General features: G+C 45.2%; 1 protein-coding gene and 1 non-coding gene across 5 annotated transcripts; one reads left to right on the top strand and one right to left on the bottom strand.

Moving 5' to 3' along the window:
• Nucleotides 1-5,551: 5,551 nt before the first annotated feature.
• Znf746 (zinc finger protein 746) lies at nucleotides 5,552-28,266 on the bottom strand. Of its 4 annotated transcripts, none has more exons than XM_034519473.2 (7): nucleotides 28,099-28,266; nucleotides 25,118-25,417; nucleotides 24,898-24,979; nucleotides 23,967-24,080; nucleotides 10,394-10,585; nucleotides 9,664-9,789; nucleotides 5,552-8,109 (listed from the first exon to the last, which is right to left on the bottom strand). In XM_034519473.2, the coding sequence occupies exons 1-7, from the start codon at nucleotides 28,120-28,122 to the stop codon at nucleotides 7,004-7,006; spliced, it is 1,944 nt and encodes a 647-aa protein (XP_034375364.1). In that variant the 5' UTR covers nucleotides 28,123-28,266; the 3' UTR covers nucleotides 5,552-7,003. The 4 variants fall into 4 exon arrangements, with proteins under 4 accessions (XP_034375364.1, XP_034375362.1, XP_076769502.1 ...); XM_034519471.2 differs by having other exon boundaries at nucleotides 5,552-8,106; XM_076913387.1 differs by lacking the exon at nucleotides 28,099-28,266 and adding an exon at nucleotides 27,376-27,803.
• A 29,561-nt stretch (nucleotides 28,267-57,827) lies between these two features.
• On the top strand, nucleotides 57,828-57,899 carry Trnac-gca (transfer RNA cysteine (anticodon GCA)). The gene has a single exon. It is a non-coding gene; the product is annotated as a tRNA-Cys (tRNA).
• Nucleotides 57,900-60,948: the final 3,049 nt, after the last annotated feature.

Genomic DNA, 60,948 nt, shown 5'->3' with positions numbered 1-60,948 from the left:
AATTGCAATACACTTGAAAAAGAATTTTCTGATGAGGCTTGAGAGACACACTGATCTGTTGAGCATGACAATATAAGTCACTAGAAGTCAGTTTAACACTATATCCCTTAAGCAGAGTAATATTAGGTTCCCCCCCTCCCCAGAGCCTATTATCTGTCTGGCCACAGGCTCTCTCTCTCTCTTGTTCTCTCTCTCTCTCTCTTGTTCTCTCTCTCTCCTTCCCTCCCTCCCTTCTTCCCTCCCTCCCTTCTTCCCTTCCTCCCTTCCTCTCCCCTTTCTGTTTTTTAAAGATAGGGTGTGTGTGTGTGTGTGTGTGTGTGTGTGTGTGTGTGTGTAACCCTGGCCATCCTGGAACTCTTTTCATGCAGGTTGGCCTCGAACTTGGAGATCCTTCTGCCTCTGCCTCCGGAGTGCTGAGATTAAGGGTGTTCACCACCACTGCCTGGCTTAGCCACTGATGCTTGGTCTTGATAACAGTGCCCCGAGTATGTCTCATCCCGTGGAGTGGGCCTTGCATCCAGCAGGTTGGTTATCCTCATGACATCCATGCCACTGTTGCGCCAGGGGGCATATCTTACCAGACTGATTTTTATTGTCGCTTGTAGGGTTCAAATTGCATAAGATTTACGATTAAGGTTTGTTGATTTTTCTACTTTCTGCCTCTGGTAATTTTTACATACTCCAAATATGACATACTATCTTTAGGAGTATATTTATACGAATTCGAGTTCTTAGACACTTAGTCATGCTGTTACTGTTCCTCATTAATGGTAGATTGTTTATTTCTGTGATTGTGTGTTTATATTGAGCAGCGTTTGAGGTCTGTAGTTTGGGGTTGTTCTTCCTGTTATTGAGCTTGCTTCACCTGGAATCCTCTATGTCCAGTTTTTATGTCTGTTTATCATTCTTAACCTACTAGGTATGTTACTAGCAGGTACCAGCTTTGGTTTTAAGCTCAAGGAGGATACTGCTCTTGCTGTGGCCAGCCCAGCTTGACATGGACAAGCTGTGTTGTCTGCGGCAGCCATATTGCTCTTCTGCTTGGATCTCTGTAAGTTTCCTGTTCAGCTGCAGTAGAGATGACTACTACTCTGCCTGTGAATTTGGGAATTCACATTTGGGAAATGCCTTGGTTTTCATGTTCTTCTTGACAGGGACTGAGTAGCTGGGGATCCAGGCTGGTCATTTCTGTCCAGCATAGGACTCCTTCAGTGGGCAGCATTTGTCCTCTTGGTGGGCTGGCTCAAACTGCCTGTTTGTTCCTGTTTTGTTCCTGTTGTGTTCCTGTTCTTCTCCCCTTCCTTTCACAGGTGTTCCCCCTGTCATGTGGCCTGAGAGATACAGCCTGCAAAACTCTGCCTCTCTTCCTTTGAAACTTCTTTTGTTTCAAACTGTCTCAACATTTGTTTCTCAGAGGACCCACCTTCACATGGGGCTATGGTGTCAGGATGTGTGTGTGTGTGTGTGTGTGTGTGTGTGTGTGTGTGTAGTGGTTGTTTATAATTAGTTAACTTTACATCCCAACCTCAGTTTCCAGGAAGTCCCTCCTCTCCTTCTAGTCCTCTCCACTTCCTCCCTCCATCCCTTCCTCTTCCTTTTCCTGCAGAAGAGGGGAGGCCTCCCACGGATATCAACTAACTTTGGCATATGAAGGTTTGTTAAGACTGGTTGCATCTTTTCACAAGGCAGCCCAGTTAGGGGAAGGGTCCCAGAGGCAGGCAACAGAATCAGCTGCCAGCCCCTGCTCCTGATGTTGGGAGTCCCACATGAAGACCCAGCTACACAGCTGTTACATATGTGCAGTGGGCCGAGGTCAGGCCCATGCATTCTCTCTAGTAGGTGGTTCAGTCTCTGTGAGCCCCAGTGAGGCCAGGTTAGTAGATTTTAGGTTTTCTTGTGTTGTCCTTGACCCCCTGGCTCCTACAATCCTTCCTTCCCATCTTCCACAGGATTTCCCAAGCTCTGCCTAATAATGTTTGGCCGTGGGTCTCTGCATTTGTTTCCATCAGTTGCAGGGTGAAGCATCTCTGCTGATTGTTATGCTAGGGTCCTGTCTGCAAGTACAGCAGACTATCATCAACAGGGTCATGGTGGGCTCCCTCTCGTGGCATGGCTCTCAAGCTGTGCCAGTCATTGCTTGGTCATTCCCTCAATTTCTGCACCACCTTTACCCCTGCACATTTTGTAGGCAGGACAAACTGTAGGTTCAAGGTTTTGTGGCTGGGTTGGTGTCCCAGTCCCTCCATTGAAAGTCTTTCCTGGTTACAGGAGATGCCAGTTCAGGCTCTGTATCTCCCATTGGTAGGAGTTTTAGCTAGAGTCACCCTCACAGATTCCTGGGATTTTTCCATTGCCTTAGGTTTTTAGCTTGTTCCAGAGATACCCCAACTCCAGTTATCTCCCTATATTTTTTCCCTCCATCCTCCCTCCACCTGGTCCCTCCGGTTCCTGTCCCCTTCCCACCCACTCGTTCACCCACGATATCTATTTTCCCTTCTCAGTGAGATTCAGTTTTACCCCCAGACCCTCCCTATTATTTAGCTTCTTTGGGTTGGTGGATTGTTACACTACTTTTCTTTCTGTCTCATACCCACTTACAAGTGAGTCCATGCCGTGTTTGTCTTTCTGGGTCTGGGTTCCTCACTCAGGATGATCTTTTCTAGTTCCATTTGCTTGCAGATTTCATGATGTCATTGTTTAAATAGCTGAGTAGTATTCCATTATGTAAACGAACTACATTTTCTTCATTCTTCATTTGAGGGACAGTTGTTTCCAGTTTCTGGCTATTAAGAATAAAGCTGTTGCCGGGCGGTGGTGGCGCACGCCTTTAATCCCAGCGCTTGGGAGGCAGAGGCAGGTGGATTTCTGAGTTCGAGGCCAGTCTGGTCTACAGAGTGAGTTCCAGGACAGCCAGGGCTACACAGAGAAAACCTGTCTCGAAAAAAAAACAAAAACAAAACAAACAAACAAAAGAATAAAGCTGTTATGAACGTAGTTGAGTGTTCTGCTGTGGTGGGGCATCCTTTGGTTTTATGCCCAGGAGGGATATAGCTGGGTCTTGAGGTAGATCTATTCCAAATTTTCTGAAAAACTGCCAAATTGGTTCAGGATGTGGTTTTGAACTGTGCGTGTGCTGATGACAAGGCTTTCAAGGTTTTTATGGAGTCTAGTTTTGTTTTTCTTGGTCCTACAGTTATGCCCTTCTTTAGACCCAGTCAATACCAGGTAGGCACGACAGGGACTCTGCCGTTGTAACTTGGGCATGCAGCTGTCTTTATTTTGGGCATGTAGGTTTTCCTTTCATTTTTTTTGTCATCGTTTTGTATTTGAAAGTATGTTTATTAAAGTCCAGATGGGCTTGGAAAGTACATTATGTACCTAGCTTGCCTGGAACGTAGCCTTTTGCCTCAGCTTCCCAAATGCTGGATTAATAGTTGTGAGCTACTACATCTGGCATTTTGGCCACTATTTTAAAAGTAAATTATTTGAGGGTATATATTAATGTATAAATGGGCTTAATATTTTTAAACAGTCATGCATACATTGTAGGATAATTTGACAATTGCACCCAAATTAGGAACTCTTACAGTTGTCAAAGAAAAAAAGGCCTGGCTTCCTGAGCTTCTTGCTTTGTTTTTAAATGGACAACTTTCATAGACATCTACAAGGTAGGAAAGGGTTGGATAAGGTGACAGATGGAGTCTACACAGGAGTCTGAGAGAAAGGCAGGGCTGGTGTCAGTTCCACTTGCAGAGATCTAGGGAGGGTGGATGATTCTTTGAGCCAAGACCCAAGGGGAGGTAGGAATGTGCCAAGTGGACTGGGGACAAAGGGAAGGTGGATATTGTTTGCAGTGGCTGTGACATGGAGTTCAGAGGAGAGCCAGTGGCTCAGTTTGTCTAGGGTGAAGTGCAGATGGAACATGGGAAAGAAGGACCCCCCCCCCAAAAAAAACCTTGTAAGGGGTTAGAAGCACTATGCTGATGTGTAGGTTTAACCGGCAGACAGTGGGGAGTCCTTTCAGCCTGGGAGCAGTAGTGACCAGGTTTCCCAGGCAGAAGAATCACTATAGAGCAATGTAAGGGATGCAATGGGGCCTCGTGGTAGTGACAGATTCTGAGGTCCAGGTGACCTTCAGTGATGTGGAAGAGTTAAGTGTTTTGTTTTTAAATCATAGTGGGTTTTGAGATACGGTTTAGCAGTTAAAAGTATTTGCTGCTCTTGTATAGGACTGAGGTTTGATTCCCAGAACCAGTGCAGTGCTCACAACAGCTTGCTACTCCAGTTCCTGGGGATCCAGTACTCTCTTCTGACGTCAGAGAGCTGCAGCACATACGTGGCACACATGAACTCACACAAGCAAACACACGTGAAAAAAAAAGTTACTCCAGTTGTTTTTTTACAGGGTCTCATAAAAAGCCCTGGCTTGCTTCAAACTATGTAGACCAGGTTGGCTTTGAATAGCAGTGACCCTTCTGCCTCTACCTTCCGGTTGCTGGCGTGATAGGAATGTGCCGTCTTACCTGGCTCAGGGTACTTGATGTTACTGATATGATTAAAATACAACCCATCTTGTCTTCCGTGATCTGGCAAGTGGCACCTAGCCCCAGATGGAGAAGCCCTTTATTAGAGAGCCGTGCCAGACGGTGCTTCTTAGTCTCTCATTGAGGGTGTTGGAGTACATGCAGGAGCGGAGGGACTCGGGTAGAGCAAAGGCACAGTGAACTGGGTAGGACTCCTTGCTGCCTTTCAGATACTGGAGACATCTAGTGAGGGAGAATGCCAGAAGTGAAGGAAGGTGTCAAGTTGGCAAGAAGTTAGGTACTGTCATGATTTTCCATCATAGACCTGGTGGAACCTTCCCTTCTCATTCTTACATCCTTCATGAAAAATAGTATGAGGTAAGTTAAAAATAAAAGTTTTAATACGTCTTTATTCTTGATTATGTGTATCTGTGTGGGAGTGCTTGTGCGTGTGAGTGCAGGTGTATTCAGAAGCCAGGCCATTAGATCCCCTGGAGCTAGAATTACAGGAGGGTCATTCATAGCGTAACACAGGTGCCAAGAATTGAACTCAGGTCCTTTGCAAGAGCAGCACATGCTCTTAACTGCTGAGCCATCTCTCCAGCGCCAAAATACTGTTCTCCTTAACCTGAAAAAAGTATGAGCAATATGATTAGCCCTTGGATGGGAGTGTGGCCAGGATGCAGCTAGAGGTACTGCCACCTTCCCAGGCAAGGAAGGGGTGACTTACACCCATTTTCTTGATATTCCAGTTTCCTCCAAGAATTTCCTATCTTCTTGAATACCATCTCAAACTAAATTATATAAAACTTGTTTATAGTTTGTTGGCAAAGAGATTTAGTATGTTCTGATTTTCTCTCCAAAAGCCAGTTTATCTCTAGGAAGCCAAAAACTTCCCTGAAATCATCCACCCCTTGTTCCCAAGGTGGCCAAGCACTATGGGGGTTGAGAAATGGCTTCCTGGAGGAGGTGTTTAGAAGTGGCAGGAAAGATGATGAATGTCTAAGAATGGAACCCACGAAACAGCCTTGGTGCTGGTTAGATTTTATTTTAACAGAATGTTTTCTGTTCAATTTGTTTTTCAAAATATCAGTTATATCAATATTAGAAGTGTAAACAGGTACAAAATATACAGTACATAGAAACGATTTTAACTAGTCTATTTCTAATAAAAGTATGCAGGAAGGAGCTGAATGGGTACCATGGTCTCTGCTCTCTGCAGGGAGTCATTACCCATTTGGGCAAGAGGACCAGTGGCTACTTTAACAAAATGGGAATGGCTATGTGTGGTGGGGACAGCACTGTTATGACAGAAACTTGGACCTAGCTCTAATTCCACTGTGAAGAGACTCCAGGCAGGCCTGAGAGCCATTTACCCAGTTACCTGGCAATCCAACTACCTCCTGCATGTCTAGTGATGTGTAAGCACACACACCGGGGGCTGAGGCAGGAGTTCTGTGTGTCTTGAAGATCTGATCCATGCATGTGGGACAAATCTTTTAAGAGGGCAACATCTCAAAACCTTTCCTTCCCTAAACCACTGTTCTAGAGAGCTGGGTATCAGCTGCTGCTCTCTCCAGCTCCTAGAACACACGGTGCTCATGGAGAGAGGCTGTGTCCCCTCTGAGCCCTTTATCTCCTCTTCTCTAAGAAGAACTGCCTGGCTATCTGCTTTCCAAAGTCATGGCTGATGGTGGAATGAGAGGTGAGGTGGGACTAGTGAAACAATTTTGAAAACGAACATACTACACAATGGGCAGCCAACAGAAGCATCATGGGTAATGGAGATAGCCCAAGATGGGTGGCCCTGGCTCTCTGTGACTTCATGTTCCAGGACTAAGCATCCTTCAGGTCTAACACTACAGCTCCATGTGATCTTCTTAGCCAGGCCCAGGAGCCATACTAGAGTGGAAGTCAGCCACCTTGGACAGGTACCACAGATGGCTCAAAACAGGAAGAAGGCAGGCCTCAGAAGGTAAGGGCTGCTTTAGTAGGGTTCTTACTGCTGAGTGGAAGCGGTCGGTCTAGGCCTCAGCATGCCTGGACAGAACTGGAACTCAGCCTGCCATGGGACTGTGTGGTCCATGGCCTGGAGTGCCCTTGCCTGCCTCTCCCTCTGACCGTCTTGCCAACACTGGTAAGACAAGGTGAATACACACCTCTGAAAGCCACACCTCAAAAATTAACTGGTTGCTGCTACTCTTTTTTCCAGATTTTTCCTCAAGAATTAAAGAGAAAAAAAAAAATGGGTAATTAAATTACTTAAGATCCGATTACGGTGTTCAGTTTCACAGTCGGAATTCTACTTTAAGGTGGAGGCTGCATTGACAGGCCTTCTTTCCAGTGATCAGTTCAGCAACATGGAAATTTGGTTCTCTGCCTTGTCTCCCTTTTTGCTTCTGAGCTTTCAGGCCATCCTGCTATCTGCACTCTGGACTGTACATTCGTGGCCTGCAGGGCCCACAGGAAGATTGGGGCCCTCACAGGTCTCCACCACCATCATTGGGTCCCAGGACACTTAGGCCACAAGTCCAGTCAGTCACAAGGTCTGTGGAGGCCATGGGTCCTTTGGCTGCGGGGCTCTTGAAGGGGTCGGGAGGAGCCGGCAGTGGTGGGAGCGGCTGATGTTGTGCTGGCGCCTTGGCTACTGCAGGGTGGTTGCGCTGGTGTTTGCGGAGGTGGTCCTTGCGGATGAAGCTCTTCCCACACACTGTGCAGGTGAAGGGCCGCACGCCTGTGTGCGTTCGGTAGTGGTCGATGAGCTTGGAACGCTCTGTGAAGCGCTTCTCGCACTCGGTGCAAGGGAAGGGCCTCTCACCAGTGTGTAGCATGCGGTGGCGGATGAGGTGTGCAGGGCGTGTGAAGCAGCGGCCACACTCCCCACACCTCAGAGCGCTGCTGTCCCGTGCGCTGCTCCCACCTCCGCTGCTGCCTCCGCCACCTCCGCCTCCAGTAGCGGTGGAAGCTGCCCCCGTGCCCGCCCCGTCGGACAGTCCGCAGCTGCGCTGGTGTGCACTCAGGCTCACCTGCAGCTGGAAGCTCTTTCCGCATGTGGCACAGGTGAAGGGCCGGCCTCCGGGTGGTGCTGCCGGGTGCTTCTTCTGTCCAGGTTTGTGGCCGAAGCCTTTTGTCCGGCCGGGGTATTTGCAGGGATCATTGAAGGGTCTTGGGGCCTGGCTGGGGTCCAAGATAGCCTCTCCATTGTCTGGAGATGAGAAAGGGAGCCCCTCGGGCACCGTCCTCGGGTTCAGGCCCACTGGAGGTTTACACCGGAAATTCCAGCCCCACCTGACTCCGCCAAAGAGCCAATCCCCAGCAGGAGCCTCCTCCTGTGCTATGGCAGGACTGAGCTCACCAATGTCCCTCTCTGGCCGAGTGGGCTCCCGCAGGCCCAGCACTGGGTCCTGGCTGGGGAAGGAACTGCCTTGACTTTCCCAGGCTCCTTCCTGGACAGGACTGGGGAAGAATCTTGTGGCTTGGCCTGGTGCAAACAAAGTCCCATGAGCCTCCAGGTCGGTGGGATGCACAGGTGTGGCCACCACCTCCTCTTCCTGGACTTCTGTTTTGATAACAATTTTTACATCTGCTGAGAAAGAGAGTAGGACAGAGATCATTCTGGACATCTTTAAAGGACAAAATGAGTCCAACACCTTCATCTGGAAACTCAGCAATCACTCAGCCCCGTGGAGCACCACACTGAGACCTCAATCCCATACTAACATGAGCACCCCATTCTCTTTCTTTGGCTATTAAAGTAAATTACAAATGTATTCTAAAAAGTAGATTTCGAGTGTGGTAGTCATGCACTAAAAATAAGGCAGAAGCACAGGCCTGTCCTCTGAGGTGTCTGGGACTCTGTGCAGCTGCCAGGCACAGTCTTATCCACAGCTCTACTGTGAATCCCAGCTTCACAGGGCTGCAAGATTAGCCAGGACAGCACATGGGAAGGTCCCTGGGCATACCATCAGGTACACAGTAACTGCAGTTATCTGATTGAACAAGTAGAACTGTTTGACTTTATATAAATGTATTGAATTTCAACCCCATGGCTTGATAACAGGGCTCTTGGTGTTTTAGCATATTTGGTGGTGGGGATAGTAAAAGATGACATTTTAATTAAGGTAACAGATAATTGGCCTTCAAACAAAAGAACATGAATTCTAGAATATAAAAGTTGGTCTTCCCGGCCGGTCGGTGGTGGCGCACGCCTTTAATCACAGCACTTGGGAGGCAGAGGCAGGCGGATTTCTAAGTTTGAGGCCAGCCTGGTCTACAGAGTGAGTTCCAGGACAGCCAGGACTACACAGAGAAAACCCTGTCTCGAAAAACCAAAAAAAAAAAAAAAAAAAAAAGTTGGTCTTCCCAACTCTGGCTTCTGCTGTCTTTGGCAGTACCGATATCTAGGAAGTGGTTTTAGCTCTCTGTCTGCATCTGTGCCTGGAAGCCACAGGTTGCCTGGGGGGATGGGGAAGGCCTATCCTCTAAGAAATCAGCTTATTTGAATAGACTGGCTAACTCTACCTGGAAAGAACTATAGGGAAAATCTCATTAAAGCAACACCTGTCAATAAAAAAGCCTATGGCCAATGAGCTGAGACAGGAAGTAGGAGGTGGGACACTGGCAGGAAGACAGGATTCTGGGACATAGAGAAGGGTGCGGGATATTCGCGCTGGAACACTGAGGAAAAGGAAGTAAACCAGCCATGTGGCTGAACTCAGGTTGGAATAAAGGAAGGTTTGCCCTGGATTTGGACGCATGAGGCTGAGATGAGGTAACTAACCACGTGGAAGGCATACAACAGTTTGAATGGGTTAAATCAGTTACGAGCTAGTTGGGGAATGAGCCAAGCGTGTGGCCTAGACATTTATTAATATATAATTATTCTCACGCTTGTCATTCCGGGAGCAAGAGCTTGGAGGAAAAAAATGGATTTATTGTTTTTACAAGGGAACTGTCTGTAAGAAACATGGGTATCCTCAAGAAAGGCTGTTCAAATCAGAGAGTTCTGAAGGAGATAGAGAGGAGAGGGCACAGAGAGCCATAAGGTTACGTGCTTGCTGGCTGAGAGGATGGGAAAGTTCACCAGTAAGAACAGAGTACCCATCCAGGCATTCACTCTCCTCTCCTGCCACTCCTGTACCTTCTGTGGATGCTGCTGTGTTGAGCTTCAGTGTCCCATCTGAGCATGCTGAAGAGGGGTGGTGGGGAGGGAGATCTGCTTGCCAGGAAGTGGGTGGGATGGTGGTTGAAAAGTTGGAATGGACACCTGTAAGGAAGAGAAATTGCAGCTTGTGGGTTAGGGGAAGGACAAGGACATGTGAGAATAGTGAACAGGAAACCGGAGGGAGGACAGGGCAGGGCAGGGCAGTGAAACCTTGAAAGCCCCAGTGGACTGTTCTGAATGGCCATGTGCCTTGGTCTCTCAGAAGCCAGTGTCTTTTGTTCCCTTCTCTGAAGCACTGGAAAGTCAGATGTTATAAACTGCTCATCTTTCTCCAATAAGAGTTGAGCCTATGCCTCAAGGTAGGTTTGAAAAACTTGTTAGGCCAGATTTTCTTCTTTTTTAAAAGACTTATTTTATATACATAGGTGTTTTGCTTACATGTATCTGTGCACCACATGGATGCATTGTACCCTCAGAGGTCAGAAAAGGGTGTTAGCTCCCCTTCTGACAGTTAACTGCCATGTGGGTGCTAGAAATTGAGCCTGTGTCCTTGAAAGAGTAGCCAGCACTCCTAACTACTGAGCCATCTGCAGCCCCCAGGCTATATTTTCTGAAAGCTCACAGTTTCTCATATGCTCTTAGGCACTTCCCAGCCCCTACTCTCAGTCCTTAAAACTCAGTCAGCTCTCCTGACTCAATTACTTACCAGAGGTAGCATCTGTGGAGATGTCTCCTGCTCCAGAGTCCAACTGGCTGAGGCCCCACGGCTCTTCCCCAATATCTGGTTGTCCAGCTGCCCAGGCTTCCACACCCAGAGCCTGCTGCTCCTGCAGCTGGAGCTCTCCTTCTTGCTTGATTTGCATCAGGAGGTCAGGGGCAGGAACTGGGGCTCCAGAGCCTAGAAAAAGGAGAGAGCACATGAGCCCCTCGGGCCTTTGGGGCAACCCTTAGGGTCTAACAGTACAAGAAAGCCATGGCATTGGATTCCTGGGTTGGTGAGAAGGAAGAACATGCCACGGTGTTCAGGGTTAGGGATGGACCAGGGGCACTCCTAGCTGCCCTGGAGTCCTGCTCTCACTTGTATGTAATATAGGAATGCTTGCTCGATCTCAACACTATCTTAGCCCCTCCATTCTCGTATATTCACATGAGTTTAAAAGAAAGAGTCCAGAGGTCAAGGAAAGGAATTTAATTAGCAGATCAGTGAGGAGCTGAGGATGTAATTCAATTGATAGACTGCCCATCTAGCTCAAGGAGTCCTGGTCTAATCCCCAGCACTGTGTAAAACAGGTATGGTGGCATATCCAGGTAATCCCAGCACTTGGGAGGCAGAGCTAGACGGCTCAGAAGTTTAAGATCATCCTTAGCTACACAGAAACTTTGAAGCCAGCCTGGGATACATCAGGCCCTGTCTTCTTCCCTCTCCCCCCGACCCCCAAAAAGTTTTTGTGTGTGTGTGTGATCATCAGAATGGACAGTGAATGACCCAGAGAGTTCTTGATAGATTAATAGCAAAGTTGCTGCAGTCATTTCAGTGGATGTTAACAGTGGCACTCGGAGCTTGTTTGGGATGAATGGCAGCTAGCCATGAGAGAAACTTCCCCTAGTATTAGCATCTAAAATACTGGAAAAACACAAAGGTTATTTTGTTTTATTTTATTTTGTCTTTTGAGACAGGGATTCTCCGTGTAGTCCTGGCTGTCCTGGAACTCCCTCTGGAGACCAGGTTGGCCTGTAACTCACAGAGATGCACCTGCCTCTGCCTCCTGTGTGCCGGGATTAAAGGTGTGCACCACCACTACCATGCAAAGTATAGCTTTCAAACTAATTAAAAGTAATAATAGTCTGAAGTGGGGGGGGGGGGAAGACTATAAATAACCATCAAAGGAAGAATGGGATAATGCAGAAGAGACAGGAGTAAGACTGACATCCAAGAGAATACAGAAGAGGATCCAAAGGGTGGCCAAAGTCAGCAACCTGTCTGGACCAGCCATACCTACAGGATGTTGTGGTTCACCCATATCTCCAGAAGTGTTCCAGTAGCAAAATTAGAAAAGATGAGTCGGGGTGGAGAGATGGCTTAGCACTTCATAGCACTGGCTACTCAGAAGATCTAGAGCTAGGTTCCATTCTCAGCATCTACATGGTGGCTCACAACCACCTGTAATGCTAGTTGCAAGGGATCCAAAATCCTTTTTTGGTTTCTGAGGGCACCAGGCATACAAGTAGTAAACAGACATGCATGCAGAGAGAACATACATACACATAAAATAAAAACAGAAAGCTAAATAGAAGCCAGAAATTCCATGTTGTATGTAGAAAGATATGTATGTATGTATGTATGTATGTATGTATGTATGTATCATCCATCCATCCATCCAAGGGCTTAAGGGAAAACTGAAATGCAAATTAGAAGATTGTATTTGGGTGCTAGAGTTAATGAAGATACCAAAATGTGTGGGCTGGAGTGACAGTGGCACATACATGATTTTATAGTTTTGTATGTTTATAGTAAAGACAGGATTAAAATGGGCTAATCAGGTAATGCAAGGTATCACAAAAGAAGCAATACCAACAAAAGCATGCATGTATGCATGTATGTATGTATTATATATGTATGTATTATGTATGCATGTATGTATGTATTTATAGACAGGGTTTTACTGTGTAGCTGTGGCTGTCCTGGAACTCTGTAGACCAGGCTAGACTCAAAACAAAAGCCTTTAAAGAACAGAAGGAAGTTAATAGAAGGAAGTTAGTGTTTAGGCCTCTAATTCCTGCTTCTTGGCAGGCAGTGGGAAGGGATCACCACAGCACATAGTTAAGGTCAGCCTGAGCAACAGTATAAGAGCCTGTCTCAAAATAAGAAGTGGGGAAAAAAACAAAAAACCAAAAGGCTGGAGACATAGCTCAGTGGCTGAGCACGTGACTAGCATGTGTGAAGTCTAGGTTTAATCACCAATTTGAGAGAAGGGGGTGGATGAGAGATATTTGAGATGGGGGGGTGGAGAAGAGAGGAAAGAGAGATATTTGAGACTGGAATTAGTATATTAGTATAAGGGAGAATAATGCAAAGAACAAAAGATTAGTTTACTGAAAAGAATATTAAGCCAGTTCAGCTCTAGTAAAATCCTAGGAAAAGGGAGAGAACATCTATAACCAGCCTGAGAACGAAACAAAAGGAGTGAATGGACGTGGATGCAGCTGAGGTTAAGGCGCATGCAATGATGGATATTCTACATCGGAAATGTCTGAGGCAATGGACACAGTCCTAGAAAGATTACAGCTTCTAAAACTGACCAAAAAAGGGAACAGAATACCTAAATAATCTTATAAGTAAAATGAAATAAATCTGTTGTCTAAACCTTCTCACAAAGAAAACCTGAGACCCACATGACTTCAATGGTGTCTTCTGAACACTCAGAGTACATCATTCCAACATCAAGTAGACTCCTTGAGCAAATAATATTAGAGGCCACACAATGGCTTATATTTTTAATACTAAAAGCAAGAGAAGGCAGTCTGCAAAAGGAAAATTACAGTCTAACTCAAGAACAAAGACAGATTTAACAGTTTTAGAACAAACAACATAATCTATAATGTACACATAAGGTCGTGACCCAATAAAGTTTATTCCAAGACTGCAAGGTTGGCTCAACTTTAGGAAATAAGAAAGAAACAAAAACTGTATCATCTTAACAGATGCCAAAGTCAACAACAAATTCATTCCATACAACTGTTGCTCCTGTTGGATGTAGGAAACCCCTAACTACCCAGAACTGTAAGAATTATTTAGTGGCATTCTCAATGTTGAAAGTTCAAAGCAGTTTGTTTGAAATCATGAATAACCAGAGTGCAACTATTATGCATATATTACTAGGGCGTCTGTTATTATGTCTACATCACTAGGGTTTCTGTTGTCATTGCTGTATCATTAGGGTGCACCTTTCCTACTGAAGGATTTTCTGGGATTTCTTAACAGAATAAAATAAGAAAAACAAGTATTAATGAGAATTTTAGTAAGGTTTCTAGATAGAAATGTCAACAAGTGCTTTTTAAATACACGACTAGTGTTCTGAGGTGCTGACTAACTGCTATTTTTCATCTGGGTCACGGATCTTCACCCGAGGAACAAAGGAGGAAGGCTGATGAGGCTAATTTTCTTGTGTGATAAGTCAGGATTTCGCTTTCATCTGTGGACAAGGACAATTTTTATAGTGACACTAGTCATTATAAAAGTTAGCCTGGGCTGTCCTGGAACCTGTTCCTAGCAGGGAAGTTGAGGACTTGTTTGTGGAGGTGGCCAGTGGCCCAGGCACCACGCTAGTCTAACTGCCGATCCTTCCCTCTTTGGTACGGTATGTTACCGCACACCTATCAGAGGCTGGATTGAAAACAGCACCTTCACAGAGTTCCTGCTGTGTGGGAAGGGTGTTTTCTGCCCCTACTCTCCATAAATCAGCAATAAACAAAAACTGCCAGTTAAGACACCACTGAGCACAGCAATTAAAAAAAAAAAAACAAAAAACCATAAGTACAAAGGAACACAGAAACATAACTCAGTAAAAAGTAAAGATCTTTTGGGTATAAAATTATGAAGCTTCAAAGAGACATTATAGACCTAACAAGGACTGCAGATCATCAAGAATAACATGACCCAATGAGAGTGAAAAGTGTCAATACCCTGCAATTTCAAAATCCATTTACATTTTTCATGGTACTTCACTAGGCAGATAAAGTTTTCCCACAACAGTAAAGGAAAAACCAAAATGCTAGCTAGGAAGAATGCACCATAGTCCCTTCTGCTGTTCAGCACAAAACCTAACCCTGCTGGGTTAAGGACTTGAACCTGTAAAGCACAACTTAACCCTTTCAGTAGGAAATACAGGACTTTATGATCTGGAGACTTGGAAGCATTTCTTAATTGAAGCCACAAAAAAGTTCCCTCACAAAGGGAAAGACTATGGAATCTAAGTGCAGTGGAGTGAGAGCCTCTGTGCTTTCCAATGCAGCACCGGGCACATCGCTCAGTGGTAGAGCACTGCCTATTCTCTACATGACCCTGGAGTTCTACCTCCAGCATACAAACAGCCAACAAACTACCCACAACCAGGAGGTATCAGCACACACACAGATTCATATTAAGATATATAAAGAACTTACACATAATTAATAAAAAGACACAGAAGAGCAGCCCACAAACACGGTATACAGTGCTTCATCTCATGTACACTCAAAACCACTCCCCTCCCACGGGACAGTCAGAAATGAAGAGAACCTTTCAGAAGAGGCAGCAGGAGAGGAGGCCTAGGTGCTGCTGGGAACCCACTTCAGCAACACTTTGACATCACCTGTTAAAGTCAAGTCCTGGGTCACTGCCAGGACTACACTGGAGAAACCTTTACAAATGTCTAAGGATTTTCACAGCAGCATATCTTTAAAGCAAAACAACCAAACCAACCAAAATCCACAACTAACCCCAAATAACCCACAACTTAAAAAAAAAAACGCAAATACTCCCTAGCAGTAAATAAATATAATGTGTTAGTTATAAAACTACAGAGTGAAAAATCATGAAAATGAACAAACTATTGTTTTGGCTTTTTTAATCATCACAGGGGGCTCAAGCTTCAATGTCAAATGAGAAAAGCGAGCCCAAGAAGGAAATCTTCACCATGGTACTGTACTGTTCATAAAAAGTTGAAAACCAGGTAAAACCAAACAATGTTTTTTGGTAATAACAGAGAAAATAACAATGTAAAGGAAGGCAGGGAACGATCTGCTCAGTTTCTAATTTCTATTTGTTTACAAGAAGGAAAGGCTGGGACTTGGGTTCTGGTGGTGCTGGGTGTTTGACACAGGAATGTTGATTTCACTCTAGACACTATATAAGCCTTGTTCCTGAGTACTCTCTATCCATTATGTGTGATATAGAGTAACAGAAAACCATACTCTGTTAAAAAACAAAAGCAACCCTCAATGTTTGATAATAACACCATCTACAATACAAACTTCTGGGTAGATGGGATGCAGTGGTAGATGGGATGCAGTGTAGACAGGAGGCAGTGGTATATGGGATGCAGTGTAGCTAGTCTGATGAGGGGAGTGGTAGCTGGGATGCAGTGGTAGCTGGGATGCAGTGGTATATGGGATGCAGTGGTAGATGGGAGGCAGTGGTAGCTGGGATGCAGTGGTATATGGGAGGCAGTGGTATATGGGATGCAGTGTGGCTGGTGTCTGATACTTTGTGGGTTTTTCTTCTTCCACCCTTTCTTTATTCCCACTCCCAATACCCCTCCCACAGTTTCACCCCACAGGAGAGAGAGGGGGTGGGGGAAGAGATCCTTGAATCTAATTTCTTCTTGTTTCTTCTTTATGAGCACAACTACTAACAAACTGCAAACAACTCCCTACCCTCAGATGACCAATAACTACCAGCCTCACCTTTCAGGGCCCTAGCATATACCCTCAGAATTCCCCAGAATTTGTCTGAGTTCCCAAAATTCAAAAATGTCACACAATTGCAGAAAGTGTCTACTGTTGGCAAAACCATACCTCTGTTAGAGCATGAGGCACATTATAGTTGCTGCAGACAGTCTGAAGTGGCCCCATATCCTCACACTTGGGATTAAAATGAAAATATATTCCCATAATATTTCTGTGTTTTTAAGGAAACCAAAATTCCAGAATTCTCACAATAGAGTACTTGCCAACCCCATGTGTTGTGGATTCCCACACAACTGTACAAGAACTATCCAAAACTTTTGGCTAGATACAAGCAGAAGGAAATGTGTATAGATATGTATGCATGGTTGAAGTGGAAACTGCTGGTTTCTTTGGAAAGTTGGTTATGTCAAATTGATGTTTTGCTGGGGCACACAGGTGAAAGAATGTAAGGGGAGCTGCTGATACTAAGGTCTCATTCCCTAAATGGTTCTTAAATTTGTCAATAAAAAAGGCTGGGGGGCAATTGCTGGGCAGAAGGTATAGGTAGGACTTCCAGGTCCCAGGAGGAAAAGGCAAATACAAGGAAGGAGAGGACTTTTTCTGTCATGCTTTGGAATGAGAAGAAAGGGGCAGTCATGTAAGGTCTTGGGGCAGCTAAGGCCTTCAGCCTCCACTACAGGCAGGAGCCAAGGAGGTTGGTGGGGGCTAGCTGATACAGGCCACTAAGTTTAGGATAGGAGGAGAAACATTGATAATAGTTGATGAGGGCATGCTTTTCTAGGCAGGAAATTCTGTGCCTAGTAATTGTGCCTAGCTGGCAAGTTCTAAAATAATAAAGCTGTCTGTCCTTTATCTGCTGATTCTAGGGCCTCAGGAGTGGGCTGGTGGAGCAGCTGACTCCTGGGGCATAAGGTGGGTAGAGAGAGGCCAGGCTGGGGCCGGTGGCAGCCGATGTTGAGCTAAGGATGTTAAGGATACAGAGCTAAGACTCTGGGAGGAGCTGGGAGCACCAGGGCCCAGGCAGTAGTGTTTTTAAAACCACACGCAATAAAAATGTTTTGCTAAAGTAGACACATGAAAGAATTTTCCTGAAACAGACACAGGTGAAAGGATGCTTTGCTATAGCAAACACAGGAAAGGACTCATGATGAAGGAATAAAAGTATGACCCCACAGACAGTGGAAGCAGGAGCACTGGCTTGGTTTGCTCTGCCTCACTATTCTTCACTAACCTTCATTAGCGACACACATGTATTAGTTAATCTTACATAGCATTGTTGAGCTCAACTTGTGATAACGATATTGCGAGAAACTTGACCGCTCATGAGGTTCCTGTGGCAGCTTGTTGCTTCACTGGCTTCGCCTCAGGCTGGTTGGTGAGCCTGGTGGTTTCTTCAGGATGGAACTGCCCTTGCTGGTTCATGTGTGGTAACTGCCAAGTAGATTGACTGATATTTGGTGTTTGCTGCTGGACTGAACTGCTGATATCCTGACAACTAAGATTGGACTCACCCCCAAAAGAACTATTTCTAAACAGGTCTACTTCCTCCGTGTCCCAGTAACTTTTCTCTTCCACTACCTCTGGTGGGTGGTGGGTAGGCTAGGAGAGGCTGAATGCTTATTAAAATAGGTTGAAAATTTGTATGCTGTATGCCGCACACAGTACCAAAGGCAGCACTTGATGCATCTCAGGCAAGAGCTCGGTCACTGAGCTACGTCCCCATCCAGCCTTTGTTCTGAGTCAGGACCTCACTATGGATCCTCAAATTTCTGATCTTTCTGTCTCTGTCTCCTGAATGTCATGACTGTAGGTATGCACAGCTATGCAATTAAAACTATATTTTATTAAGGTTATATACTAAATCACTGATTTAATAGGACAGCCTAAAAAATCTTTTTAAAAGACTTTTTAAAAATTATTTATATGGTGTGTGTCTGTGAGTATGTACAAGTGAGTATAGGTGCCCTTAGACTCTAAGGTTTAAAGGCTACAAGCACCCGGTCCCCTGGAGCTGGAGTAACAGATGGTTATGAGCTCCCGACATGGGTGCTGGGAACAGAACTTGAGTCCTCTGGAAGAGCAGCAAACAGTCTTAACTGCTAGCTCGCTGGCTCCTTTTGAAGATACTTTGTTTTGGAGACAGCGTCTCACTGGGTAGCCATGGCTGGCCTGGAATTGGCAATGTAGACCACCAGACTGGCTTCAAACTCAGAGGTCTACCTGCCTCTGCCTTCTAAGTGCTGGGATTGTGTTGTGGATAGCCCTGGTGCTGTTTGCATTTTGATGCTAATTCAGCTTCCCCAAGAGTGAATCTGTACCCAGGACTTCATGTGACCCTTCTAATAAATAAAGAAACCAATCACTGGGCAACTAGGCCAGACTTCCAGGTAGGGCAGAGGGACAGTGGAGGAGAAGAAGAGAATAGGGAAGAGGGATGGAGATGGGGCGAAAATGTAGACAGTGGAGACCCCATTTCAGGTGGCAGATCCATTTGGATTGCTACTGGGGGATTTAACGTAGAATGGCTTATAAATTAGGATGTTAGTTGTTACGCCCAGAGATTGAGTTACCATTGATTCTGAACTAAGTTTGTGTGTTTTCCTTCACGTGGCAGCTCAACTGGGTTCCAGAGAGAACAGCATGGCGGCAAAGCATGGGTTTGCAAGAAGGGCACCCCAAAAGGCCGTGGGAATTCTGAAGCATGGGACTGGCATGGTAGTGACCATGCCAGTGGGAACTTAGTGAGTTGAGTTGAGAGATTTTGGAGCTTGGAGTCAGACAGTCTCCACGAGATGAGAACAGACCTTCTAGTGAAGCATGGATTGTATTTTTTTTTTTTTTTTAAATATTTCATGCTACAGGATTAAAGGCATACATGTTTTACCATGCCTGGTCCTTTAGAAGATACTTTAAAAGAAAATTCTTAGTCAGGTTGGGTGACACACACCTGTAATCCCGAGACTCAGGGATTCAAATGTGAGGTAGCCAAGGAAATGGAAGCTGTTATCTTGACACTGTGTCTATGGTGAAAATGTTGCTTTGTGGGTGAACATTCTGAAACTGCAGTTAGGTTATTCCCATTGTATTAAAACTAAGGGGGGAGGGGACTTTCCCAGTTTGCCACATATGTGAACTAATAAAAGGGTCTGTATTATCCAAGGACCCAGGCTTCAAAATAGTGTTGATGTCATGGTTTTGATCTCTTTAGTGGATTTTTAGAAAAGATCATGGGAAGAAATACGCTAAAAGGTGCTCTACTGTACCATGATTTGGGAAGGAAAAGGTTGCCTTTCCCCACAAATATGCTACTTGCCTCATAAATATTCATATAACCTCTTACAAAAACAAATTCAAGATATTTTTCAGACACCTGCCTGGGTCAGCTCTATAAAGTGGACTATGGTGTCTGCTTCATTTTGCTATGTAAGTCACTGCTTAAACTGAGCCCCTCTGCTGAATTCTTTCCTGTACGACAAGAGCCCAAAGCAATTTCCACCCAAGTAACAGACCCAGCACTTTATAGACAAGGCAGGATTTCAAATGCAAGGCAAGCCTGGGTACAGTGAGATGCCATACAGCTCAGCAATAGAATAGGAGCCCATCATGAACAAGGCCCTGAGTTTGATCTTCAGTACTGAAAACCAAACAACCAACCTCATAAAATTACAATGCACACGGAAACCCTAAAAGTGTATCAGTAGCAAGGATGTCTATTTTACATCATCTTAGACAAATTCCAGAGCAGAAAAACAATGTTATACAGTTTAAAAAAGAATCTACAAGTCCCTGTGTTTTATTCTTAGCCCTGCCAAAAGGGCCACTCATGAGCTTGTTTTTGTAAAGGATAAAAAAAATCAAAGGGTGTTTGAGCAGATGACTCACCGCACCTAAAGAGAACAGCAGTTTTAAAGCCTGAACTGAAGTCAAAGCATGCTACATGTATTCCTGTTACAACTACATAAAACACAAAATTAAGTCTAAAAGAAAATTCTTACTTAATCACCTAAGAAACTATCAATAAATGAATCTTTCTGTAGACAAAAAAAGTTGTAATGATGGCAATTCTCTATAGTTAAATTATAAAGTGAATGCAATTCATCCAGGCTCCCAACAGGATTACATCAAGAACTTAAGAGATTGCAAAATGCATACCCAAGAGCAAAGATCTGAGAATACTGTAGAACAGTTTAAATTACAAACAGGGCAGGTTTGATACATGAGGTATTAAGGCTGTGAGGCAGCTGAAAAGTGTGGCCTTGGTAGAGACGGAAACTGGTTCAAGCTGGAGGTGACATTACAAACCAGCCAAGACAGGAGTATTTACTAATATATGTTTAGCCAGGGTCTCATGTATTTTAAGCTGGCCTCCAGTTACTTTTTTTAGGCATTTATTTTTATTGTGTATGTGTGTGTATGGTGCCAGTGCCCTCATACACATGACCTCATGTATAGAGGTCAGAGGGAAACTTTCATGAGTCGGTTCTCTCCTACTTTGGTGGTAAGTGCTTTTTGAGAAGGGGCTTTTAGCCATCCCTCCGACTTGCTTTGCAGTCAAAGATGATGTTGAGTTTCTGATTTTCATGCCTTCAACCCCCAGTGGGTTAGAGGTGTAGTGGAAAAATTTTAAATTCTCTTTTGCAGCCTATATAGGAGCTGTGTGTGTGTGTGTGTGTGTGTGTGTGTGTGTGTGTGTGTGTGTATAGGACTAGAGAACTTGGGTTTTTGGCTTATAGCTGGGTGGATGCAGAAGCCAGGGAGAATGAGGAAGAATGGGTTTCAAAGGGAGGCTATCCTATGGCCTTGGATATATTGGCCATGGCTATGGGTTGTGGGAAATTCAGGCAGAAGTCAAGGGTGAGGCACACAGCTAGACACAGGTAGTAAGACCTAAGCTGCTTTGAAGGAAAAAGGGACTGTGAGGATAAGGGCACACCATTTTAGAAAGGTCTCAATGCTGCAGGAAACAGCAAGGGAAGGGCAACAGTGGTGGGGCAGGAATCCCAGGAGAGGGAGGTGTCCTGTGTATCCAAAGACATACCTTCAGGAAGTAGTGCTATGTATGATTGGGTATGTCCCTGGAATCCCTGTGTTGGAAGGGATCTCTTGATCTCTGTTACTGGTATTAGAGGCAGAGCTTTTGGAAGCAATCAGGATTAGATGAAGTCTTGAGTGTGGGATCCCCTATAATAACCTGAGTGGCTTTTTAACAAGCAGAAGACTTGCTGTTATGAAATGGAATATCCTTTGTTGAGTTCAGCAAGAAGGATCTTACCAGGTATGGTCTCTTGACCTGGACTTTCCAGCCTCCAGGTAGGGTACAGTGACCCAGTCTGTGGTATTCAGCAATAACAGAAAATGGATTAAGACAGTGAGGAGGTGACAGACTCAATATGAGGAAGAGGCACCCATGTAAAAGGGATGATTCAGAGAATATATGCTGTCTCTGGAGCCTGAATAGAGGCCAGAGAGGTGAGGCCCTCTTGGGAGGGGGTAAGAGAGGGAATGTCTGGTACCCTTGAGAAGGTAGCCTAGGGCAGAACGTAGGGCCAGGCAGAGAGAATGTCTTTAGAGTGGCTAGGTAAGCAGAGCGACAGGCATGAATCAGAGCAGCAGACACAGAACAGCCAGAACAGGAGTTGGAGGGCCATAAGAATGTTTTTCTGAAACTGCTGTGCAGACCAGGCTGGCCTCAAATTCAAGAACTCTGCCTGTCTCTGCCTCCTGGGTGTAGGATCAAAGGCACACACCACTGCTGCCTGGCAGATTTATCTTCTGTGTGTGAATGTTCAGCCCATATATTATGTATGTGTACCACATGTGTGCCTGATGCCTGAGGTTGTCAGAAGGTGTCAGATCTCTTTCAACTGAGTTACGGATGGTTGTGACACGCCATGTGGCTGCTGGGAACAGAACCTGGGTTCTCTGCAAGAGCAACACTTGCTATTAACCACTGAACTGTCTCTCCAATCCCTGAGAGTGTGTTTTTAAAATTAAAAATGGTCTTTTAATGCTAAATTCAAATGAAATTCTTGGTTTGTGAGCCCTATATAAACAGGGTTAGGTTTGGCCTAACAGCCACACTTTGCCAACTTCTGAGCTCGTGAGAGAACTGAGATGATCTGGTGACTACTGGCTGATGAGGAGCTCCCACTAAATGGTCAGGAATAGGAATACCAAGTGAGTGGCTGCAGGTTTGGGTTTGCCACTGGCAGTTATCTGGGTACAGGTGCAGAGCAGCCAATTCCTTGGGATTACAGTTTTGTTAAGTAGAGTGAATACAGGGAAAGTGAGAGTATAAGGGGCAACTAATGATGGCCACAGGGAGAGGAGGATGAGGAGAGTGTGAAGGCTTTGAAGGTCTTATAGACTGAAGACCTATTGGACCAGAGGTTCTAAAGACTGGAAGAACCAGAGCAGGAAGCAGCTGTGGGGTCCATGCTAGAAATGTGGAAGGAATAAGGAAACCGTGACAGTGCCCAGACGGTGAAGGGGGTAAAGCTGCCACGTGGACAGAGCAATCTGCAAGAGTAGGGAGGAAAAGGAAGACAAGGTGTTTAGAGGTCTAACTCTGTTAACTCTCAAGACAGGGTTTCCAGAAAGGGGACGGGGGAGGGAGGACAGAGGCAAGGGTCAGTGATGAGGAGCAAGGACACCTGACTTTTGAAAGCCCAATGTCAAAGGGATAAAGGAAAGAGGACAAAATAGCTGCTGGGCAGCAGCACTTGGGAAGAGCCAAGGCTCAGCCTGAGCAAGATAGATGGGAACACACTGGACCCAGGTGTACTGCTGTGTATGGAGAGTCCTATAAAGTACCATGGAGATCACAGGTGAAGAGAAGAGATGAAGCTTGATACAGGCATGGACCAACTTAATCATAGGTGAGAGGAGGGCAGGGGCCCCAGATGACTGGACTGAGAAGGGAAGAGCAGCCTGCTGACAGGTTCCTATGGACAATGGAGAGTGAGGGACAGCAACTAGCCGTTTCTTGGACCTTATCAGTTCATGTTACAAACATTAAGACATAAAAGCAGATTAACAGTAACCTCTCACCCTTGGCTTTGGAAGTCAAGGCCACATGTGTCCCCCATCTCTTCCAGGAAGAGAACTCAATAGCACCTTTCCACCATCCAGCTGGCCCACTTTTCTTGGTACCAACAAGACTCTCAAAATGCACTGCGGAACTACACTGTTGAGTAAATGAAAACTGGCCATGTGCTCAGCTCTAGACTTGTTTCTGCCCTTGCCTAACTGAGACGAAGCCTAACCTACATGAAGTACACATGTACAACACATAGGAGTTAACCCACAGAAGTCTGAGTGATAGTGTCAAAGACACAAACCTAAGGACAGGCAAGGGAAGAGACAGAGGTTGAGCGGAGACCAAAGGACCCAGCAAGGTCTTCCCTGTGGCTTCCAACATTCCATCCTTCCTGAACATGTTAACTGGCTCCAGGGAAACCTGAGACACTGTGTTCAGTATTTGCATTCAGCTGAAACGAATGCCTGATTCCAATCACACTGGTCCATAGTGCTTGCCAATGGATTCTGAAACTCCCAGTGTGTTTAAGATTGGATGCCTCCTTGCACAGTTCTGAATAAGTTTGTCTTCAACTCTCTCTCACTCCCTCTTCTCTCATCCTCTAATTTCTGTGCTGCTTCTGGCTTTGCTATCAATGTCGAGGAAGGAAATTACTAGTTATGATCAACCATGAAAGATTTAGACTTGAAACTTTCTGTCTCTTCTAGAAAGAAGTCACACCTCCTCTGGACCTTTACTCTTATGTGTTCATGTGGTCACTTGGTGTGTCCCTGACCTTTTCCCAACCCTTCACCTGGACTTGGGTCCACAGGAACCTCCGGGACCTTGGGGCCAGTGCGACGCCAGGTGCATGGCTCCTTGCCTTGTTCAACCTGGGAGAGGACCTCGGGTTTGGAGATGGCATAGTCTGAGGAAAGATAGGAGGTTAATCTTGCCACATTCTCATCAGAGCTGGGACAGGCATTTGTAAAATCACTAACAGCCTAGAAACTAAATTTCTTGATTGATGCAGAACAGCAGTTCTCACATGTAGGCATTCTGCTCAGAGTCTTCCAACAGTCTTGTGCAGAATCCAGAGGATGGGAAAGATGCCACTGTGCATTCAACAATACAAGTGAAAGACTCCACCCCACTAGTCATCTGTCCACAGAGTTGGACAAGGCCACATTAAGCAGCAGCATGTCAGCAAAGCAGCATCCTACCAAATACTCTTGGCCAGGAAGGAAGACTAAGAAGAGGGTCTTTCAGAACAGTACCTCCAGAGGCAGGGGCAGCAGGGCTTTGGGGCACAGAAAGAACATGTGTTTTTGAGAGGCAAGGCGGACTCTATTCTCACATACCCTGTGCTATGTCACATAAAAGCCACCCAATCCATGGTAAGAGAACAATTCCTCTGCTACAGTGGAGTTTATTAAAAATGCACTGCAGAGCTGCCAGCACACCTGAACTCCAGTCTCAGCCAAAATGGAGATGTCAATGCTCTGGGCCTAGTGAGGACAGAGGTCACTGCTTTCCTTGGTCTGCTACTCTTGTCAAGCAGAAGGGCATATCTGACTCTTTACCTCCCAACATGAGGAGGGAAGATGGGAAGGTGGGGGAAGAGGAGTCTTCTTGCTCAAATTATCTAGGGATCTGCACACCAGTGACATGAAAACAACCATATCACAAAGAGAGGTCAGGGAACTTGTAAAATCCCACCTTGCAGAGGTGTATGTTAGGCTTACCCAGGGAGACCAGTGTCTCGTAGTTGCCCCTCATCACGTGCTTGTAGAGCTCCTTCTGCCAGTCCTCCAGCTTACCCCACTCCTAATCAGAAAAATACATGACCACATCATCAAAGGTCAGAGGCACATGAAACCACAGTGTCACACTCGCTCGCTCACCCACACACTTTCAGGTATGGACCCTCAGGTTCATGACCACCACAGGGCATCCAAAGGCTACCTTGGGGACCTCGCCCTTGCTGCCGGGGGGCAGCCGCAGGACCCAGAAGTTCCGGTTGCGCAGCAGGTTCTCCAGGTTCTCCAGCCGCCGCTGCAGCAGCCCATACTCCTGCAGCAGGGTCCCCAGCACGGCCCACTTGCCCTCCAGCTGGTTGCCGAACTCCACAGCTGTCTTCTCACAGTCAGCCAGCTTCTTCTCTGCCATCCCAGTTCGACCTTCTAGAGAAAGCAGTCGAGCAGCCTGTGATTCAATCTTCCTCTCCATAGCCTGAATTGTAGCTGCCATTGTCCATGGAGAAATCTTTGAGAAAGAAGAGAAGCCAGCATCATTCTTTGCACTGTTGCAGGGAGCCTTCAAGACCCTAGTCATAGGGGAGCCAATCTGGGAGTGGGGAGCCCACGTACGTGAGAAGTACCCTATATCATGCAGCAGATCCTGCCTTAATGACAGCCTCTTTAGGTGTAACAGAACTAGCCAGTCTGGCCAGTGCCTTGCCCCGGGACCGCAGAGCAGTGTCTTGGTGCTTCCCACCTCAGTCAGTCATTTCCTGTATCGCTACGCTGAGCATCTCTTCTGGTGGACACTGTGTCTTTTCACAGCACAGTGCTAAACACATGGTAAACACACAGTGTGATATTTTGCAGAATAAACAGTGACTTAGCATTGCTGAGTGTTTTAGTGGAGAAACGATACACTGCAGATTTACTAGGGCCTAGCCTGCACTCCTGTCACAATCGCACAGGAACTGCATGATGATGACCCAGCAAAAACCCCAGCAGCTTCAACTGAGAGGCACAAACAAGGGGGTTGCTTAACTGCTTTTTTTAAAAAAAGTATCTCATGTCCCCACTTAACAGACATATAAACTCAATAGCTAATTCCCCTTCTTCTAGGACAATCTGATTTAGTCCATTAATTGCCACACCCCCATGAGCTAAAAATTACCATTACTGCCAATTTTAACCAATTGAAGAACCGAATATTTTGCTTGTTTTTGTGAAGTCTCACATAGCCTTGGCTGACCTAGAACTTGCTAGGTAGCATAGGATGGCCTTGAACCTTTGATTTTCCCTGCCTTCACTACCCAAGTTCTGGGGTAACAAGTGTTACTATGCCTGGCATTAAGAGTTGGACTCTATATCACCTGAACTTCCTGTAAGGCAAGCGTCATTCTCAGACGTGAGCTGTCCTGAGATCAGGGATAAACTAATCTGGTGAGGAAGGCAGATAGACAGTCATTCTTTTCACGTGGGCAACAACTATCACAAGACTGATGCATTCCTGTCATTGGGAGTGGCATAGAGGCTTTAGTGACTACCACGGGGGATAAGGGACACATGGGTAGGGAGTGGGAGGAGCTCCTCCATGTACATCTGAGGTGCAGCTCACAGGGTGGATTGGCCATCCTGGCGTGGGCACCGTTACTGGTTAGTGCCTGAAGATGGATGTTTCTTATATTCTAGAAGAATATTCTTGAACAAAAAAGGTTGGTGACTATTTGCAAAAAAATAAGTTCTAGAAACTAGTGTGGCCTCGTTTGTGTTGCTGAGAACCAGAAAGTAGGAAGACATGAGAAAATGGGGTCAAGGGAGCCTGACCAGGGGCAGAAAGCTTGCCTGGGTGGTGCTCAAGAGTTTCTCAGGCTGCAGAGAGAAGGGACACTGGGTCTGACTGGGGACGTTCAGTGGGTCTCAGAAGATGGATTCTGACTGGCAGAACTGTTAGAGGGAACACATGCTGTGGAGGACACCTCTGGTCTCCTACTCTTTAGCGCCGGCCCTGACTGGGACTACCCCAGACTCTAAGAGGATTTCCGATGTATACTTGTGCTTTGCCACCCATTCCCTTTGCTGCAATCTCTGTTACACAAAAAAGACATCTGCAAACATCTACCTTGTTGATGTCATTCTTGTTTAACGTCTTTTTAAAAATGGGGTTCATGGGTCTTTGAACTGTCCAGTTGGAAGTAGGGGTGGTTCTCTGCTGAAGCCTAGCCCCTTGCTAATTTAAAAGGGAGGTGGGATGGTCAACTGCCAGACAGCCAGGGAAACCAAAACTCTGAGAGGAGCCACTGGTCTAAGAGGATGCCAAATCTTTCAACTCTTTCCTACCCACATGACAAAGTCCAGGCCGTCCCAGCCCCTACCATATCTCCAGGCTTGTGGACCGGTCTTGCACTATCCTGTGTCTGGACATTGCCTCTCTTTGCCCAAGCCCTAGAAACCCTAGCTAACTCAACTCACAGAAGCACAGATTACCTGGCCAGGCAGGAGAAGCACCAGAGTCTGCTAGCACCTGCATTCGAACCTCGTTTCCACCAGGTTGCTACGACCTCTTTCTGTCCGACCATATGGCTACTCGTGTACCTGGACTGCTTTCCTTATTACAGTCATTGGACTGTGAGCACTGTCTTCCCACTTTTCTCGCTGAGATTCTTGGCAAGTTAACTTCGTTGGGCCTTCAGCTTTTCTTTCGTACGAAATAATAACTATAATAGTTACTACCCCACAGGTTTGCAGTGCAGACAAAATCCTGCCTAAACCGGGCTGAGTGCAGCGCTAGCCTGGCTGGACAAATAAATACAAGCAGCTCTTGCGTGCCGCCCGGGAGGGTTGGGCACACAGTGGGTGCTCTCACTGTGTACGGAATCGACGTCCGACACCTCCCAGGTGCCACCAGGCCGCTGGGGGGAGCTGGGGGAGGGAAGCACCGGCCCGGCGCTGAGGAAGGAGCCCGGCCCGGGGGCGCGCAGACCGGGAACTTGGCGCGGGTCGGCCTCCTGGGCTCGGACGGCCGTTCCCTGCGCTCGGCTCCACCCGGTCCGGTAGGCCCCGGCGGACCTCGCGGCCGCTCGCCGCAGCCACAGGACCCGCAGGCCCGGTCTGGCCCGGAAGCCCTCCTGGGGCCTGCAGCACAGTGTGCTGGGCCCCGGCCTTCCGGGGCCCGAGGCCGCGCGGGCCAAGCGCGCGGGCCGCCCTTACCGGAGCCGCGGCCGCCTCGGCCATGGCCCTGCGCTGTCCTGCCCGGCGCGGAGGAAGTCGACGCCGCGGCGCGCGGCCCCACGCAGGCCCGGCCGCCGGGTCCTCTCCGCCGGCAGCGCCGCCCGGGCCCGCCGCTACCTTCCCCGCCGCGCTCCTCGCAGGCCGGCCTGCTGCCGCTCCGCCCGCAGCCGCACCGCCGCCGTCAGCGCCCGGCCGCTCCACACTGCATCCTGGGAGCCGGCGCCGCGGCCAGGCCGACGAAGGCCCGTGAGGCTTCCTGGAGGCAGCGCGGCGGCACAGCTCCACCTGCAGCTCGAGCGGCGAACGGCAGCGCCGGCACCCGCCTGCCGCCGCGCCTGGCCCCGCCCTCCTCACGAGGCCCCGCCCCAGCCCGACCTCCAACCACGCCCCCGCGCGTCGCCACGCCCCCTGCGGCGTCTGCGCTCACCAGAAGTGTGCATGCAGTAGTGGCCACCGGGTTTGGCGGTAGAAAACTTGGGGGTACGGCGTCGGCAGGCAGTGCGTAACCCTGGCACTGCCACTTCCTCAGCTGGCCAGCTGTAGCACGCCTATCTTTGCCTTGAAATGGAATGACTACTTCCAGCAATAGAAATATGGCTTGATAAGTCACAGTAGGCTCTCTGTAGGATTATCTATGTGTGTTATAATAAACATTTCAATGACATGAAAAACGTGGGATTTTCTATGTGTATTATAATAAACATTTTAATGACAAGAAAAGTGGGTTAAAATAACATCGTTTAAATTTTTTTTGAACGGAGCTGGAGGTATAGCTCAGCGGCTAAAAGCACTTGCTGTTCTTGCAGAGGGCTGGGTTTCAGTTCCCAGCGTCTCACAAAACGCAGTAAATAGTTTCTGCAGATCCAATGCCCTCTCGGGATATACCTGTGTACCAGGCACACATGGAAAGTTGTTGCTATAATGGGAGTAGTCCGGAACTATTCCATTTTGGCGTTAAAATGTGTATATAACAGGATGTATGTTATGTATATTATTCATGTTCATATAAAAGGTTATGTCTAACAAAGTTTAGGTAGGCTTGGAAGCATGTACATTAACGTAGCGTCAGTAGCTTTATGCTAATAGACCACAGACTGTTTGGGGGCATTTTCTAATTTTTTTCAATTCATATTTTTGTTTTGTCATAACAAGGGAAAAAAGTCAAAATGTAAAATTTCTCCAGAAGCCTGATGTGGAGCCCCCATGTGGCAAAGAAGATGTATTGCTTTTCAGAATTGCCTTCTATGCCACCCCCAACCAGGAACCTGCAAGACCTGGACCTGTGCCTGAGATCTTTTTGTTATTGTCATTTGTTATTTATTTTATGATTTACTTTTATTTTATTATGTATATGCATGCATATGTATGCACATATGTGTATGCATGTGCAGGAGGCCAGAGGTCTCCCAGGGCTCTGGGAGCAACTTGGGAACTATTCTTACATGTACATAATAAAAATAAAAGTAACTGACCCTCCTTCCCCAGCTCCCTGACTGTGCTGTCTAATTTTATGTTAACATAAGCTGTAGTCATTTGAGAGAAGGGAATATTAATTGAAAAAAATGCCTCCATGGTCTTGACATCAGCATCTACCTTCAGGTTTCTGCCCTGCTTCAGTTCCTGAACTGACGTCCTTCAATGGTGAACAGTGATGTGGAAAGTGCAAGAATAAACCCATTCTTCCCCAAGCTTTTCTCATGGTGCATTGCTTTGCGGCAAGAGAAACCCTAAGTCACTGACTGAGATCTTAACACTTCTTTTATCCTCTCCTCAGCCTGCATGGTCTGTAGGGGTTCGAGAAGAGATGGAACCATTAGAATACATCCTTCTTAGTGTGTAAAAACTGAATTTACCCTGGGGACTGCCCTGGGTGAGCACTTACTCTTAATATTTGAGGAGGCTGGTTCCCTGAATCTAATTTTCTTCTCTTCCTGCTAACTCAGCTGTGTTCTGAGGTCTCCAAAGTCTTGGGATTGCCTCTCAAAAGAATTCCCTGGATCCCCTGAGCTGGAGTCAGCTCTTCAAAGGGTGAAGTCCACCCATTGCCCTTACTACAGGGACCAGCTCTGGCATCTGCCTCAGCTCCTTTCCTATTGTTTCTTTTGGTATTTCTTCCAAGGAGGAACTCCTCCCCCTTCCTCATCCCTTTGCTGGGGTGAGCCCATGCATGGAACTGGTTTTATGGTCTGGGGGGAAGTTGGTAAGGGAAGACACCTAGCAAGTGTAAGACTGTAGAGATGGGTGAAAAGGTGATCTGTGGTGGTTAGCTTTGCTGCAAAGTCCTGGATTTAAAAAAAAAAAAAAAAAGCGAAGGCACCTCTCCACCGAAGAGGCCCACATACATGTGGTTCTTACTTTCTTCGGCTTTTCTTTGGAGAAGCCCATAGACACGCTCTCAGGTGTGTTTTGCTTTTTCCTAAGCATCTATCCTTCTCCTAACCTTTGTGTCTAAGTCGATATTAAATATCTTTATTAACTCCAACTCTTCTTTATTTTAAAAAAGGAGGGGCCAGGGCTAGAGAGATGGCTTGGGAATTAAGAGCACTGTCTGCAGTTTTCCAGGACCTGGGTTCAGTTCCCAGCACCCACATGGTGTCTCATAACTGTCTATCACTCCAGTTCCAGGAGATCCTGCTACCTCCAAAGATAGCAGGTGTGCACATGGTGCACATACCCACACGCAGGCAAAACATTTATGCACATAAAATAAATAAAGCAACCAAAGTCGGCGAATATTTTAGAACAAGCCCCGCTAGCCTGAGAGGCAAGTCCAAGGGTCTCACAGTGGTTATGAGAATGTAAACAAATAACCATATAGAGTGACCAACAACTGGGTCACAGCTTAGACTGTGGGACCTCTATGGGGTTATGCAATTGAATGTGGGGATCCTGAAACATTTGTTAACAATGAATTGTTTCTGAATGCATGAAGACCAAAAAATTAATTCACAGAGACCCGGGGGCCTGGAAACCTGCAGCTTCTGCTATTAACTGCCAGAGATTCTTGATCAAGTCAGCCAGTCTCCCAGGGGTCTCTTTGTCTCATGTGTAAGATGTCACCGTAGAAACTTACTTGCTTACTTGATTTTTTTTTTTTTTTTTGAGACAAAAGTCTGTGAAGTCCTGGAACTCACAAAAACCCACTTGTACTGCTTCCCTCCAGAGTTCTGGGGTTAAAGGCTATGTCACCACACCCAGGAGATACCAACTTGCTTTAATGCTGGACCCAGTTGAAACCTAGTACTTTATTCCTTCTATGGTGGCTTAATTCAGGGCTTCTTAAACTTTTAAAAGTTAAAAGCATTTTTATTTTACATGGGTGTTTTGCCTGCATGTATGTTTGTGCACCACTTGCATGCTTGATGCTTTCCAAGGCCAGAAGAGGGCATTATAGGCCAGTATGCTGGGTGGCACATTTGACTCTGAATTAACTTTTTGTCTTCAAGCCCCTGGAGACCTTTCACTGTTGCCAAATGTTTGAGGACCTCCTGCTGAATTTCAGGAGCCTCACAGTTAGTGACAACCTTGTGGAGAGTCTATACCCGCTCTTTATGAAGCTGCAGCCCAGTTGTGGTCACTCTGTATGATTATTTGCTCATAATCTCATGTTCCCTCCCACCCCTGCCCCAATGTAGTACAGCCTGGAATTGAACTCATGATCTTCCTCCTTCAGTCTCCCAAGTCCTAAGATTGCAGGCCTGGTACACCACCATTTCTGGTAAGCCAGTCCATTTCATTTTGCCTGAAGTAAATGCTCATAGTACCTTGGAGAAAGGGCCTTGCTTCTCCTTATGGACAAAGAGGTGCTGAATCCGAGGTGTTAGCCTAAGGCATCCCATTGCTTCCTTGGTGAATGCCTGCTTCTGCCCTGAGGACACAAGCATCCAGATAGGGTGTTGCTTGTGTTTAGGAGACCATTTGTGGGTCCTCCAAAGGAATTATGGAGGGGGGATCTAGTTGAGTCAGTTCTTGCTAACCAGTGCAGGACAGTTGATCACAAGGTCCTCAACAGGTGGGAGGCCAGAATAGCAGTCAGGTACTTGGCACAGATGGTCAGTAACTTTATGCAGAGAATATTACCTTAAATTACTTTCTCTCAAAGGGAGCTGTGGGCGTGAGAATCCTTTAACTTTCACAGACCTCTTCCAGTTTGTGTCCCATTGTTTCCTCTGTCCTGTTGAGGATGTATATTTCACTAAGTTATGGAAGAACTACGACTTGGTTATCTCTGTATCTCCCAAGACTACCTAACTGTATAGCGTATAACTGATGAGAAAGTGTGTAAGAGACGTATGTGTTTAACTATGTCTTGTTGCTGGGGAGATGACTCAGTGGTTTAGGGCACTGGCTGCTCTCTCTGAGGATATGGGTTTAGTTCCCAGCACGCAAGTGGCAGCTCACAATCACCTATAACTTCAGTTGGAAAGGGTCCAACACCTTCTTTTCACTCCATAGCACACATGTGGTGTACAGACATCCATCTAGGCAAAACACCTGCACACATAAAATAAAAGTTAAAAATAAATGAATGTTTTTATAATTTTTCTTCAGAATGGTAGGTAAGACTTTATAGAGTTGACAAAATTTGAACTGTATCTTGCAGGATAGGCAGAATTTTACTAGTAAGAGTTTCAGACCAGAGGGCGCTAATAATGGTGGGAGCTGATGGCAGCCTGGAAAAAAATGCAAGGCAGAAAGAAACAAAGTATTTTAGAAAAGGAAAAAAGTTCAAGGTAGCTAAAACTCCAATAATAGAGGATATAGGCCACTAGATAACTTTCACTATTAAAAAAATACCTGATACAGTGAACTTATACAGAGAAAAGCTTATTTTAGCCTAATTAATTTTATTATGTGTGCATTCATGTTTGTGTGTACATACATGTATGTATGTACATACATACACACATATATATCCAAACAAACAAAACACAAAAATATATACAAATACCCCCACAAAATATATACATATAGCCACATAAACATGTACATATGTATGTGTATGTATGTATGTATGTATGTATACATGTGTGTATGTGTGCGTGCACACATCTGCCTGTGGAGGCCAGAAGAGGGTGCCAGATTCCATGGAACTGGACTTACAGGTCCTAGGAATCAGACTCTGGTCCTTTGCAAAAACAATAAGTGCTCTTATCAGCTGAGCCACCTCTCTAGTCCTTTGGCTCACAATTTTAGAGTTTCCCTCCATGACTGGGAAGACTTGCTGTTTTAGGCAAAATGGAAGGTCACAGAGAAGTAAATACACTCACCTCGTGGCCAGGAGATCAGAGTGAGAAGGGAGCTGGGGTGCTATAACAACCTTTGACCTTAACATTTCCAGCTGGCTAGTTTCTACCTCTTAAAGGCACCGCCATTTCTTAGTAACACCACTCTGGTGCCAAGCCATGGCACTTAGTGGACATTCAATATTCAAACTATAGGGATCTGAGAGGCCGGTGTGTGTGTGTGTGTGTGTGTGTGTGTGTGTGTGTGTGTGATGCCTGTGGCTGTGTACCTAGGAAGCATTCTATGACAGTGCACTGAAGAAGTGAGCATCTAGCAGCTGGAGGATGGCCCAGTAAAGAGCACTTGTTACTATTGGAGAGGACCCTGGTTTGACTCCCAGCACAGGCATGGTGGCTCATAACCATCTGCATCTCCAGTTCCAGAGGCTCTGATACTGTATTGTGACTTCCCTGGGCATTAGATACACAAATGGTACACATACATACATATAGACAAAACATTTTGCACATATATTAAGATGAATAAATATAGTGTAAGATAATAGTTGTGCTAATTTTATATCAGAAAGAAAAGAGCCGTTTAATTGGACAAAAAGAGGGAAATGTTGTGGGTTTCCCAGGTGCTGTTTGTATGTTGATGTTAATTCTGCTTCTTGAAGAGGGGCTGCCCTGATGAGGAGTGGATCACGTACTCAGGTGATTTCATGTGAACCTTTTCCTCATTTAACTGATCAAATAAAGGCTAGAGCCTGTGGTTGCGCATTGGAAGGGAAAGGTGGGGCTGGAGGTTTTAGAGAGAGGGCAAAGAGAAGATGGAGGAGACAAAGACAGAGAAGACAGATGAAGGGGAAGTGGAAGGAAGATGGAACAGAACCACATGGCCTAGAGAAGCCCCAAGTAGCAAGGGATCTCATAGCTGGTGAATAGTGTAGTGTAGTGATAAATCTGCCCAATCTAGGCATACAGCTTATAAATATTATAACTGAGTTGTGTGTTTTTTTTGCACAGGCTTATTGGGGTTGGAGATTTACTGCAACAATATAAAAAAATTAAAAGTTGCCATATGTCCTGTAGTGGCCCTCAGGGCCAGATGTGTTGAGTTGTCACACTGTAAAAATCCTTGTAATCTTATAGTCTCCTATATAAAACTTCCATGCTTGTTTGAATTTTAAAAGATTGTTTGGGGGGAAGCTCTGGAGAGATGGCTCAGTAGTTAAGGGCACAGGCTTCTCTCTTCCAGATGACCCGGATTTGATTCCTAGCATCCATATGGTAGCTCACAACATATGTGATGCTGATTCCAGGTCTCCCGCATTCCTTTCTGGCCTCTACAAGTACCAGTCATCAAGGCACAGACAGACACACATGCAGGCAAAAGCAAGCAAAGAAGCAAACAAAAACAAACAAACAAACAAACAAACAACCCAACCCCCTAAAAAACAAGGTAATAAAAATACATATTTTAAAACTTGTATTGATTCTTTGTGAATTTCACTGTGCGCACCTCAGTCTCACTCATTTCTCCATCCATCCCTTAGTATCTGCTCTCTGCCCTTGTAACCTCTACCCCATCCCCAAAGAAAAGAAAATAAGATAATATAAGAAAAGAAGGATCTCACATTGGAAGCTGTGGTGTGTCATGGCATGTCCCACAGTGCACCCTTTTGTCCACACATGTTCACATGCAAATGTTCATTGCAATTACTCCTTGGTCAGGTTCGAGGCCTCTGGCTTCTGTGATACTATCAATACCAGAACCTCACTGGACTCCTCTCATAGAGCCTGCTGTTGGCCTGTGTCATGGAGATCCTGCAGCTTTGGATCTGCAGGGCCAGCCCTTTCATGCACTTCAGCAGTCCACAGATGGGGTAGATGTTAGATTGTGCCAACTCAGACCCCTAGATCTGGGCCTGGGAGGTGCCAGCTGTCTTGTGTCTGCACCACCTGGGAGAGCTCTTCAGCACTGTCCCAGCTCACCCAGCGCCATAGCCAGCAAGGGGCAGGGTCAGCTCTCTTGTTCTCATGTCCTTGGGGCCAGCTCACTCATTCATTTGCCACTAAGGACAGCACTACTGTGCTGTCCAGGTGAGGTGCAGGGCCTGCCCTCCCAAGTGCTGCAGCTGGTGAGGGACGGGACCAACTTTCCTGACTGCAGGAAGCTGTAGCGGTAGGTATTTGAAAAGGCGGGTGGCTCGGCTAGTTCCTGGCTGCCGCCATGTTCCGTGCTGGGCCCAGGGACCACAAGACGCTGTTGCCTCCTCTGGTCTGCTCTGTGGACTCCATGGCTCTAAGCATGGCCATTGAGCCAACTCTGCCACCCTCATAGAGCTCGGCTCAACCCCAGATAATAACTGCCATCCTTGTGGTACCCCGTAGAATGAAGACTCTTAATGCTTAAAGATTATCCAATGGATGTATATATCAGCAAATACTCAATACACAAGATGCCCACACAATTATAATTGTTAACCCAATAACTTAGCCTTGATAAGAATAACTACCTTAGACTGCTAGAGACATGCCCATCTTCTCTCTTCTTTTTTCTCGTTCCTCTTCCAAACTCCTCGCTCCGCCTAGCTCTTCTACTGCCCAATCACAAAGCTCCACTGCAAATACAGTGGGCAGGAAAAGTCCTGCAACAGGCAGCAAGTCAGGGGAGGGCATCTCTCCCTTGGCCATGCCACCCATGCCAGATCTTTTGTGCTTACACTCTCAGGGCTGGCTCAGCTGTGCCCCCTTCCCCCAGAAAGGGTCAGCTCTACTATGCTGCTTCCAGACAAGGGGCTGGGTCAGCTCAGCACAGTGCCTCAGGCTGAAGATCAGACCAGGGACATCTGCATGACCTTTGGTGGTACCATGGGCCTGGGACATCAACACAGACCCTGGCTGCCATAGGACCACATACCAGACATGGCCCCTGGCAGCAGTGTGTGTCCATATGTCCTTATGGCCTCAGGTGGCAGCTCAGGCCACTCAGATCAGCATGGATTCCCATCCCCCTGAACGCCCCCCCCCCCCCAAGGTAGCATAGCCCTCAGATAATCTACATGCCTTTTGGTGGCAGCCCAGAGAATGGACATCTGCTTGGCCTTTGGTGATGATGTGGGCCACAGACATCAACACAGACCCCAGCTGCAGTAGGACCAGGGACCCAGACATGGCCCTTAGTGGCAGCCTGGGCCAGGACCTTACCATGGCCTCCTCACATCTGTCGGTCAGTTTCCAGCTCCACCTTTCTCCACAGTGAACTCCTTGGCTTCACTCTCTTTTCCATTTCTCTATGCAGACTCCATCTTTCCTGGCTCTCCATTACACAGTCATCCATAGTGGCATTTGCAGCAGGTGCTTGAGTGTCTTCTGGCCTCCCCTGGCCAGTGTGGCCCAGGTGGGTGCTTAGGTGCTTAATTTTTTTGTTAGATTTATTGATTTCATGTATGTGAGTACACTGTTGCTATCTTTAGACACACCAGAAGAGGGCATCGGATCCCATTACAGATGGTTGTGAGCCACCATGTGGTTGCTGGGAATTGAACTCAGGACTTCTGGAAGAGCACTGAGTGCTCCTAACCACTGAGCCATTTCTCTAGGCCCCCAAAATATAAATTTTTAAAAGATGGTTTTGGTCTAGAGAGATTTCTCAGTGGGTCAGAGCACCTGCCATTAGGGGTCTGTCCGTTGAACTTCCATCTCTGAGACCTACATGATAGGAGAAAACCAGTTCTTACATGTTGTCCTCTGACCTCCACATGCTGCTATGCATGTAAGTATGTGGGGATGTACACACACATGTACATCCCTAATCAGTCATTTAAGCAATCAATCAATACATGTAATAAAAAATGTAAAGGATTGTTTTGATTTATTGAGTACTGGAAAACTCAGTGATACAGTGCTTCAAGATCCCTCTCCTAGGCTGGAAAGATGGCTCACTGGTTAAGAGCACTTGTTGCTCTTTCAGAGGTCTCAGGTTTAATTCCCAGAACCTACATGACAGCTAGCAACTGTCTGTAACTCCACTTCCAGGAGATCTGTCACAAGTGCACAGACATACAAACAGACAAAGTATACACACACACACACACACACACACACACACAATGAAAAAAAAGCAATCTTTGTTTTGTTTTGTTTGTTTTTCGAGACAGGGTTTCTCTGTGTCCTGGAACTAACTCTGTAGACCAGGCTGAACTCAAATCCGCTTGCCTTTGCCTCCCAAGTGCTGGGATTAAAGGCATGCACCATCACTGCCTGGTGGAAAAAAAAAAAACATTCTTAAAAAGAAAAAAAGCCCTCCCTTGTTCCTACATCTCAAAATGTTCTGGGTACCTGTCTTGGAGAGCCTCAGTTTGAGAAACATAGCTCTGAGTTATTTCAAATGATGTGCAAGTTCCATCATGATGATACCACCCTCAGACCACCTGGGAGTAAGACTTTTGATGTGACTTTGAACCAGGGATGAGATGGACATAAGGCATGTGTGGAAGAAAATCCTGATGTCCATGACTGCATTTTCTTTTCTAGAACTTTCTGTAGTCAATTATTGTGACAGGTTGATGTCTGTCTGAGCTTGAGTACCAGGGTGTCAGTAACTGACAATCGCTTAAGGGGCGGCCCATCCTAAGCCTCTGCTTCCCCAGGAACAAACCTCTGAGCATCAGGAATTCAGGATAGAACCCCTTGGTAGTCCAGGCTTCCTCTGCAGGTCGAAGGCTGATGAGGAGGTCTGCAATGTATGCAAGGATCTCCAGGAATGCAGCTCCCCTCAGCTCCCCACATTGGTGTGGCTATCTGGTGGTACAGTTGCATCTGAGTCCTGTGTGTGATCCCAATAAACTCACTGGCTCACCAATCTAGACTGGGGTGGAAGAGTTCTTTGGTATACTTTCTGGGGGTGGAAAGATATTCACATCTTCCCAGGAAAAGTCAAGTAATGACTAAGTTCTCCATGGCTTTTGAGAATAATGGTCTAGGTATAAAATGTAGAGTTCAGTGCGCCCCAGCAATGACATGAGTAATTATAATAGGGGCAAGCTTATTACTCAGCTCCTGACTCATATTTACAAGAGATTTTGAAGTTTTATAAGGCTGGTCATTGAGTCATCAAGTTTTGATGACCTCACAGTCAATACAACACTGCTTTATAACTTTTAGAGTGGGAGAAGGATGTCACATCAAAGGCTAGTCATGAGGAGTACTGATTTACAGGGACACTGAGTCCTCTCTGGCTTGGGCATAGACAAACCCGCTCATCAGGAGTTAGTCATGGTTCTATGGAGTCCTTAGTGGATCCTACGGCTGGCCTGAGTAAGATAATCTTACTTCAGTGTACAGAGACAGAATACTGACTTAAACTGACAAACTGCTGAGCCAGCAAGTCATCCTCACTAGCTTTCAGAGGGCTGAGCCAGAGGAGTACATTCTTAGTGTAGAGTAGACTAGAAGTTAGCAACAAAACCACGAGGAGAATGCATAAGATGTTTGAAAAGGGGCTGGAGAGATGGCTTCACCAGTTAAGAAGACTTATTGCATGGGAACTGGGTTTAGTACAAGCGAAGTAGATTGAAAAGCCAGTAATACAAGAGTAGAAAAAGAACTAAACCAAACCCAGTAAGATGAGAGTATAACAGGGCCTGGGGACAGCGATCGATCAAGGAGGAGTATTATGAACAACTTGATGACAATACATTAAAAAATTGTCACAGAAAATGTCAAAGTCCATGTCAAACATAACTTACTAAAACAGAACAGCAGAGCTGGGCATTGGCATCTGTGATGCCAGCATCCAGGAGGCGCAGGCAGGAAGATCAGAAGTTCAAGGTCATCTGCAGCTTCTTACTAAGTTTAAAGTCAGCCTGAGATATCTAAGACTCTGTGGAAAAGACAAAAACAACTGAGCAAGGAAATATAGACAACCAAATGTTTTTATATCTGCTAAATATTACATTCAAGAATTGAAAGCCTCCTAAGAGAGAAAGTTTACATCTCAGATGGCTTTACCAGTGAACTCTGCCAAACGTGCGTGTGTGTGTTGCGGGGGGGGGGGGGGGGGGGGGGCATGAGGACAATATGCTCCTTGTACACAATTTTAAGAGAACTAAAAAAAACTGTGTGTGGGAATACAATGTATTTCACAAATATTTATTTTACATATTGTTTTTTGTTTGTTTGTTTTTCGAGACAGGGTTTCTCTGTGTAGCCCTGGCTGTCCTGGAACTCACTCTGTAGACCAGGCTGGCCTCGAACTCAGAAATCCGCCTGCCTCTGCCTCCCAAGTGCTGGGATTAAAGGCGTGTGCCACCACTGCCCGGCTATTTTACATATTGTTATTTAAACCTGCTAAAGACAAAAGACAAAGCCCATTTGTGCTCTCAGGAGGCTGAGGAAGAGAGTACAGGCGTCATTTGCAACAACAGGAATGACTTTGAGGCCTGCCTAGGTGACTTGAGACCCATCTGAAAAAACAAACACAAACACAAACAAGAAAAAGCTACACTCAAACAACTTCTTCAATAAATTTCAATATTTCATTGTAGTTCAACATATTTTTTCCTTAATGTTACCAGTTGTCCATGTTATTTGTGTAATTATACTACTAGTTTTATTGTTGTTTATATTCATCATACCATCATCATCATCATCATTTTTGAGACAGAGTCTCACTGTGTATGTAGCACTGGCTGTCTTGGAACCTACTAAGTAGATCAGACTGGCTTCAAACTTTAGAGACCCTCTTGCTCTTGCTTTCCAAGTGCTGGAATTAAAAGTGTACATTATCATGACCAATGATCTTTTTGTTTATTTTTTAGGCTTATCTCCTCATAATTGTGGCTTCATTCTCAGAAATGTAAAACATTAAATTGATTTGAAAGTTGAGTCAAACACACACACACACACCAGAGGTGGAGAGGAGAGGAGAAAGGAGTTATGTAAAAACTAATTTATGTAAAAAATGCATTTTTCCTTTAGCTCCTGCCCCCAGAATGACAATCTGAGACTAGTTATTTATTAATAAATGCCTTGGCCATCAGCTTTGGCTCCTTCCTCACCAAGCTTTTAACTTATTTAACCTATTTAAATTATTTTACATGTTCTACATGGTTAGTTACTTCTCCTTAGTCCCAGCCTGTAGTGTCCCAGCCTGAATCTCTCCTTTTATTCTGTCCTGAGTTCATCTATGTGGATGGTTACCTCTGCTCAGCTCCCATACTTTTGACCTCCTCTATATTCCTGGGAGAATCTTAGCACTTCTCACTATTTCCCAGAATCCTTTCTTCCTGCCAATGTCCCACCTCCTACTTCCTGCCTCAGCTCATTGGACATAGGCTTTTTTATTGACAGGTGATGCTTATAAGAGATTTTCTCTACAGAGTCACCATGCTACCCCATCTCTTCCAGCTCATACTCATTACTACTTGACTCATGCTTTACCTCTTGAATTGGATATTAGGTTATGCATGCAATTTGAAAAATTATTCATATAGCTGAGTATTGATGGCATGCAGACTTTTTCATGTTTTATGCTCATATAAAAAAAGTCAACAGGAAATGAAGTGGGATTAAGTATCATTGAACAAAGGCATTGTTATAGGAATAAGATTGTGGAGGGTATGGGATGCGTTAGAAATAACAGTCCATCTTCATGAGCTTCATGTGGTCTCTGAGTTGAATCTTGGCTATTTCAAGCTTTTGGGCTAATATCCGCTTATCAGTGAGTAAATACCATGTGTGTTCTTTTGTGATTGGGTTACCTCACTCAGGATGATATTTTCTAGTTCTAGAAGGAAGACCAAGTGTGGATGCCTCGGTCCTACTTAGAGGGAGTAACAAAATACGCAAGGGAGCAAATATGGAGACAGTGTGGGACAGAAACTGAAGGAGGGGCCGTTTGGAGACCTGGGTATCCATTTACCTGGGTATCCATCCCACGTGCAGTCACAAAGGTAGACTCTGATGTGGATGTCAGGAAGTGCATGCTGACAAGAGCCTGATATAGCTGTCTCCTTAGAGGTCTGCCAGAGTCTGACATATTCAGAGGCAGATGCTCACAGCTAACCACTGATCTGATCAAGGGTTCCCAATGGAGGAGTTAGAGAGAAGACTGAAGGAGCTGAAAGGGTTTGTGGTCCCACGAGGAGAGCAAAAATACCAACCAACCAGAGCTCCCCAGGGTCTAAACCACCAGCCTGGGAGCACATAGGGAGGGACCCGTGACTCCCTGTACATGTAGGGGAGGACAGCCTTGTCTGGCATAGGTGGGAGAGGAGATCCTTGGTCCCATGAAGGCTGAACACCAAGTGTGGGGGAATTCGAGGGTGGGTAGGTGGGAGTGGGGGGGGGTAGGTGGGAGTGGGGGGGTAGGTGGGAGTGGGGGGGGTAGGTGGGAGTGGGGGGGTAGGTGGGAGTGGGGGGGTACATGAGGGCACACTCTCATAAAAGCAGGAGGAGAGGGGTGGGATAGGGGGTTCCTGGGTGGTGGAGGGAATGGGGTAAGGGGATAAAATCTGAAATGTAAATATAATATCAAAAAAAAAAAGCTAAGATTAATGGTTGAAACTAAGATGTGTATAAAGCAGGGGGCACAATTAAACAAACTCACCCATAACGAAAGGCAAGGTTTTCTATTAGAAAAGATCCTTCTGGTACTAATCACCACAGAGGAAAAGATAACCCAGCAGGCCTGTCAACGTTCCCATCAATGAATAGCAGAGCCAAAGGAAGACATTTCAAATTAGTGGGGGCTAGAAAGATGGTTCAGTGGGTAACGGTACCTGTGGCTGAGAGACTAGCTGCTAGGTAAACTCCCCGGAGGGCAGACTGATAGGGAGAGAGGCTATGGCCAGGTAATAAAGGTGGCAAATTTCAATGATGGACACCCTCCTGACCTGAGATAAAAGTCTGGCAGCTTAAAACAAAGGCCTTGTAGGCTTTCGTCTCCTTCCAGTTCCCTGCTGGTGGACAGTTCTGGGCCAGTCAACAATTCCTTCCTCTTCAAACTGACTAACTCTAAATTAGGGAAGGAAAAAACAACAAAACAAAACAAAACAAAACCTCCTCAGAGACTTGAACCCCAGCCCGGAAGAAGAGACTGGATTTTCGGCTTTCCAGCCCCCCTTCTGCTTTGTGGAGGGTCTTTTCTCTGTGTCTGCTGTGTGTCTGTGTTTTCTCACCCCCAATAAATACTTTTTTTTTCAATTGTTGACTGTTTACTGCTGTCTGGAGTGTTTGAGATTTCTCTGTTATTACCTATTGCTCTTGAGAATTTTCTTGCCTTTTAGTTCTTTAACTGGTAGAAAAAAAATTAACTACCAAGACCTCTAGACTGTACCACCAGCAAGCCTGATAACTGGAGTCAGAACCCCAGGACCCAAAAGGTAGGAGGGGAGAAATGACCACCATTCATGTGTCCACACACACATGCACTTGCCTCCTACAGAATACATAAATAAAAATATGTTCTACAAACTATTACAGAGTGAAAGAAACAGCAGTGCACACGGGACAGTCCCAGTGTCCTCATCTCATCAGCATTACTGGAGCTGAAGGCAGCAGGGTGAAGCACCTGTCACATACTCAACCTATGCCGTCCAGATTGCCAGTCATGGGTGTGGCTAGGATGAATCGGGTACAGAAACTCTGGAAAACTTTATCTTTACCTGCCTTTCAAAGAAAGCAATTAAAGGAAGTTATCTGTCCAAATAAGAAATATTATTTTTAAAAAAGCATTCAAGACTTGAAATCCAGGAAAAGAGGACTTCCACACAGGAGAGAAAGAAAGACATAATGTCCTGGTGAGGTGAAGAAAATCACATGGCTCAACAGTAAGCCATTTGAGGAAAACAGAACAAAGGATGCAGGAATCTGGGCCCCTGCTGGAAAACTGAAAACAGAAGTGTTCACTCTCTGGTGCCTTCTCATATGGGAAATGGTTCTACAAGGTATAGTTACCATCTAGGGCATTTGATCGGGTTTATTTTCTTTGCCAGTTAAATAATTAAAAGACAGGAAAAAAAACCCACAACTCAATGTCACTGGCAGCAAACGAGACGGAAGCAGAAGCAGTCAGTAAAGAAAGGTTTCTATTAGGGATAACACACACACACACACACACACACACACACACACTCTAGGCATACAAAGAAAAAGACCCTCCACAAAGCAGAGGGGGACTTTGAAAACTTAAATCAAGTTTCCTTTGGGGTAAACACATCCTAGTCTGGCTTTGAACTTGTGAGACTCATACAGTGACAGGGGTTTTCTGGTGGGAAAACCCCCACAAAGCCTTAGTTTTACACAGCCAGGCGTTTGTCTCAGGTCAGGAGGGTGAAGAAGCCAGCTAATTGAGAAGTTCCTCGTTTTAGCAGTCATGCCTTCTCCCTATCTGTCTGCCTATCAGGAAATCTGTTTAATTCCTAGCACCTCAGTGTTTTGTAGAGAAATGATAGGTTGTAAAAAAAAAAAAAATAGTTAAAGAAGACAAAGCAGTTGAAAACTAAGGCTATCTCTAACTCCAAGAAAAACAAAAGTTCAGCCAGAGTTCTTAGTTCTGCTTATTAGCACGATGTAGATGAGCACTGAGAACTCTTAACTTACCATCACAGTAAAAAATACAAATAATTCAAATTAAAGTTGAGACAAATACATTTGGAAAAACTAGAATAGAAGAGAACATATTCATTTTAATGCTTAGCTACGAAGTATATTTGGTTTGTTTGTTTGAGACAGAGTGTCACTATGTAGCCCAGGCTGGCCTGGAAATCAATATATAGGCCAGGGTGTTCTCAAATTTCCAAGCAATTCTATTTTGTCTCTTCCTTCCAAGTGTGGGGACTAAAGATGTGTGTGCTAGCAAGCTCTGCTAACCCTGATTTCTCTAGACTAATCATACTTGATAGAGAGGTAAAACAGGATTCCTCTGAGATTACAGATGAACTTTTTCAGCCTTATTAGCACAAAAAGGAATGTCTGTCGAGGTAGCCTGTCTCTCAAGAAGGAGAGAAATATGGCTACAGCAGCAACAATTTCCTCATTCCCAAACCCCTCCTTCATCCTTATAAAGGGTCACTGGCTCCGTTAGGTTTTTCTGTTGCTGTGACAAAACACTTCTCCTGCTCCACCCTCTACAACACACAGTTGGTCTTCTAAGCTGAGGCAGGCTCCCCTTCACTGGTGGTCATCCTATGGTACTCCAAACACTGGGGTCTGCGACTGGGCTGCACTTCTACCAACAGCCTTGCCTAGGCTCTCATTATGTCTCAACTTTTCTTCAAGACCCCTTCAATCCTGAGTTTTCAACTGCTACTTAGACTGCACCTTTACCCATGCCCTCCCTGGCCTCTCAGAGCCAAGCCTCAACTGTTCTCCTCCATGACCCCTTCATGCCTTTAAAACCAGTTCTACCCGGTGACTCTTATATTACCAAGTTCTGCTACCACAGTGAGGTACAACCTTGCCAACCTCTGGAACACAGCTTCTGTGTGCTCTCAGGAAACACTTCCCAGAAGATTTCACCTCAATGATGCTGGTCTCTTTTTAATCACCACTAATTTCTCAGCTCCAACTAACCAGCATTGATTATCCTGGTAAAACAGGTTTTACTTTAATGATTCTGGTCTCTTGTTAATCACAGCTGATACTTCATAGTAGATTCTGTGAAACGTCACAAGCAAGACCTTCGTTGTCTGACTTGCTCTCAACATTCTTATCTTCCAAGCTCTGACAAAACATCCCACAGAACTCTCAAATGCTCTTCTAGCCCAAAGTTCCAAGTCTTTCCACAATCCTCTCCAAAATATGGTCAGGTGTGTCATACACCAATAGTCCACTATGCTGGTACCAACTTGTCTTCATCAGGGTTACTATTGCTGTGATAAAACACCATGACCAAACAGCAAGTTGGGGAGGAGAGATTATTTGGTTTACACTTTAATATCACTGTTCATCGTCGAAGGAAGTTAGGATGGGAATTCAAATAGCAGGAACCTGGAGGTAAGAGCCGACGTAGAGATCATGGAGGGGTGCTGCTTACTGGCTTGCTCTCCATGGCTTGCTCAGCCTGCGTTCTTATGGAACCTAGGACCACCATTCCAAGGGTGGCACCACCTCCCCTATCAGTCACTGAGAAAATGCCCTATAGGCTTGCCTGCGGCCTGATCTTATGGAGGCAGTCTCAGAGGAAGCGAAGCTGAGCTGCCTGGAAGAGGTTTAGACCAACTGAGGCACCTGGAAAGGACACTGTCCAAATTTTTTAGCTTCCTGCAGGCTGGGCAGTGTGCTCCAGGTTCCCAGCCTTTGCCAGCTGTCACCCATGCTGGGGTGAACTTTAATGATGTCGTTCTTTGAGTCATTTCTGCTCCTGTAAGCAACCCTTTATCCATATTCCTGTAAGTAGCCCCAGGAAAACTCATTGGTTCACCAAAGTATACTTTGGTGGTGTCTGTACTTTGGTCTGTCATGGAATCCCTATCTGATATGAGGTAACTTGTGTGTTTCATCTTCTCAGGGAAAATTTTGTCACACAGTACCGTCTACTGAAAGTGAGATTCTGGTCTCTTTCTGCCTCCTGTCTCTTTATACTACTTCAGAAATGTAACAGTACCTATTTTATTTTATCTGATAAGGCTAAAAGACCAGAAGGAAGAATCAAGGCTGTGGAAAGTGGCTGCCTCTAAGTGACAAAAGAGATTCTGAAAGAACTGAGAATTTTTTTTTATGATAAGCTTTAAAAATAACATTTGATCTTTGTCTTAGTCACTGTTCTATTGTTGTGAAGAGACACCATGCCCAAGGCACCGTTTATAAAAGAAAGCATTTAATTGGAGACTTGCTTACAGTTTCAGAGGTTTAGTCCATGATCATCATAGCAGGGAGCATGGTTGAACGTAGGTAGGTGCTGGAGTGGTTGCCGGAGCTTTATATCCTGATCTGCAGGCAGAGAGAGAGAGAGAGAGAGAGAGAGAGAGAGAGAGAGAGAGAGAGAGAGAGAGAGAGAGAGATTGTGACTGTTCTTCCAACAAAGGCCATACCTTCTAATCCTTTTAATCCTTTCACATAGTGCTACTCCCTGGTGACTAAGCATTCAAATATATGAGCCTATGGTGGCCATTCTTATTCAAACCACCACATTTCACTTCCTGGCCCTCATAGGCTTGTAGCCATGTCATAATGCAAAACTGCATTCAGTCCAACTTCAAAAGTCCCCATAGTCTATCACAGTTTCAATACTGCCTAAAAAGTCCAAAGTTTGCCAGGCAGTAGTAGTACATGTCTTTAATTCCAGCAATCATGAGACAGAGGCAGTTGAATCTCTGAGTTCAAGGCTAGCCTGGTCTACAGAGTGAGTTCCAGGATAGCCAGGGCTACACAAAGAAATCCTGTCTTGACAAAACCCACAAAAGTCCAAAATTCAAACTGTCTTCTGAGACTCATAGTGAAGCAACCTCTTAACTGTACCTTCCCCATAAAATAAAAAGAAAAATGTAGGTCACATACCTCTAATATAATGACACAGAATAGCCAGTACCATTCCAAAGGATAGGAAAGGGAGCATAGTGAGGAAATACTGAACCAGAGCAAGACCTAAAACCAGCAGGCAAATCCCAAACTCTGCATCTCCATGTCTAATGTCAAAACTTTTCAGATCTCAAATTCCTTTCAGCTTTGTTGACTACAACACACCACTTCCTCCTGGCTGCTTCCATAACCTGTTAGCAGCTCTCTTTGGCAGGTTTCCAGTGACTCTGTCATAGCCAACAGCTTGGGGGCTCCAATAAAATCCAGGATTCACTTTTACAGCTTCACACAGTGGCCTCTCTGGGTTTGATGAAGGGCACCCTTGATACATGTGTGGCCTCAGTGGCTTTCCTTAGCCTTGGAGGAAGAGTCTCCTTTTTTTGCATCTATTGACTCTAAAGCCAGAACCATTCGACCCCAGGGCCAACAAGTTCTGCTGTTTGATAGGTCGGAAGCTTGGACGCCTCCCTGAGTTACATTTGCATCAGCTTTCTGTTTTTGATGGTTTCCTTCACTGCTTAAGCCTTTTAATTTTTTGCACAAACTGGAAGTGTATTGGGTGGGGTCTTGCCATGACTTTTACTTCAGTTAGCATCAGGCTTTTCTCTAAACTTTTTATCTCTTTGAGCATTGAACTTGGTTCCAACAGGACATTTCTTTAGTGCTCCCCACATACTGTATATTTTATATTTTTTCTTCCTTAGCTTGCTCCTTTTCATTGTAGATCAGTATAAGAGTGACCATTAATAACCAAGTGACACGTTAATACTAGGCTGTCTTGAAATCTCCTTTGCCAATGCCACTAATCCAAAAGTCTTCAGTTTAGTTACAGGTAGATTTGTAGAACAAGGGCAAAGAGCTGTCACATTCTTTGCCTAATTATCACAAGAATGGTCTCTAGGCCACTTGCTAGTATTCTTCCCCTCTGAATTTCTTGACAGCTTGGCCCCCACAGTTCAAATTGCCCTCATCTCTTCTATGCTTTCATGACTTCTATGCTCCTAAAAGTATGACTCGGTAAACCCCCAATTAAAGCATACAACTGCTTTTCTAATCCAAAGCCCAAAAGTACACATTCCACCAACAAGCAACATGGGCAGGCCTGTCACAGCAATACCCCACTATCCTGGTACCAACTTCTTTCTTTCTTAGTCAGGGTTCTGTTGCTGTGAAGAGACACCATGGCCAAGGAAACTCTTATAAAAAACAATTAATTGGTGCTTGCTTACAATTTTAGAGGTAAGTTCTTTATTATAACAGTGGGAACATGCAGTTTGGTGCTGGAGTTGTAGTGGTAGTGAGAACTACCTCCTGATAGAGTGAGAACTACCTCATAAACAGAGGAGAGGGGTACTGGTGTGCTCTGGTTTTGGCATGGGCTTTTGAAACCTCAAACCTGCCTTGAGTGACACACTTCCTCCAACAAGGGCACACCTCTGAATCCTTCTAATCCTTTCAAATGGCTCCATTCACTGGTGACTAAGCATTCAAATATATGAGCCTATGGGGCCATTCTTATTCAAACCACCACAACAAACAGTGGACACATTCATATAGTGGGATAAAGGTCACAGTAGTGCTGTTTCAATAGAGGCCCTTTGTGACCCTCATTCTATGTTGTCCTCATGATGGTTCTCAGAGCTCCTTCATTGTCCAATCAGGACCTGGGAAGTCCACAACCTTCTCCTGCTTTGCTCTCACAGCCTAATGCACATATCAACAGTGCAGAGATTTGTGTTCCAATGTAGATACAGCAGGTGTCTATAAAGAATTTATTGGGTCAGGAGATGTCTCAAGCCTGAGTTTACTTTCTAGCAATGTATGTGCGGAGTCCTCACCTGCTCAGAGGTGGGATGGGCTGCAACCAGCCTCAGATGAGAGCACAATGACTTTTCAGAGAACATCTAAGTAGATGACAATGGTGCTGGGCCAGCACTGGAAATGGGCAGACATAGGATGAAACCCAAGAATGTGGAAAGGTGCAAGGGAACTCAGAGTACTTTCTCTTTGATAGTTTATTCCCTCCCAGAAGACTGAATTATGAAATGAGCCTATCTGTGATTTCATTGTCTTCATAAGAAAGGCGGCAGAGAACTGTATCCCTTGGTCCTGCCTGCCTGTTTGTGCTCCATGTGCCTCTGGAGCTTGGATCCTTAGGGTTAAGGATGTTTGTGAGCTGCTGTTGGTGGCTGCTGAATGTACACATGCTCTTAACCGCTCAACATACATGATCCTCCATTCTTTTACATCTTATTGAGTATGACTGTTTAGCCTGCTTGTATTTTTGTGCACCACCTGTGCTTGGAATTACCCCCAGTGACTGGAATTACTGACGGCTGTAATTGAATGAGAGCCATTTGTAAGAACAGCAAGTGCTCTTAACCATTAAGCCATCTTTCTAGACCCTTGCTCACATGAATAGCTAACATTCTGGATGGTCTTCTCTGAAGTTTCATTCCTTTTTGAGAAAACAGGCTTAGTTATCCTCCCTCACCACTGTTTCCTCTTATAACTGGCCTTTTCCTGGGCAGAAAATCCTGTCTTTCCTATACCATGCTGCTCTGTGGGGTTGGTGCTTGGCACATTTCTTGAAGAAAGCCCCACAAATTTTAGGACTTGTTCATGTTTGTAGGAGTGCACCATCAACACAGAAAGTCAAAGAGTACGTGGGGAAGGGAGGTGTTCTCTGTGGCATTTCTTGGTTACTTCAGACTAGAATATTGAAATGGATTCATAGTGATATTAAAGCTAAAAAGAACTAAAAAAAAAAAATGACCCTGAAACTCAAAGCTATCTCTGCCAAGTTCTAAGGGCCTACGACTGTACTCACTCCTGGTTTCCTAGAGAGTCCCATCTCCTGTAGGATTTTAAAAGTCAAACATTTCTCCGTGTAGCTGAGTGTTAATGTAAACAATAATTCAAATCCATCATGCCACAGGGCACTAAAGTGATTTCTTCATGTAATAACCTGATTAAAATGAACTACTAGAAAGAAGCCTGGTATCTCACGTTAGAAGTGTGTATGAGTGAAACAGCAATCCACTCATTTAACATGGGAACCGTGATTATCCTGCTAAGCCACCAGAGTGTTTGCACTGGAAGAGCATGCTGCTATACAGAGAAGGCAGGGGCTGGGGACATGGCTCAGAAGGTAAAATTCCTGCTCTCAAGCATGAGGACAGGAGTTCAGAACCCCAGGAGAGCATTAGAAGTGGGGCAGAGATGGATGGGTCTCTTGAAGCATTCCTTGGTTTGCCACCTAGAGGCATCAGTCTCTCAGAGTAAGAGCACAGTGATAGAGGAAGACCCCTGGCACCTAACATGTACACATACCACACACATACACACAGAAAAGCAGTGCATTCAATAGGAATTTGATAATTTACCATAAACCTAAGGAGGGAAATCCAGATTATATATTTTTTTAATATTTTGAGCATTTAATATAGTACTTATAGTAGTTATAGAATAGGTACAAGAAATTGGTAACTGGGGTTGGGAGACAGCTCAGTAGTTAAGAGCATGGGCTGTTCTTTCGGGGGACCCAGGTTTGGTTCCCATCATGGATAACAACTGTAACTCCAGTTACAGAATACAGATACCCTACTCTGGCCTCTGGGAGCACTGCACATATGTGCAGGCAAAACACTCATACATATTATATAAAAACAAGTAAATCTTTATTAGCTTCATTTTACTCACTTTCCTTGTGAGGTCAATTCATTGTAGTGTCTTTCTGTTTGCAATTTGAAATGATCTAGACTCTCTTCCATGAGTTTTTATTTTGTTTTAAGACATAAAAGGTCTTGGTTTTGCATTATATTTATAAAGAGGTGTTTTTGTTCTTAACATTTTTATTCAGTTTGGTTCTTTTTTTTCTTTAAGCAGCTGTATTAGTTATTCCCATTTGGAATAACCTGTAGCTGTGTATGTCAGAGCTTATGTGACTTGCCTTCCACTCCATCAGTGAGTGGATGGTGGGTAAGTGCACAGCTGCATTGCACTTTTAGAAAACAAAACAATGCACTTCACTCATTGGCTTCCTTGGCACTCAAATGAAAAAAACATATGTCTACTCATTTGCATATACCAATTCCTTAGATATAGGTATTGCAATACAACTGAAAAGGTACTTGTTAGGTACTCACTAGATGATTGGTGGCATGGCTCAGAGTAGGGCATTTGATTGCAGATCAAGAGGTTCCTGGTTCAAATCCAGCACTGCCCCCTCTGGAAGTTTAGTGCCCTATATAGACTTTGGCATTGGCTAGGTTGAGTAGTAGTAATTGTGTGTGTGTGTGTGTGTGTGTGTGTGTGTGTGTGTGTGGAGAGAGAGAGAGAGAGAGAGAGAGAGAGAGAGAGAGAGAGAGAGAGAGACTTGAGCCGGGGCAATGGAAAGCTCCAGAACTACAAATGTGGTTCTAGAGCATGATTAAGTTACCAAGCATTATATGGACTCAGGCAAACATTCTGTGCTCATCTTTCATTTCAGAAATACAATATGGAAGTATACATTGAAAGGTTTCTGAGTATGTGGATTTAGTATCTAAGAGTGTGGTGATGTGTGTAGATTACCTAGTCCACTCAGACTTTGTGACTCATGAGGTCAGAGCTGGGGCCTAAGAAGCTTATCTTGCAGTCACACCCTTCCTTCTTCTCATTCTCCCATATCACAGGGACATCAGACAACCTCCAGGATTGACAAATTAACTCCTAGTTGTTCAATAGATTCATCACTCAGGGTTATGGTTCTGAAATTTATATCACTTGTTAAGAGTTCAGGGAGGGGGCTGGAGAAATGGCTCAGCAGTTAATAGCCCTGACTGCTCTTCCAGAGGTCCTAAGTTCAATTCCCAGCAACCACATGGTGGTGCACAACCATCTCCTAATGGGATCTGATGCCCTCTTCTAGTACATCTGAAGACAGGGACAGTATAGTCACATACATAAAATAAATAAATCTTAAAAAGAAAATAGAGTTCAGGGAGACAGAACACACACACTAAGTTAAACATAGCAACACTACTCCTCCCAGAAAAGGAGCAAGGGACAACAGAAGCCCAGCATTTGTGGTGAGATCCATAGTGGCAGAGGGAGGCTGGAATCTCTGTAGTGTACAGCTTATGTACAGCTTAGGTTTTTGTAACTGTGAACAAATTCCTGAGATAGAGAATGGAAAGAAAGAAATGTTTATTTTGACTTAGGTCTCAAGGCCTCATTCCATGTCCTGTGTCTGCTGTTTTGGGCTCATGCTGAGGTGGGTTATCATGAGAGGAGTCATGTGATGGAACACACAGCTGCTCCTTTCAAGATATCTGGGACGGTGTCTAGAGAGGAGGGCTCTGCCAGGGTCATGTTCTATCTTGATTTAGGTGATTTCCAAGGAGTCTCCCAGCCAATTCCACTCTGAGTTATCCTCTCCACAGACTCTCTGGACCATCTTAGTGCTATACAGAGGACCCCCCCTTCTCTATTAGACAAGGAAGATAGATCATTCTATCATTGGAATGACCCAGAATTTGATATAAGTGTCTTCCTTGAAACTGAGACTTTGTGAGTGTGATGGTTAATTTCAGTGACCAAGTTGATTGGATTTTGAATCACCAAGGAGGCACATCTCTCGGTGTGTCTTTAGGTTTTCGAGAGGTTTAACAGAGGAGAGTAGATTCATCCAGAATGTAAGCAGAACCATTCCATGGTTCTGGTTGGCTCTGGTTGGTTTTGATTTCCATGGTTTCCTTGACTGAATATGAAAGGGAAGTGAAAAAAAAGCTGAGTGCTCGCAACTATGTGTTTCTGCTTCCTCACTGTGAGGTAATATGATCATCTCATATTATTTCCACCATGCATTCCAGCCATGAAGAACCGTCTCTCCTACAACCATAAGCCAAAATAACCCCTTCTTTCCCTAACTTGCTTTTGTCAGATGTTTGGTTACAGTTAGAAGAAAAGTAACTACTAAAGGTAGAAAATCCAAAAGTTACAGAAAGGTGAATCATAAATACCATGCTCCCGCTGAGACTGTGTAGAAGCTACTGTGGGGGCAGCCAGCTAACCCCTGATGGCATTGGTCTTAGAATAGGAGTGCAGGATCCCAGGCTCACAGCACAGGGCATCTGTGTAGTCTGAATGTGGTTCCTGAGCTCATTGAGGAAGCTTTAGGATTGGAGCCTGTGGTCCTTCCAAGGCAGAAGCTCACTGATGCCCACTGTGATCAGTAGTTTGATTGTTCCTATGAAGACATTGGCCCCACTCCAGAAGGAGTTTCTGCTCACTTCTAATTTCAACATCTATCTCTAATAGCCTTTCTTTACATTCTTAGCATTTTCATCTGCTGGCAGGTTCTTTTTCTTGGTTTCTATTATGTTAAGAATTTTGAAGAGAGAGCATCTGATTGGTTCTTATTGCTATATGGGGAGATCTCCAGACAACAGGTCTACCTGTTAACTGGCCAGACAGGGAGGAAATAGACATGAGAAGATATCAGGAAACATAGTTCAAATTAGGAAGGGCTGTGGCTTGTACTCTATGTCCTCCAGACTGCAAATTAAGTTTATAGATGGAATGGCATCACCATCAAGCATGGGCAGGCTTGAACAATTTCCTCTGCTTACCTCTCACAGAAAGCAACCAGAGGAAGATTTTTTTTTTTTTACTTTTAAAATTCAACACTAGAGATATGGGAAAGACAAGCTTCCACACATAAGAGAGAAATTGTCTCAGTGAAGGTGGAGACATCATGGGGCCTCAATTGAACAGGGAATTGCTTTGTGTGATCAGGACAGAGTGAACAGAAAGCTTTGCTCACTACAGGAAAACAGAATGTGGAAACGTTCATAATATGATGCATTTCTGTCTGGAAACTTGTTCTGAAGGGTGTTTCCTAGAGCTATTGCAGGTTGAGGAAGGCTAGGTACTTAAAGGAGACAAGGCGGTTGTGAACATGAGGCGTCCCAGTTACTGCTCTGGTGCTATGAAAAACAACAGGACAGGAAGGGTTAACTTGGCTCACATTTCTAAGTAACAGTCCATCATGGTGAGGGCTACGGCAAGAACTCAGGCAGGAACCTAGAGCAGAAACCACGGAAGTACACTGCTCGTAGACTCGCTTGCAGACCCATGCTTAGCTTCCTTTCTTTTTCTTTTCTTTTTTTTTAAATTTATTCTTCTCTCATATATTACACCTTGACTGCAGCTTCCCCTCCCTCCTCTCCTTCAAGTCCCTTCCCTCCATCTCTTCTCTCTGCCAGATTCATTCCTCCTCTGTTTCCCATCAAAAAGAGAGCAGGCCTCCAATCAACCAAACATGGGATAACAAGACTAAGTATACAACAAGACTACGCACAAATCCTTATATCAAGGTTGGATGAGGCAACTCAGTAGAAAGAAAAGAGTCCCCAAAGCAAACTGAGGTGTCAGAGACAGCCCCAGAGAATGGCAAGCTACACAACCACAGCATACATGCAGAAGACCTAGGTCAGACCTCTACAGGCTCTGTGATTGTGGGGTCAGTCTCTGTGAGCCATTGTGAGCCATGCTGATTCTGTGGGTTCTGTTCTTGTGGTATTCTTGAGCCCTCTGAATCCTATGATCCTTCCTCTCTGTCTTCTGCAGTCTCATCATAGCTCCCTACCTTATACAGGCCAGGGCCACCCTTCCCATGTCAATTAACAATCAAGGGAGTTCCTTACATTATATTATTGAAAAAAAAAAAAACCAACTAATGAAAATCACAGAAAGATACTATGATGGAGAGAAATCTGGTACAGGCAATTCCACAACTGAAGCTTCCTCACAAATGTCACCAGGCTATGTCAAGTTGACAGTTAAAGCTAAGTAGAACATGAGGCTATTGCTAACTCCAGGAAAACCAAGTTCTACCAGGTTTTTTCATTTTCCTTAGCATGGTGTGGATGAGCTATGAGTACTCTTAACTAATCACAATAAAGACAAAGATAATTCAACTTAAAATTGAGACGTCAGTGAATACATTTAAAAACTGAGACAAGATGGGTGTAGATGAATTCCATCTCTTATCTACAGAAGTGTGTTAGAGACTTCTAAACCTGCTTGTTTTAGATAAAGCATATCACACTGATTTTATCTATTTCCTTTCCTAAGGCTAAAATTCTAGGAGAAACAACTCAAACTATGAAAGGTGGCTGTGTGTAGGTGGCAGGAGAGATACACAGAGAATTGAGAAGGTCTTTTTTAATGATTAAATTTTAAAAGCAATATCTTTACCCTTGAAAAAGAATTGTGGCAGCTATTTTGATACACACTGGACGCATTTGTCTAGTGGGGATAAAGTTCACAGTAGAGCTGTCTTTGTAGAGACCCTCTATGGTCCTTGTTCTATGCTGTCTTCCTGGTGGTTCTCTGAACTCCTTCATTGTCCAATCAGTACCAGGGAATGTATACATCCTCAGGCTGGAGAGATGTGTTTAAATGTAGGTACTGAAGAAGTCGAATTAGGCATGGTGCCTTTCAACTGAGGTTTTTGTGGTGTATAACATGAGGAATTCCTTTTCCTTGACTGAAGTGTCCATTCAAGAACAGACCTGGGAAGGTTTAGAGTTGAGGGACACCATCTTGCTAGTCATATCTAGCAGCTTCTAGGAAGCATGCCTGATAGGGCATAAGTATTACCACACACAAGAAAATTGAGCTAAGTAGCATCCATCCACAGGGGTAACAGCGCAGGGTTAGGGCATCCTAACCTGTGATTGAATGGAGATCACAGATCTGTGCGTCCCAATCCAGTTATAGTCTGTGCCTACTGCTTTCGTCTATAACCTTGGTATTGGAACCCACTTTCTTTCCCTACTAGATACTGTGATACAGACTCTGCCGGGAAGAAAGGAGGTACCCTGGTATGGATGTCCACTGACAGAAGCCTTAAACTGTTTTCTTCTATGTGGACTTCTGTTTCCCTGGCCTTGAGTATTTGTCTTTGTATGTGAAAGTGTCCCTTCCACACATGGAAGGACAAGGAGCAGATACTTCTACCGAGAAGCACTTGTGTCAGATAAAGTGACACAAGTGTCTCACAGATCTCTTTACTTAATCTCCCATGGAAAGCAGGCAGAGCCAGGTTCTCCAAAGCCTGTATGTGAAGTACCAAGAATTTGCCAATGAATCCATGGATTGGGTACAAGGTATGCCAACTCCCCATTTTAGATGAAACGCTAAATGAGAAATGCTTGCCAATCATTCAAGATGAAATGTTGAGCTGACGTGAGAACATCGATTCAGGAGCGAGGTCAAGCCCTTCATCCCATCTGTGGTGGTGCAATGGAGGGCTCTGTGATAGTGAATCTGCAACAAACAGAGGTGTATGTCTCACAGATCTAGAGGCTGGGAAGTCTGAGGCAGGGCCGAGGTCTGCTGAGGGTCTTCTTGCTGTGTCACAAAAATTTGTGATTGTTCTTTTCAGTTCTGTGTTCTGAGGGTTCATTTGGGTAATTCTCTTTAGTGAACATTTCTATAGGATTGGTGGATATTTTTGTGGGGGGCAGGTACTGCCTTGCGTTTCACATTATTTATATTTTTATTATGAGATCTGGGCATGTGACCTTCTTTTGTTAGTTCTGTGTCTGATATGGACAGAGCAGGTATGGGCAGATCCCAGGATGTGTGGGCCAGGTTGGGCATATAGGATGGGTATAGCTTACATGGAGTGAAGTCGGGGGCTGTAGTGTAAGAAGTGTGCCCTGGTCTGAGCCTGGAGTTTGGTGAGGTGTGTGGAGGGGAGGGTCATGGAGGAAAGGACAGGAACACTGTATTGAACACTGTATGTATTCTTGGCTGTCAGCTTCACTACATCTGGAATTAACTAAAAACCAAGCAGCTTGGTACACCTGTCACTAGATAGATGGGAGACAGACAAGGCCCATGGGCAAATGATGGTTTTTAAAGGTAAGATTGGGGGCAGGGGGTGGGCTGGTGAGATGGATCAGCCGTTAAGAGCACTGACTGCTCTTCCAGAGGTCCTGAGTTCAATTCCCAGCAACCACATGGTGGCTCACAACCATCTGTAATGGGATCTGATGCCCTCTTCTGGCCTGTAGATGAATACACAGCAGAGCACTCATCCTATTAGGTAAGTAAAACTCAATCAATCAATAATAGAGGTAAAATGGGAAATCCCATGTTAGGATGAGCTATATAATTTTTAATTGGCATGTTACTTAGGTAAGCCAAAGGGGGCTTTTGATTGCTGGACTTCAATACTTTGATAGCTGGACCTTGATGGTCGACTTCAAGAGGAGGAAATAGGCCTTGGTGGCTAGCTTTAGAAATGTAATATAATGGATTTTAGAAAGGCAGAAGGAATCAGAGAGAAGGGCAAGGCCTGCCAGAGCCGTGCTCACCACACTTGAAGTAGCCAGAGTCTCTTCACTGGCCTTGTCCATCAAGAAAGAAATGTCTATCTGGTGAGCCAGTGGTCAGAATTAAGAAGAAAATTACAGAATCTGGCTGTCTATGTAGGGTGGACATTTTTTCCCCTGTGAGCTTCTCTCCACATTCCAGAGACCACTGCTCACTTGCTTCACCCTCATAGGCTAAAGACTGTTACAGTCAGAGAGGGATCCTGCAGTGTTGCTGCTGACAGTGCCAGCCAGGGCCCTGTGGGAACTCTGAGAGAGTTCTGTCTTCCGGGAAGGAAGAGAGGGATGTCTGGGGGCTCAGGTGGAAGGGCAGCTCAGAGCTAACCCAGGACAGCAGTGTGAAGTGGGCTCAGGCCTGCAGGCTGCTCCTCTCCTTTTCTTGGCTGATGATGTTATTCAAGGATGGACCTGGAAAGCTGCAGAGCTGAGGAAGCATCTCACCAGTCAGGTCTGGCAACTTCTGGAAAGTAGGTTTGTGAGCATCTGTCATTTAACTTTTATAGTCAGTCATAATGTATCATCATAGAGATGAAAACTATTAACTGTGTATACCAATACCAATGGGGGTATAGCTCAGGGGTAGAGCATTTGACTGCAGATCAAGAGGTCCCCGGTTCAAATCCGGGTGCCCCCTTATTTATGTCTGGTTACTGACTTACCATTCATCTTAGGCAGGCCACCCATGGTGTTGGAAAGTCTTCCTTAGCTGAGGCCTCTGGAATCAATGTTACTATGTTCCCATTTACTGCTGTGGACCACTTCTTAGCCATATTGTAATCAGGATACATTAATTCAATGCACACAGATCTCTTACTTGTGCTGAGTCCTGTCTACTTTTTTTTTTTTAACCTGGCCATCTGTATTCTTTCCCTCATCCTCACTGGGATAGTTAGTTTTAATTGTCAGTTTGACACAATGTAGCCTCACCTTGGAAATACAGTCTCAATGAAGGATACAGTGCCCAGATAAGGTTGGCCTATGGGCATATATGGAGGGGATTGGCTTGAGGACTAAGTCAATGGATGTATGAAGACCCAGCACTATTCCCTAGGCAGGGATCCTGGATGGTGTGAGTGTAGAAGGTGAGCTAAACATGGACAAGCATGCATGCATTCATTTTTCTCTGCTCTTAACCATAGGCGTGACTAACTGCTTAAAGTTCCTGCTGCCTTGATTTCCCTGAAATAAGGGACTGTAACCTGAAATTGTGAGTTAACATTAACCCTGGCTGCCCTTACTTGCCTCTTTTCAGGGCATTTTTTTTTTTTTTTAATCAAAGCAGCAGAAGTGAAACTAGAACATACCTTCCCCCAGTGCCCCCCTCACTGAGCAATGGTCCAGTGTGGTCCAGAGATGCCCACTGAATGATGAACTGCATTCTGAATTTCAAGACTCTTGGCAGGCTAAGATGGGCATGGACAGAGTCTGAGGCTGTGCTAGCGTGGAGAAATGCTACCTGAAGTCAGACTTGTAGGAGGCAGAAGACATCAGCAGAGGATTGTTGAACTTTTTACAGTCACTAACTCACTAATGTCAGCTGTTGAGGAGATGCAGGAGGAGGGCTCTTTCTGCTTAGGAAGACGATTTGTTCCCTTTGTAAGACTGGTACATTAGGAGGTGGCTGAAACATCCACTGGGTTGACTGGTTTGGTTCCAAAGTACAGGACCTACAGGATGCTCACTGCTGGAAATGTACTGAGGGAATAGTATTGAAAGTGTAGAATGGCTGTCAGGATGACCCAGTAGGATATATATGAATTTGCAGAGCTGAAAGGCTGTTTCAGAGTAAAATGATGACTGTGAGCTCTTTGTGACACACTGTTCTTGTCACACATTTTATGAGAAGAGTCTGACTTCCCATGAGAACTGATGATTCAGAAAGAGAATTCAGAGGCAATGCAGATAGCACTTTGCTGTTGGAAAAAGTGAAACTGATCTCTCTCCATGGCAGGAGGCCTTGACTAAATCAGTTCAAGGAGAGTAGAGAAGCCAGAGCTTTCCTATGAGATATACATCTAGGCACTGTAGCTTGGATGCTTCTTATGAAGACTGATTTGAATGAAGTGATGCCTGGTAAATTCTCTTACATGGAAAAGAGCATCCCAGAAAAATAAAGCCTGTCCCACAGAAGCCCAGGGTGTCCAGATCTGTGTCACTGCTGCTTCCCTTCATCTATAAGCCTGCAATTGTCTCCTCTCTTTAGTGTTCTGCTAACTAGTCACCTCCAACACTGTCCCTCCTAGGACCCTATCAGTGTGCTTTGCAAACATCGGATATCAATCATAAGTCAGAGTCCATCAATGTTTAATGATGGGTGTCTATTTCAGAAGTTCTTAATTAGTCGCTCCATAAACCTGACATTGTGGAGGGATATCCTGAATCTGAGGCTGTCCAGTTCTGCTGAGGCAGAGTCAGTGGGTCACTTTGCCCCACTCTCCCCACTGTGCAGCAGTCCTTCAGTCTTTCTTTTTACATTTTATGTGTATGGCTGTTTTGTCTGTCTGCCTGTCTGTACAATGCATGGTTTCCTGGTGCCCAAGGTAACCAGAAAAGCATTTCAGACCTCCTGGAGCTGGAGTTAGAGATTTTTGTGAGCTGCCAAGTGGGGGCTAGGGATCAAACCTGTGTCCTCTACAAGCAACATGAGCATCAAACCATTGCTCCAGGCTCCATCCCTTCAGTCTGTCTCACGTTTCCATCCTTCAGTCTTGTCTCTGTTTTCTTGGTGCACAATTCTCTTACATTGGTTTCCTTTCTTTTTTATCCCCCTTTGGCCTATGAGTCCAAACCTATGACTTTAAAGTCCCCAATGGAGAGACTATGTGGCAAAATGACTCTGCTTGTAGCCTCAGACACTGGAATAAGGGCTGTGTTTACCTTGTCCTGGTCACTTGTGCCCTGCCAGGTTCCCCTCATACTACATACAGTGTGTGTGTGAGAAGACACTGGTGGCTGGGATTCACCACAAAGAGGGAGGAGACCTGTCGTCACTCATGCACTCCATCACCAGTGTAAGATGTATCCCAGCTGGTGTGTGTGTTCCTTGGATCCCAATCTTTCAGGTGACCAAGTCTTCATCATATTTAGAAGGGGAAGTGAGGTACCTAATTCTAGGCCATGGCAACGTCAGTGGAAAAAACCAGTTTCTGCATGTAGAACCCTGTCTGGAAGGAAGCCAGCACAGCAAGTGGAGTGGGCAGCAGGCAATGTCCCTAAAGGAAGGGGGATAAAGAGTAGGCTGACTTCTGCATCAACTGGAGAACTCCAGTGGAATCTTCAGAGCTGGGAATTCTGGATCCCGGGTGGTGAGAGAGAAGCACACAAGCCACCTGGATTCCAGGCTGCTTGTTGGCGTGGTGGGCACCCAATGGTGGCTATTGGCTGGCACCTGCTCTAAATGGTCAGGATCTGTGTTGTGGCAGACATGCTTCAGTGTTTGAAGTTTCGCTCTACAGAACAATATTCCCACCAAAGACCCAAACTTTCCACGGACAGCATTTGCTATAGTGCTGTGTGAAATGCTAAGCAGAGCCTGACAGGGCTGGAGCTCCATCATGTACCATGGACAGCTCCACAGTCAGAAGGCTTAGTTGAAGGCACAGAAGCAGCCTGCAGACCCCTCCATTGTACAGCAACCTCAGTTATTTCTTCAGGGTGGATAGGATTGCATAAAACCGAAAACA

This window comes from Arvicanthis niloticus, chromosome 15 (assembly GCF_011762505.2).
Source record: "Arvicanthis niloticus isolate mArvNil1 chromosome 15, mArvNil1.pat.X, whole genome shotgun sequence".
Taxonomy (NCBI): domain Eukaryota; kingdom Metazoa; phylum Chordata; class Mammalia; order Rodentia; family Muridae; genus Arvicanthis; species Arvicanthis niloticus.
This window is presented reverse-complemented; position numbering and strand designations above follow the sequence as displayed.

Coding starts and splice junctions, on each gene's coding strand:
- Znf746 (XM_034519473.2), bottom strand. CDS start 28,122: ATGGCCGAGGCGGCCGCGGCTCCG. Junction 24,081..24,897: donor CGAGACACTGGTCTCCCTGG/GTAAGCCTAACA, acceptor ATCTTTCCTCAG/ACTATGCCATCTCCAAACCC. Junction 10,586..23,966: donor TCCTGTGGACCCAAGTCCAG/GTGAAGGGTTGG, acceptor TCCTTTTTCTAG/GCTCTGGAGCCCCAGTTCCT.